Source organism: Miniopterus natalensis, chromosome 13 (genome assembly GCF_054644295.1).
Source record: "Miniopterus natalensis isolate mMinNat1 chromosome 13, mMinNat1.hap1, whole genome shotgun sequence".
In the NCBI taxonomy this organism is placed as follows: domain Eukaryota; kingdom Metazoa; phylum Chordata; class Mammalia; order Chiroptera; family Miniopteridae; genus Miniopterus; species Miniopterus natalensis.
Window position 1 is genome coordinate 7888737 of NC_142093.1, and position 70889 is coordinate 7959625.

General features: G+C 48.2%; 1 protein-coding gene across 2 annotated transcripts; it reads right to left on the minus strand.

Moving 5' to 3' along the window:
- Positions 1-14188: 14188 nt before the first annotated feature.
- APOB (apolipoprotein B) lies at positions 14189-50301 on the minus strand. 2 transcript variants are annotated; one of them, XM_087823815.1, is made up of 29 exons: positions 50238-50301; positions 49859-49897; positions 48729-48844; positions 47329-47474; positions 45228-45381; positions 44260-44415; positions 42644-42768; positions 41888-41973; positions 40531-40750; positions 39633-39860; positions 39291-39408; positions 39037-39183; positions 38120-38331; positions 37617-37854; positions 36867-37043; positions 35345-35536; positions 34261-34428; positions 33571-33785; positions 32887-33054; positions 31954-32075; positions 29928-30138; positions 29190-29365; positions 28882-29069; positions 28262-28407; positions 25736-26109; positions 17664-25217; positions 17152-17266; positions 16869-17049; positions 14189-15982 (listed from the first exon to the last, which is right to left on the minus strand). In XM_087823815.1, exons 1-29 carry the CDS (start codon positions 50299-50301, stop codon positions 14375-14377), a joined length of 13644 nt encoding a protein of 4547 aa, XP_087679941.1. In that variant the 3' UTR covers positions 14189-14374. The 2 variants fall into 2 exon arrangements, with proteins under 2 accessions (XP_087679941.1, XP_087679940.1); XM_087823814.1 differs by having other exon boundaries at positions 31954-32084.
- Between the last annotated feature and the right edge of the window lie 20588 nt (positions 50302-70889).

The window sequence follows — 70889 nt, forward strand, 5'->3', positions numbered from 1 at the left end:
GAGCCAGCCTGGGGAAGAGACCTCAGCTGCAAAGAGACAGACTAGCCCAGGGGGACCCGCTCACAGGATTTGATGCAAGTTTCAACCGGGGATGGCTAGTCACATGTATTCTCCATCCAGAAATCATTTGTTAATCAATGAGGGTGCTTTTTTTCGGTATGTACAATCACATCTGGAAATGATCTATGCCCCAAAATTGATGCTCAGGAAGATGATTAAAAAATTCTGATTGTGCCCAAATGAGTATGGAAATGTTTAATAAGAAGCCAGGGACTAGGGATGCCTGTGAGGCACATTTTTGAATCCTCATGGCCTAGGCTTCCTTGGGGCAAAGGGGCCAGAGAGAAGATCAGGGAGGTGCTGGTTTCGTTTGTTTTGCAGCAGGCTGTGGGCGAGCACGCCCCTCATTCCCTGCCCGCTCTTCGCCTGTCTTTCTGGAGCCCGAGTTCCCCTTGCCTGATTCACAAACGCATCACTGGCCTTGTTTCCCAGGGCGGAGGGAGGGAAGGCAGGTAGGAGAGAGTGGTTGGTATAGTGTTGGCATCTCACAGAAACGCCACGTGGATCTTGGGACATGAGGATTACCATCCATTTTCACCTTCAGAGTGGTTATGTTATGGTGACTTGAGGTCTTTTTGAGCCTAAAATCCCATGTGACTTGCACAGGGTCACAGAACAGGCCAGCTGGCTCGGGCTGGTTGGCTGGACCTCTGCCCAGTAGAAGCCTGAGCGCAAATGCTGGGTGGAAAAGAGAGGGCCGTGTGCAGCCCGGGTCACTGCCCTGGGGACTTTGCCATGTGCAGTGACTTGGGAAGCCTGTCACATACCCCAGAGTTGGGAGGAAGGGCCCCACTGGGAGTCCCACCTCTCATTTCCCTGTGTCTTCCTTGGGAGTCTAGGGAACCCGACTGCCTGTATGGTTCCGAGGGCCAAGGAGGAGGGGTCCTGGCCTCCCCACTCAGCCAGCACAGTAGCCTCATGAATGCCCCCCAATTGGGCTCCAGTTGCCTTAGCACCTTTTCCCAGGGAGGCAGCTCTCCAGGCCCCGCAGAGAGCCTCTGCTCTTTGGTCTCCCTCTGAAGAAACTAAGGAAAACGGAAGACTAGAAGGAGGTGGAGACTTTCCCAAGATTTCAGGGGATGTTGAGGGCAGAGCTAGGACTCCTGGCCACGCTCCAGCTCCATCATTTCCCGATGTCCTTGTATTTGCCACGTGGTGAGTGGACATTTTTCTTGAGCCCCCAGATATCTGATAAATTTGGTGGTACCTGAGTTTTTCATCCACCAAGAAGTTATTTCTTCCTCCAGGCAACAATTATGGAAGGCATAATTGAATAAAAAGCTAGAAGTAGGAAGAACCTAACATATATACAGAGAGTTGGAGCCACAGAAGCAGCCAACAGCCTTTGCTTGCTCCTCTCAGGGGATGGTGGGGTGTGGGGCCCTCAGCCCAGGGCTGCATTTAGTCCTGTAGATTTCCTGTGAATCTGAATTCTCACCAGCCCCACAATGCCTGTGTTCTTGGCTGGGCAGGAGATCTACAGTTTCTTTGTGTGGCATAAACATAACATAGTGAGATTTTTAAAAAATATATATTTTTTATAGATTTTTAGAGAGAGAGGGAGAGAGAGAAACATCAGTGTGAGATTGAAACACTGATTTACTGCCTCCTGCACCCCCCCTACTGGGATTCAAGCCTGCAACCCGAGCATGGGCATAGGACGACACCCAACTGAGCCACACTGGCCAGGGCAACATGGTGAGAGATGTAAAAGCAGGCAAAAACCAAAAGCAAATAAAAAGAAACAGCTTGGTTCCTGTCCCTCATTGGAGAATTCTAGAACGGTGCTGTGAGCATCACAGGGGGTGGCTCCTCTATAGCCAGGCAATAAAAAGCCTAATGACCACCTTGTTCTGGGCATTGAGGTCAGAGTACAGAGTTCAGGCCTCCATGTAGCTGTCATGTCAATGGGCCCACTCCATGTTTTGCAAACTTTTGATGCTACTGAGTGCGCTGAATTTTTCTAAGTATGTTTGCTAGGGAGGAAATGGTAAATATCACCAAAGTGAGCCAAAGCAACATCCTGTTCTTGCCTTTTCCATTCTTGTTCTGTGTCTGGTGAGCACAGGGAGAGAGCAAGGGTGCAGCTCTGTCCAGCAGGCTGCCCGGCAAATCTTCCTCCCACTGGCCATGCCTGAGGCTCCCTGGTGTCCAGCTGGTTGTCAGGGTAGGGACTGCAGAGACCAGACACAGAGGGCCCCCTGAATGGCAAGGTTGGGTGGCGAGGTCAGGGGAGAAGATCCCCATTCCAGAGTGGACTCGGGGGTCCAAGAGCAGCTCCAGGTCTTCTGCTTCACACGAGTGAGGAATGCACACCCATGTCAGCTTAACACCCATGGCTTGGGCAGTGCTCTGTAAATTCCTATCTTGGGCTGAGCATTTTTGGCACATTTTGAGCTTTAGCTCAATTTTAAAAGTTGGCTTGGAGCCAGTCGTGGGCTTCCCTGCACCTCCGGGCTGTGTATAAATAGCAGTCTCCTCTGGTCAGGGACGGCCAGTGTGCAGATGTCGCCTCCTCTGCCTGGAGTGGCTGCAGGTGCAGAGGGGGGCTGGAGGTGAGCAGCGGGATGGTTCGAGTCAGCTCCTTGAAGGCAGGAGCTATCTACCCAGGGCACTGGCTACCTGCCTTGACTACTTCAGCCAATGTGGACCTGGAGCAAGGTGGCACAAGGAGAGAGGTGGTGGGTGGCAGGGAAAGGGAGACAGACAGGACATACGGGGGGCAGGAAAAGGTCTGAATCAGAGACCTTGCCTTTGTTGAACTGATTCTGCTGGAGACAAATGTGATCAGCACGCTAATGGGGTTGCTACTCTGTGCCTGGTCCTGAGCTGGGGGTGCAGATGCTATGGGATGTGTCCCTTGCAAGCTGGGAAAGTGCAAATCTCCTTCAGGTATACGCAGGCAGGTGGCCCCAGTGGAGAGTGGCTTGGCCCACTGGCGGCAGCCCTGGTAAACGGCTCCTGGTAAAGAACACAGAAATGTGGCTGGAGGTGTTTTCAAATAGCCCCGTTGGTCTTGGCAGTCAGGCCTCATGGGTTCCATTCATGAGTGTCATCTCTGAAATCCCCGGGCCCTTCTCCCTGGAATGAAACAGAGACAGCATGTGTGTGCCTGGACATATGTCCCCAGCAGTCAGGACCCTGGCAGGCAGGCGGGAGATCTTTATAGGAGGTGGGTTTTATTTCAGCGGCATCTTACTAGAGGGAGAGATTCCCTGGAGACACTCGAGCCTATGGCCTGGGCCGGGAGGAAGGCCTTCTCCTGCAGTGCTTGTATTTAAGGAACCCTGATTTTACTTGACAATGGTACCAAAGCACAAGAGTAGTGATGCTGGCAATCCCCAGAGAGAAGCTGCGAAGTGTATGTATGTATAAGAAAAACCATAGTACATGGTTTTACTGTATGAACTATCAGGCATCTATGGGTGTCCCCAGTGCAAGGGGGACAATTGTATTATCTCAGTTTTACACATGACCAAAGGGAGATACAGAATAGCTCGGTGACTTCATAGCCACCCACCGGCTCACGAGGCAGTTGGATGGAGTTAGATCCAGGAGGCCAGGCCCTGGAGTCTCTTCTTTCTGTGTCACCTGCTGGAGGATGGGACTGAAGGCCAGAGTTCATTTTTCCCCTTTGGGGAGATCTGGGCTGAGGGCCTGAAACTGGAAGCTCGCATTTCTCCCGCAAGAGGGAAGCCCCGGAGCTCGCTGCGGGGCCGGCAGCTAGGAAAGGCGGCTCGCTGCGCATTCCACGGCGGCCACGTGCAGTTGCTTGGAAGCCTCCGGGGAGCATCACTAATCATGGTGTGGCCCCTCCTGGGGACCAGCCCCACCTCGCCCTGCTTCCCCTCTCTCACTTGCTGAATTCTCACCCGGAAAGGGAACACGGCTTTCCCTTGCAGGTGGGCTTCTGGCACTCCCCAAGGTGTGTGGTTGGGACCAACTGTGCCCCAAGGTTGATCTACAAGGTTTTGCTGCTCCCCTGCCAGGGACCTGGGCCTGGTGGGCTCAGAGGGGATGAGATGTGTGAAGCCCAGCCTGCCTGGGGGAGTGCACAGGCCACAGGGCCAGGAGAAGGGAGGGCTGATGGCTCAGAGGAATGGGGGCCCTGGTGGTTGGGGAACTGGGTCAGAGAAGGCTCCCCAGAGGTGGGGGACCCTGGGAGGTGGGCAGACAAGGTATGGCATGTCCCTAGGAAAGGAGAGGAGCGGGGTTTGAGGCCACATTTTCTAAACCCCTTCCTCATGTGTGAGCACCTCTTGGTGCTGGCCACAGAGATGCTGTGCAGGCTCCTTCATTCAACCTGTGCTTTGCATCACTCTTGCCCTCTGTGACCCCACAGGGCAGGCCCCAAAGCACATGGGAGGCACTTGAAGGAAAAAAAGAACCAGGTAGTTCCCTGCCCTGACCTTAGCACCCCAGCAGATCACCTGGCGTGGTAGGGGTTGGCCAAGCTGTGGGGACCGGCCTGTGGCCCTGACCTCACCTAGACTGTGTGCCTCTCCGGCCCACACAGTCTCCAGGTTCCCATCTGGGGCCTGGTCTGTGGCCATGGGGAGCCCTCCGCACCCTCCCTCCCATGCGCTCCCACCAGGCCAGACCAGGGACGATGCAGGGCGGTGCCAGCGGGAGGTCCCTGTCCCCCTCAGTGCGCGCACCCCAGCCTCACTTTAGTATAAAGTGACCTTGAAGCCAATGGTAATATTTCCTGGGAGCCAGACTGTGGAATAAGTCTTCTCCCTCTTTCCCAGAGGGGCCTCTCTCCCCTTCCTCGCCAGAATGGGCGCATCTCTGAGGTTGGTGTACCCTGAAGAATTTTAAATCTGATTTTCTATCTATGGGCAGCTGGGAAAGCCAGTGGCGAGTTTCCATCCCAGGGCGGTGGGCTCCTTCCTCCCCGCCCCTGAGCAGGCCTCAGTCAGGTCCCACCGTCCGCCCCAGCCAAGCGGGGGCGCGGGAGGGAGGTGGCTGGATCCCGAGGGGCCCACTGGGCTTGAAACTTAGCCTCTCCTGGGGCTGTCTTATATCTTCACCTCCAGCTTTTTATTTTGTTCAGAACCGATCACTTTCTACTTTAGCACTTAATTCAACAGCCATAGAAAATGTGCTCTTTCTATTTTTTCGCCTTTTTGACCTAAGATCATGTTGGTGCCAATTTCCTTTAAAATAATTCATTACCTGTAGGCCACTGGTGTGAAATCCCAGCGGTAGCCCCACGGGACCCTCTCTCTGTAATTTCGCGGCCTCCCCTGGCTCACCCTCCCCTCGGGGAGCCTTGGCCTCTGTTTATACACTAATGTTTTTTCTCACACATTCATTGTGCGGCTTTCCTTAATTTGGTGTCCCGCCGGGTGCCAGCGGGAGGCCACTCAAACATTATGTCAGTGATCTCAAAATTGAACCCCAGGGCTTTCTTCTGTTAGCAGCCCGGGCAGATGCGTGGCACACTTTATTAACTCAAGTACCCACGAGTTGAAAATTTCATTAGTTGGAGGGGAGGGCTAAGTCCCATCCAGAGACCTGGTCTGGACAGATTCTTTGTGTCAACCTGACCCCTAGCAAAACGGATTATTGTTCTAAGTGAGACAAGTGACCTAATGTTCTGCCTGTTACACACACATGGTCTGTAACCTTTTAAAATACGAGTGTGGGAAAACAGCGCATTCTGCCACATCCCTGACCGCACATTCCTGACAGGTGGCAGCCGGGCTCCTAGCAACAGCAGAGGAGCCTGGAATTATCCAGGGGCCACGGTGGTTTCCTCAGGCCAGGTATGGGTTGGTCAGGCGAAGGCCTGTGGTGGGGAGGGAGCCCAGGGAAGCCGCGCCGCGGTCCCCAGTGCTGCCCTGCGACAGGCCAGGGCATGTCCTTAGCAGCCGGGTGGTGAGCTGGGAAGGGTTCAGGAGTGGCCCACGTCTGCACCCTCTCCGCGTGGGACCTGGCTTTCCAGCAGGGTTGGGGGAGCGTGGCCACAGGACCCTGGAAACGAACAGGGAAGCACTGGCCTGTTTGTGGTGTAGAGAGTCTGCCACGGCTCTGTGCTAGGTATTGGATGCAACCACAGCTCTGCTGGGGACACTGCACAAAGCCACCTGCTCACCTGCTCACCTGGGCACCTCCCTTCCCCACTGTGACCTCCTGTTCCGCCTGTTGGGCACACATGGTCTGTAACCTTTCAAAACAGCACATTCTGCCACATCTCTGACCACAGAGTCCTGTCCTGTGGCAGTGGGCTCCGTGGGGAGGAGGGACAGGCTCTGTTGAGTTCAGCACCTCCTGAGGCCGCCTCAGCAAGGCCCTGAGCTGGGGCCCGTGCAGGAGACAGAGGTGCCCAGCTGAGGCCTGGGTGCCCGCATTGGGTGGGGGAGTGAGGGGGCGTAAAGGGCCAGGCCTGGCAGGAGGTAGAGTCACCGCGCCGTGTGGGTGGAGCAGGGAGGCAGCTCTGACTTGGGGAGGTCCTAGGGGAGAAGGGATTGGGTGAGGCTTGCAGAGGCCAGAGGAGTTGGCTAAGGAGGGGTTCTGGGAAGGAAGGGGACATGGTGTGGGTCTTGACTGGAGTTTTGGGGATGCTAAGAGGTAGCTACGATTGTCCACAGAATATTTGCATTGAACTGTTTGTGTTTGCAGCTCAAATGCAGGGTAGTTCCTGGGCTGAGATATTTCCACCTAAGAGGGCTCAGGCAGTCATACTGGTGGCACCAGGGTCCCCAGTGGGGTCTGTGGTGGAGTTCTAGCCTTTGACAATCCCAGACCTCGTGGCTGCGTGAGAATACCGGAGACCTAGGGACACGGCCCTGGGCCTGGGCTCTCATCGCCCCAGAGGCCTGGGACCCGGCTTCCCAGGGAGCTGAGGAGAGGGCTGCCCTGGCCCCTACCTTCTGGCAGACACAAAGCAGAGCTGGTTGTAAAAATTTAATTAAATGAAATATTTTAACAAGAAATTCCAAGAACAGAATGCCCTGCTCGCAAGCAAGCCCTCGCAGAAATAAAAGCTGACGGGAAGCGTGTGTTCGGCCTGACCAGAGCAAGTCTCTGCACGAATCAAGACAGTGCCGAGGGCTGGCCCGGGCTGACCAGGTGGGTGGGTCGGGCCGGCTCCTGAGCCAGAGCTGGGCAGGGGCTGGCCCAGGGCTCCAGGAAAGCAAGGACCCCTGACACCCGTCCTTCACCCCCTTGGCACACCTCTACGGAGCGTCGCCCTGTGCGGGCAGGATGCGAGGCGGCATGTACCCTACCGTCAGCAGGAGTTCCCGCGCTCTTGTGAGAGGGACAGTTTACCAGATGAAGGAAGAGAGGCTCAGGGACATTATGTCACTTCCTAGACTTAGGCCAAAGGTACGACTGAGGCAGAGCTGAGATTAGAACCCGGTCCCCCTGACCCCCAAGTCAAGTCTCGCTTTAACCTAACCTGCCCTTTCCACCGCAAAGAAATTACTGGCTGCCTTGAGGCAGGGCCACCTCTGGGGCGGGGCTGGGCTGTGCATACCTTCCTTTGGGGGAACACAACCAAATCCTGTCCTCACAGGGGCTGAGTGGGGAAGGGAACCTCATCCCCGCTCTGAAGAGAGGGCTGCAGACAAGATGACCCAGGCTGGTAGTGCTGAGGCGACCAGCCTGTGCCAGGCACGGAGGGAACATCAGACCTGATGGAGAAAGGCGGGGCTCCACTGCGGGCAGACAGATGGTCAAGGCCAACAGAGCTCAGGAGAGGGCTGGCAAGTCTTAGAAGGCTTCCTGGAGGAGGTGGGACTTGAAAGGACCTTAAATATTCCGTAGAGAGTCTGGGGAGGGTGTTCCACACAGGGAATGGGGTAAACAAAGCCTGGGGGTAGGTGAGAAAGCATATGGGCAGGAGGAACCCAGGATTGGAGGTGAGAGTGGAAACTTTACCAGCAGACTCCCAAGGAAATGTCATGCTCGAGTATGTGTCAGCAATCACGATGTGACAAGAAACATCTCCTTTCCCCATGTCAGTCTGGGGCCCCTGTGAGGAAAATGTATCATATGTACTGTTAAAGAGAAAACCACAGGCCCAGAATGGTGTCACTTGTGCTAAAGTCCATGATGCCAAACCTAGGCAATACCTGACCTAATTGCAATTTCAACCTCTCTCTGAAATATAGTCTTGATCGACGGGTCAGGAACTTCCTGGTTAAGGGCCAGTAAGATAGTTGGGCTCAGGGGTGGCCCCTCTCCATCCCCTCCACAGGCAGAGGAAACAATCTGCATCATAAAAACCTGGCATTCTCCTCTACCCAAAAGATGTCCTGGCCTAAAAATAATCCTTTATTTTCTTTTGCAAGAGATCTCTTGCCCACCCTTCTTCCCATAAAAGCTTCCAGCATGCAGGGTCTCTCAGGAGGCCCTTCTCGTTGCCGGGTGGGGTGCTGCCCGATTCATGCCTGCGGTGGTGGAGCTCTCCTGAGTAGTGGCCCCAGCTCGGAAATGGCCAGCTGTCCACTGGCCGGATGAAGGACTCCTGGGGGGGCAGGTTTCCACTGGGGTCTCCCAGGACTCAATGGGTGTTTCCAGAAAAGAGCAGCATTTGAATTAGTAGACTGAGTCCTCACACATGTAAGTGGGCATCAACCAATCTGTTGAGGCCTGAATAGAAGAAGAGGTGGGGAAGGGAGAATTAGCTCTCTCTCTGCGCTGGGCATCCATCTCCTGCCCTTGGACACTGGTGCTCCTGGTTCTTGGGCCTTGGGGCTCTGACTAGGACTTATGCCATTGACTTCCAGATTCTTAGGCTACCAAATTTGACCACCACCGGCTTTCCTAGTTCTCCAGGTTGCAGAGAGCAGATAGTGGGGTTCCTCAGCCTCCATTTCCTAGACGATTTCTATAATGAATCTCCTCTGATCTCTCGCTCTGTATATACCTTTCAGTTCTATTTCTCTGGAGAACTCTGAATAATATCCCCATTCTTTCCCCTGCCTCTCTCCACCAGATGTAACTTACCATGAATCTTGAGTTTATCATTCCCTTTCTTTAAAACTATAATCCTAGAAAACAAGTTGTTTGGTTTTAGTTGATTCTAACTTTATTAAAAGGGTATGGTGTTGTGTTTAATTTTCTGGGACTTCCCTTTTTACTCCATATCATACTGGTAAAATTCCTCCCTATCGTTGTATATAATTTTAATTGTACTTCATTCATTTTCATAACTTCTGTCAACGTGGTACAACCAATTTATCCACTCTGTGTGCAGGCACTTGACTTACATTAGTTCATTTAATCGTCATTACAACCCTGTAACAGAAGAAGGAACCACTTTCTACTCTTGCTCAGAGTGCTTCAATCTATTCTTTCAGGATCTCCATTTTAAAGATGACACTGAGAGTCAGAAATATTAGGTAACTTTCCTGAGGTTACATAGCTCACCGGTGGTGACACCTGCATTTGGTCTCAGAGCTCAGGCCTTCTTTTGAAAAGAGAGACATACTGGCTGCCCCAGGCTTCTCGACCTCAGCACAGTAGAGCCGCAGGCAACACTCCCGCCTTCTCCCTGCTGTTCTTTCCACAATATCCCCACGCATCATGTAATTTCAGACATGTTCTAATGATGCAAGCTCCAAGCCAGCTAGCCCAGCCCCCGGACAAGGGCCCTAGGTCTTCTGGAGTTATCCTGGGCCCGCTGCTCTATAGGGACCTACATGCCAGCCTGGTTGGGTCTTGCATGATGGGCTAGAAGAGATGTGGAGAGTCAACTTGGGCAACTGAGGACAGTTGGTGGAGCTGGGCTGTTGACTAACCTGCCCTTTCCTTAGGCCAGACTCTAGTTTAGGGTCTAAACTCTGGAGGCCTCCGCTCAGCGTGGCTTTAGGTATAGCCGCAGCCCTAGCCATAGCTTAAAAAACAGGATGGGACACAGGCCGACAGCTCACAGGCCAGGCCAACTCCAAGGTTTGAGATATTCCCCTTACCCGAGACTGGGCCCCGGCGCGCCAGTCAAGGGGTAAAATTGACACGAGGGTCAGAGCTTAGTGCCTAGTGCCCCCTGTCACCAACCTGATGCCCTGCTCAGATCTGAGGCAGGTGTGAATCAGTTTGTACCATAGAAGAAGGACAGGGCCCTCTCCTTGCAGAAATGTGTACCTACTCCACCAACTTTGATGAGGCCCTGGAATGCTATTTGTTGATGACCACTGAGCCATCCAACCAACAAAAGGAGTGCTCTAAAGGGGGTTGTCGCTGACCTCTTAATGTGAAAGAGCAAGACAAGGAGGTGAGCTAAGAGGTGGGGTCTGGGCCCGGCCGTGCGTGGCTCAGCCTTTGAGGGTCGACCTAGGATCCAGGCGATCAGGGTTCGATTCCCGGTCAGGGCACATGCCCAGGTTGTGGGCTCGATCCCCAGTTGGGGGCGTGCAGGAGGCAGCCGATCAATGACTCTCTCATCATTGATGTTCCTATCTCTCTCTCCCTCTCATTTCCTTTCTCTGAAATCAATAAAGATATATTTGGGAAAAAAAGAGAGGTAGGGTCTGTTTCTGCACATTTATCTCTGGTTATTAGACACTTTTAGAGGGAACATCTGTTTGTCCACGCTGGCTCCCATAATGCCGGTCCCATTTGAAGGCCAGCGTGGCCCCTTCTCTGACTGAATTGGGACTAAGTCATAAATTAGAGCCATAAGAGGGACCTAGACTATGAAATCAGAGGGGACTTTGCTCATCTCACCAAAAAAAGGGCAATTGGGCTCCTCAGCTGACCAGCCTTCAAGTGGAAAGCAAAGGAAATGGAGGGAGTTTTGAATGCACCTGGTGGTGCCCACTCCCCGCTGACCCATGGATGACAAGGCATATTCTGGGGACAGCGTGACTAGTCTAGGCAGGACGTGGGAGTCAAATCAGAGCACACAGCTCGAAAGTTCTTCCAAGGTTCCATGAACCTGGGCTGGGCTCCACGATTTCATTTCTCCTTTGGTTTTAAACTTTGGATGTTTGTTTTACAGGAGGGATATCTGTGTTTATAGCAGGTCTTCCTACGTCATCGCACAGTATGTTCTCAGGAGATGTACACGTTGGCTGACTCTCAGGACAATTGGCCAACTAATTGTACAAGAGGAAAAGCTGTTTTCTTGTTTAGCTTGTAAAGGTACTTATAAGAACATCAAATCAATGCAATGATTGGTTAAAATATTCCTTTGGATGTTGTTTCTCTAGCCCACATTTCCAATTTAATAGCCTGCTAGATATTTCTGCTTGGACATACCACTGAAACTTGAAACTCACTATGTGACCTCACAGTCCCTTTCTGGCTCTGAATCTCCCTCTCCCCCACACGGTCGTCCTGTTTCTATTGGTGCCCCACAACTCTTCAAGTTATGCAGGTTCAAAATTTCGTTAACTCTGAAGTCTGATTCCTCAATCTTTGTCCTTGCGCTTCTTGCCTCTCCAATTCTAGGCCCCAGTGCCTTACCAAGGCAGCTCCGCCTCTAGCAGCTTTTGCACCCGTCTCTTCTATTCGAAGCAATCAGCCCTCCAAGTCTGTTGACTGTGCCCTTATGACGCTTCTTGTATTAACCCCTCCTCAACATTCCCAGCATCTGCGACTTGGTCGAATGCCCAGCATCTCCTACTTGGACCCTGGCAGTCTCATCCCAAGATCCGTCCCTTTACGGTTCACCCTGCATGAGTTACCATATCAGTTTTGTATAAATCACAGCTCGTATCACCCTCCTGCTCAAAACCTTTCATTGGATGCCCTATTTTAGCAAAGAGAGTAAGAGCTTTCACGTCAGCTTTTAAGCCTCTTCGATAGATAACTTTTTCCGGTAAATATCCGATGCTCTTGTTACACTAGATGATCCAGTGTCCTTCAGACACACCCACCTATCTTCCCTCCTGTTTCTCTTCTCCCTGCAACGTCCTTTCTCCCTTATCACTTGTCAAAATCTGTGTATCTTCAAGCTACGCTTCAACCTTCTTTGTGAACATTCTGGATCCCCATCTTTTCCTGATAGAAACCCTCATAGTACTTGGTTTGTACCCAGCATGGGACAACACGTCCCACCTCTGACAGACACAGACAGATATCCAGGAACTGCGTCTTACTGATCTCTGTCTCCTCTCTCGAGCTTTTGTGCTCAGCACACAGGAGCATTTCGTGAATGTTCATTGCACTGCAGAGGTCTCCCTGACTCCATTCTCTCTCCTTGCCAATAATTCATTTAAATAATTATCTGATGATACTGGCACTTTGTTTCTATATAACATTATAAGTTATTAAACTCTTTCCCATTTGATTTTCATGAACAGCCCTTCATGGCAGGCAGGATAGGTTTCATTCTCATTTTACAGATTCGAAACCAAGGCTCCCAGGGGGGGAATAAGTTGCCCAAAGCTACAAGCAAGTAAGGAATGTAGCCATTAATCAAACCCAGAGAAGTATCCTGATATGCCGATGATGGCCAACGAAGAGGGCAAGTGAAGTCCAAGCCCTGCCAAGGACCCCTCGGTCTTCCCACTTTACAGAGTGTGATGAGAATATTCTAAGCCAGCCGGGGGGCACCTCACATAGGGTACCCATCAGGGAGCTGGGCAGCTGGTGCTGTGTGATTACATGATCATTTTAAATTTGCATTTTAAATTTGTGTCAGTTTTGTTCCTTTCAGCCCCAGATACACATATCATCATGTGAGCACCAGGAACCTTCGACTCCTCCTTCCCCTCCAAATTAAGTCATGATTCCCACCATGAATCATAACTCCAGGCCTCCTTTCAATTTGAACACTCAGTAGATGTTTGTTGCTCGGAACTCATCAGGAAACTCTGGAATCAGGCCTAATCTTCTCCATTTTCTCACACTTGGAACTGACCCTTTATTTACTCATTCATTCATTCATTCATTCATTCATTCATTCATTCATTCATTCATATCTATCCATGGATTCATTATCCAGCAGACTTTTCTTGAGTACCAGATCCATACACTGCCATGTATTCCATGTCCCTAGGATTCTTTCTGGCTCTTCAGTTCCAGGCAGAAGAATCCCAAGAAGCTCTCAGTGGGCTAATGTGTTTTCTTTTTCCAGGTAATACTTGTGCATTTTAACAGTGGGCTTCACCAAGAGAATGTGAAGGCTTAATGAAAGGATGGTGGAGATTGAAGGTATTTTTGGATAAAAAGGGTCTTTTCCAAAGAGACCTCATGTAAGACTTGGGGGGTGGGGAGGTGATCTCTAATTTCCTATTCCCCCAAGGTTACACAGCCCCCCTCTGTTCTTCAGTGCCATTGAAAGAAAAGCCATATTTAGCCCTCCCAAGGATATTAGTGAGAGCCGTGCTGCACAGGGTCTTTCCCTTACTAAAGCTCAGCTAGGATGCTCCTACTGGACCTTGCCAATGCTGACGATCAGAGCTTGAAGCAAGCGGACGAGGCAAGGGAAATCCTCGGGTCTTAATGGCACTTGGGGTTGTTAGATATTTAATTTGGAAAAATATGGACATTCAAGGGAATAAATAAGTGCTGGTCCCAGAAATGTAAGGAATCCTTGTCCCCACTGCCTTCTCTTCCACCCTTAACTTTCTTTGCATTGAACGGATCCTGGCTGAGCGTCACGCAGGGAGACTTCTGGGATCCCTGCTGCCAGGAAGCCCTGGGAGCCAGGACTTCTCAGCCGCCCCTCTTCACTCTTAGAGGGCCGAGTGAAATAAAGGGCGTGTTGGTTTACCTCAGAACCTATCAGAGGGCCTTGTCTGGCAAAGGCAGAGTGTTGGTGAGCAAGGCTGCGTGGCACATGAGGACAAATGTGATGCTTCTGGGGATCAAATTATTCGCAAAACAATATTGCAAATAGTTTTTCCTTTCTACTTGGCAAATACAACCCCTGAGATCAGTTACCTTTTTTTTTTTTTTTTTAAGTGGCAAAATATTTCCCTCCACAAAGTCTCCCTTTCTCCCACGTCACTTTAAATACAGTGTGAGATGTTCTGGAGGTTTTGAAACATCAGGCACGTGAATCAGGACTGTTGTTTTGCTATCTTTCAATATGAATGAACCATAACGAGTGGTACACAATAAAGAATTCATTTATTTGTTTTCCCCACCCTCCCTCAAGGTTAGCAAAATAGTTCAGATTCTGATTTCCTTAACTTGCAAAAAAATGTTGTTTCCCAGAGTTCAGAGATCTTCAGACACCTTCCACCAGCCTCAGTGCAGGTCCAGTTGCCTTGAGCTGAGGCCCGTAGTCAGCTGCCTGCTGCAGGACTGGCTCAGTGTATAATTATACAATGCATACAGTTTGAATTTTTTCCTGCTATGCAGAAGCTTAATTGGAGTAGAAGAATAAATGAGAATTGCTTTACAAAAATTAGAAGGTGATAATTAATTCTCCTGGAGCAACCTTTAGGTAATTGGCTATGGCCGATTGCAGCGCTTTTAGTAAGTCAGTGATATGTGCCAGAAGTATTTGATATATTTCAATGTGCAGGTCAATCAATCTTTGGGACTTAGCAATGAAGTCTTCATAATAACCAGAGAGCTGGTCTGAAGAATTCTGTAGTTTATATTTGAACTGCTGGTGGTAATCAGAAATGATTTCCTTCATTGCAATGGTTGAGTTTTTAATTATTCTCTGAGCACTGGTAGAAAGGTCTACAATCTTCTCTCTCCCTTTTGCATTTGCATCAGCAAGGGTGAGAAGATATTCCTGGATATCACCTGAGAGTTGGGAAGTGAAGCCAGCAGCACTGAGAGTGTATCTGGAATGCAAGTCCTTAAGGACATCTACTAACTTCTTGATTAGGCTGATTATGTTTTCTTCAAGTTCATAATATTTCACTCTCCAGCTCACCACAGTTGGATCAAAATATTCTTTGCGAAGAGCCTTTACGAATTTACAGATTTGCTCTAACTCATGAGAAGCTTCTTGAAGTTTGTTCTGAACCAGTTCATTAATCTTATCAAAGTCAAGGTGTGAGGTTTTTTTCAGGAATCTAGAAACATATTGACCATAACTGTTGAAGATGGTGTTGATCTGGTGTTTGATATCATTAATGAGGTTCTTCGTCTTTAGGTGGTTAATTTCTTTTTCTATGTATTCGAAAGCACCTTGTAAACGTCTCTGAAGATCACCTAGTATCTCTGTAGTTCTGTTAACTTGGAGGGCATTCAATACCCCTCGGACCATTTGTGATAAAGTGTTCAAATCTTTCCTGAGCACCAGGGTTACATTTGCTAGTTTAAGAGTGGTTGGATCAAAAGGAAATTTAATCTTTAGGTACTCAGTTAATTCAGATTTCTCCATCAGGTCTTGGAAATAAGAAAACAGCATTTCTAACCCATTATGGATTTTTGAATGTACCTGGGACAGTACCTTCCCTACCTCCTTCATAACCATAGTGCAGAGTTCATCTCCAGAGTACGATCCGGCTCTTCCTGGGAGCTGGAATCTGGACGACTTCAGGTAATCAATGAAGAAGTCAATCAGATGCTTGACTATTTTTTCATATTTCTCAGTAACTCTTATTAGGCTGTCAAGCACCTTATTTTGGAGTCTCTGGAGATTGACGTGGCCCTCCTGATCCAAGAGCTCCTGATACAGAATCTGGGCCTTGTCATTCCACAGCTGGTAGGTCCTATTAGCGCCTCTGGCTACCCTCTTGAGTTCGAGTGTCTTGTCCACCTCATCGATGAGACTCAGTGCTCCTTGGTAGGTCTGCTCAGCAGTGTTCTGCAGACTTCTTCTCAGCTTTAAAGACACCTCTCTCAGATTAAGCCCTGTGTACTCCTGGTGGCACTTGTCGACATAGTTATAAAGGGCCACTGTTGCCTTGGGGATGTTGTCTTTCACAGAGCTTAGCAGTTCAGACACTGCCTCTCTTTCCCAGTTAACTTTCGTCTGAAATTTCTCATTCGATTCAGAGCATGGGTACCTAAACTCAATCTTGATTATGCTGAGTTTTTTATCTGGAGATGACTAAAAGCAGGAAGAAAAAAAAAAGATACGAAGAACATGTTTTCAATTATCCCGATTACATAATATACGACACTAAAACTTCCTTAGCAGTTAAAAGTGAAGATCAGAGGATCTTTCACATTCTGAAGGGAATTTATCTTTCTTAGGTCAGTTCCTGTGTTTGTCTTACGGTTAAACAAGTCTACTGTTGTTAATTCCTCTTTATCACATGTCTCAGAAAGGACAGAATTATGCATTTACGGCATTTACACAGCTAGACTTTAACATTAGGGCCTTCCCAGGACTGAAGAGCAGAGAAACAGGGGAAGGGGGAGGGAGGGGGGAAAGAGGCAGGAAAAGACTAATTCAGAGGAAAAAGAAGTAGTAAAACAGAACAATGGCCAAAGGCCATCCAGCAGAGATCTAGAACACCAGCATCAGGAGCCATTCACTCTCCAAGCCTGTCCACGAAATCTGCTGGCATGCTTTGATCTGGCGCGGGCAGAACTTGTAAAGTACACGAGACAGATCTGGCATAGCTCACCTGAAAATTCTATTGTGGGGAAGCATTTTGAAGCCTCAAATACTCCTGAAACCACTATCGGAAAATGTACTCAGCATATGGCAGAGTTTGCTCATGACTCAGGTGGGGAGCCATAACCCTCCTCTTTCTAGATTTGCCCAAGAGAAATAAAATAACAGTAGTAATATGATGTCATATGTACATCTAATAATTAAAATCCATAAAAGACTCATTGTAATATTTCCTGGAGAATAGGACCTCAGAGAATTTCAATGCGCTCATTGCCACGCTTCACCTAACCTGGGAAAGCCCTGAGAAAATACTTTGTGCTGAATTACATTTATCTTCCCCAAATCTCTACTTGCTGCTAAGGCGTGTACTCACCTGAGGGCGGTAGTAGAAGTTGTATTTTATGGTATCATTATTTGCTTCCAAGTCAGTGGCCACCGTGCCTATGGCTGGAGAGGCTGCCGAGTAGTAGATGTTTTTACCTGCTTGGTAGCGCAGATGGACATCGGTGAACGCTGGGCTGGTGACGTCCAGGCGAGCCTCTCCTTCCCAGTCCCTGCAAGCAGGAAAAAGCAGGTGAGCCATCATGAAAGGGGGACAAAGGGGCAAAAATCACAATGATCTGAAAAGGAATGAAGTTTCAACAAAAGTTCTATACAGAGCTCCTTGGTATCTGCCATCTTCTTTATATTCTACGCTGATGTCACGGTGTGTAAATGTTCCTTTAGTCTTATAGACTAACGTGCCACCTTCAATCTTCTGTGTTCCCACAGCTGTAAAGGAGAGATTTTTCATTTGATTAATAACTGTAGGACACGGACCTTTTCATTGCGAAAACCAGGAGAAATCTATCTTAACTTAAATGGTTTGCTTATATATTTGAAACATGCAGCCCACATTAAAAAACACACCAAACAAATAGAAGATATTATCAGTCCTAAGGTCATTACAGAAAAGTCTATTTTCTATGAACCTTTTTCTCTTAAATGTCAGTAGGTTTCTACAGGATGTTATGTGTGGGTATATATGAATCTCTTCTTTTAAACTTTGCTACAGAGAGTAATCATGCCTCTAGTCATATCTAACTACATAATTATTGATTCACAACTCTCGTTGAAAATATGTAACATTTAGAATTCTTATACAGGGGGAGTTGGGACATTTCCTTACCTTTAAGGTCATATTCCAGGAACTTTACGACTGAGCTGCATGTGGAATCCAGGGATGTTTCAACCTGACCTTCTTTGTTTTCCAAACCAGCGCTCCAAGTAGCATTATACAGGGGTGAGGCCACTCGGAAACGCGCAGTCAGTGCGCCAAAGGAAGGGATGTACATTCCAGCAGGTACAGAGAACTTAACGGAAGGAATCCCAATGGTCTGCTCAGGCAAGGTGATGTTTGGCAACCTGAAGTCTGCAATCTTGCCGGCCAGCTCATTGAGATCCAAAACAGTGGCACCAATGGAAATGCTGTGTGGGTAGGTAAACTGGGGCATAGTTAACTGAAATTCAGGCACGGTGATCTCAAAAAAGGGTACTGAGGAGTCCTCTGATCCAGAATACTTTGTTAACACATCAACTTCAGGGAATTTTACTTTGGGTAGTGCTGGCACATTGAGGGCAAATGGCGAAGTACTTAGCTTCTTGTAGATTTTTATTTCACTGAAGTCAAGTGTGTAGGATGGAACCTGAAGATCTGTAAACGGGACTTGGAACGTAGGTGTGGCAAGAACTGAGTTCAGATTATTTAGTTTCAGTCCAGGAATAATAAATTTATCAGCCAATTCTTGCACAGGGACAGAGAAAGTGTAGCCATTAGGGTTTTTGGTGTATACAAGGGCCGTTGAAGCACGCAGATACTGTTTGCTATCCATGCTGGTGGTTACGTCCAACTTTAGAAATTCCCATAAAGTCTTGTCATAAACTGGTAGAGTGATACTGTCGAGGAACCGTAGGTGCCCTTCTAAGGAACCTGCAGTGTCAAGGCGTGCCTCTTCTTGGTCATTGGAAAGTTGTACATCGCTCTGAAGAGACAAGGAGTCAACCTGGATCTCACTTTTCCAGCTGGCCTTCTGGTTCTCAGTGTTAACGTTCAGGGACATTTCCTGGCCAAGGTGATTGAGATCAAGGAAGGAATTGGGCTGACTTGCACGGACCTGAACAAGGGCTGACATTTTCCAGGGGGAGAGGTCCAGGATGGCTTTGCTTGTCTGCCTTCCGGATGTTGTGAAGAGGTGCGGTAGCCTGAGCTGGTTTTCTGTGTTGTGTTCCCAGGTGGCATATATGCGTCGGAGAGTGGCTTCTCCAGCAACACTTTCTTTCACTTCAAGGTCCCAGATACCATCAACTTTGGAAGCCCCTTGTAGCTTCACTGAAGACCGAGTACCCTTGGCATTTAAATAAGTGCTGACCTCACTGTCAATCATTCCCGAATATTCCCGTGAAAGGACTGAACCCTTGATATTTCCTTTGTTAGATGACTCCATGGAAAAGTAAGAAGTGAGGCTTTCTAAGCTGAGCTTGTGGTGAACGGTCCCTGTGGCAGTAGAGGACAGCTTGGTGGAACTGAAGTCATACTCTACTTCAACAGATGAGGAGACAGTAGGCTTTGACTTGACATTTCCATTCAGTTCTTGCTTGAAATTCATTCTCAGAACTGGAATTTGAACTTTGGCCGTTGTTGTCACTGAAGCCTCCATGTTTTTCCTGGTTAAGCTGATGGTGCTGTCGTGATTGCCTTCCACGAACTTGTTGCTCAGAGACAGAGCCGTGGCTAACTTCAACCCTCTTTTTCCTGTCAAACTTGAGGTGCCCTCTAATTTGTACTGCAGAGCGTCCACGACAGAAGAGGAGGCGCTAAGGAAGTGAGCAACGATATCCGATTGGTTGTAAAGTCCAACGTTGGTGTTCAGTGTGATGACGCTTGACTTAAAGGAAAAATCATAGGTAATATTGCCCAGGGCTGGAATTAAAATATTGCTTGGGGTACTTGATACCTTCAATTGTGGAAGAGAGAACCGGAGAAAATTCCTAGGGACATGTAGGGCTGGCAGCTCTAGGGAAGGCAGGGCTACTGTATGCGAGGGCACAGAGAAGCCAGAATCTGAGATGGTGACATTGGGGGTGCTGATCTCAAAGCCGACTGTCCACGTCTTTACTGTGAATGGAGAGAGCTCAGTGTTGACTACTGGAATAGTGTATCCAGGAATCTGAAAGGTCGTGGGTTCCTTGTTCAGGGATTTTTCAACCATGTACTTATTAACCTTAATTCTTGCATCATTATAGGATTTGGTAAACAAATCTAACGCCTTGCCTCTGACGTTCTCAAAATGCCTGTTGAAGGAATTGATGTTCTGATTGATAAACACGTAAAACTTGTCCAAAGGAATTGGGATGGAATGCTCGTCTTTGTTTTTCTTATACTGAGCCTTTACACCTAAATCAAAGGATTGCTTTGTTGTTTTCAAGAATTCCTTCAAACCTGTTTTTTCCCATAAGGAGAACTCTTTCACTGGGGGAATTCTGAATTTTATATAAGGTAGAGTCATTTCAGGAATTGTTAATGGGCTGTTTAGGAAATCCAGGTTGGCTTCTCCACTCATTCCTATGTGGGCCTCGGTGCTGTTCTCATTGTTTCCAGCAGAGAAACTTTGATTGTACTTATACTGATTGAACCTGGCACTGGCTTGCCAACTTGCCTGCTGGGCATTAGGACTCAGGAAGAGTGCATAATTATTCAGGAAGTCTATTTTCCCTGTCAATTTTAATGGAAAACTAACTTTCAGATTTCCTTCATTGTTTGTAGATGCAGTAACCTCAAATGGAGTTGCTAAGAAGGACAGAGAATTTTTCAAAGTTCCACTAAGTTTTCCATTTAAATGAGCATCATGGTTGCCAGTTACCTCTACCTTCCTTTCTCTAAGCAGTGCTGCGCCTTTAGCAGTGAGAACACTGTCGCCCACATGCTGGGATTCAACTTGTGACTGGACCTCCAATTGATAAAGGTTGAGAAAGCTGGATTCATAAGCCAAGGTTTGGTTTACTCTCAGGTGTTTGCTATTGATCTTATTAGACAATTCAAAGGCAGTGAGGGGGCCTGTCACAGTGAAGCTAATTTTTGATTCATGTGTTCCCTCATCTGAGAATTTAGGGCAGGCCCATTTCCATGATCCTGTCCCAGAAGAAGTCCATGCGACATGCTGAGCTTCAAACTGGGTCTTGATTTCATTATGTAGGTCAGCCTGACTGGAGAAGTCCAGTTTGGGGATGTTCAATTTGTGAAAGTACTTGGTGTTGCTGTCCAACGTAATCTGGTTCTTTATCTTGATGACCACACCATTACTAAGCTCCACTGTATTTTTTTCTGTGTGTAAACCTGCCACTGTGTTTGATTTTCCCTCAATAGCATTTCCAAAAAATAGCACTTCGCTCTTATGCTCTGTTTTCAGGTACTTGCTGGAGAAACTCACAGATTCCTTCAGAACGTGTGGATTCGTCTTAGGGTATGAAAGTTGTGCATGTGCCTGGAGATTGAATTTGAGGGCTTCTAACTTGGAGTCTCCTTTGGCAGTGATGGAAGCCGTAATCCCTGACTCGTTCACTGACGTCGTTACATTGTGAACGTCGGCATTTGCATCTAACGTGAAAAGGGGAGATTGGATTTTCAAAATGCTATGCAGCTTGCCAAAAGTAGGTACTCCGATTGTGTGTGAAATGTTGGGAAGCTGGAATTCTGGTATGTGGAGGTCAGGAACTTGAAAATCTTTGAGGTCAAGTTTTGGGATTAAGAATTCTGGAATTGTGATTTCTGGTACGTGGAAGTCTGGCAGCGTGATTCTAGCAAGAATGGTGTCCACGTCCATCAGATCCCTCAGGTACAGTTCTGGAACTGGCCACTGCAGCTCACTGTTCAGCATCTGGTCAATGATTCTGATGATCTTTGCTTTTATTTCTACCAAGTCGATTGTAAAGGAAGGAATGTGGAAGGTGTTGAGGACAGTAAATTCTGGTGTGGAAAACCTGGGTGGGACTTTTACATCTTCTAACTTTTTGAAGTTTATCTGAACCGATGGAATCTTCAAATCTGTTAGAGGGACTGTGAACTCAGGAGTCTGATAGGTAGCTTCCTGAAGGACACGGAGACTGACTTCAAGGGCAGGTATGGTCCCAAAAGTGGTCTGGATTTCAGGCACAGTGAACCCTTCTTCTACCAGTGCTTTCAGCTTTTCAGCCCAGCCTTGAATAGAATACTGTTCTGCAAAGTCGGTAAGGCTCTTAGCAGCAAGACTCCACACGTCAGAAATGTAAGTAACAAGTGTGTTGTAAATTTGGCCTACCAGGACCAGGTATCTCTGAACTTTCTGTTGAAGGTCCATTTGATACACTGAGGCTCGTACATCTTCTAGGAATTTGACTTTCATGTCATTTAAAGATGATGAACTTAAAGCCTCCTGTAACCAATCAATGAATAGGGTTATTTTGGTGCTGTTTAGTTTTTCCAGATGGACGGAGACCATGGCCTTGACGTCCTCTACAAACAGTTTTAGAGCTTTAGCTTTTTGTGGAAGGCCCAGGGCCTGGATCTCATCATTGATTCTCTGAGTCACCTCGCTGATTTTGACATTGGTTTTCTCTACAAACTGTTGGTAACAGAATGACCTTAATTTCTTTATCACCATGCCAAGGAACCTGTTGACGTCTTCAATGAATTTTTGAAAAGACAATGCCTTAAGCTGGGTGACAGCATCATCAATAAACCCAACCAATTTCTCAAAGTGATCTTCTATCCCAATTTGTTTTAAGACATTGCCCAACTTCTGAACAGTCTCCTTCAACTTATACTTGTGGGCCAACTGTACTGATTTATCCAGTAAAATCTTGATGTGTTGGTCTATTTCATACATATTAATTAACTTGTCAACCATGGCTCTCAATGCACTGATTTTCTCAGCTACTTCAAAGTCATCAATGAGATTTCTAACATAGTGTTTGATATGTTCAATCAGTTGCTTTATTTTTTGAAATGGAATTTTAGTTCTCAACGGATCTAAAAGCACTGTGACATTAATAGTGACAATCTGTTGTTTTAACTTTTCTGCAAGGTGCTGGATGTCAATATTCTGGATTTGTGTCTGGAGCTGTTGCAATGTTTCTTGTATCCGGAATCTGATTTGATACTTAGCAGTCACATTTTGAACCCAAGGTAGTGTATTACTTCCCATTTCGTTTACATCAATCTTTTCAATAAACAAATGTAAGTCATGGATTGTTTTTACTAAATTTACACGGATATGATAATGTTCATCAAGACTTTTCAATTTTTCAACGATTAGATCAATAATCTTAGCAATAGCTGTTTTAAAATCATGCAAATCATAATTATCTTTAATATACTGATCAACTTGTATCATATATGTTTGTAGTTGAGATAGTTTTTCATTGACATTGATTTGGGCATTGTCCAATGCAATTTTTAGATCATTTTCTGTAATTCCATAATTTTTTGTGAAAGCAGTTAGTTTCTCCTTGACGCTTAAAACTCGTTTCTCCCAACTGACTTCATTCAGCTGGTCGTTCATTTGCTGTGAGAGTTTGTCCAAGGCTGCTCTGTATTTCCTCATGAACTGATCGACATTGATATGTTTCAGTTCTGTCTGTATGGTTTCCAGCGCAGTTACAATTACTGTTCGACCCTTCTCAAAATGTTCTGGCAGGAGGTGAACGAATGGGAGGTCGATAGTGTGAACATCTTGGTTCTTATCATATTTTACAGAAGCTACCATAGTGAATTCCTGGGGCTGGTCCACAGTATCCCTCATCTCCAAAACATCAATTACATTGATAGGACCATCGGCTAAATAAGGCACTTCAATCGGGGAGTCTAGCACGGTGAGGTCAGCCAGGGCTCGCCCAGTAAGCTCCACACCCACTTTGTCTTTCGTATTGTAAGCATCAAACTCGTGGCTGTATTCATTTTTGTTCAGCTGGGTCTTGAGTTTCCAGGTGGCTGTCTGCTCAGCTGGAGTGAGCAGGGCACTGGCCTTGTGATCAAGAGCGGTACTAATGCTCCTTCTGGACCTGAGATGGTGACCTGTGGATCCTTTGTAATCATGAGAGAAAGTCAGGGCCAGCGGTTCCGCCTTCAGGAGGAATTTACTGTACAGCTGCCCGCTGTGTTCTCCCCAGAGAACCAGTTTCCCGTTGCCGCTTGTATGGGTGTCGATGGTCACCATAAACGGGGCCATGGCGGACTGGAAAACGTTGCTGAAGCGCAGCGCCTCTGAATTGTAGTTTGTGCTGATGTCCAAGGCCGAAGATAGCCCGGCGATGTCCGCGCTGAGCCTGTGGCTGAACTCGGCGCCCTGCACCTTCGCGGTAGTGTCTGCTTTGAAACTGGCCGACAGGTCTGCGTAAGAGACGGTGTAGACGTGTTTTATCTCGTCATTTTGGTAGGCTCCTTTTATGTTCCCGCCCACGTTCAGCTTCAGGGGTTCCAGCCGTAATTTCCCGTGGTTGGTCAGGTCCAGAGCGTTGAATTTCAGGTCATTGTTTAGAGTAGTTACAAGAGAAAAGGGCTGTAGCTGTAAGTTAAAAGTCTGCTTATATGACTTGTCGGAACTATAGATGTTGTCGAGTTTCGATGAGAAGTCCAGCGAGAGCCCCGCCACGTTCAGGCTGTTTGTGTGGTGAAGCTTCATCTCCGCGTACGAGCCCATCATGTCATTCGAAAGCTTGAGTCCCTCCCCGTTAACCCTGAAGCTGAAAATGTTTTTGCTGTCGACGCCCAGAATCGCGGCCTGGTACGCGCTCCCCAGGGACACCTCCGTGAGGGCAGCTTTCCCATCCAGACTGAACTTCGCGTTGTGCTCCCTGAAGCGGCCGTTGGCTGTTAACTTCGCGGACGCCCCCGAGGGCCCAAGGGCTGCGTTCAGTTCGTTCTCCAGCATCAGGGGACTGTACTTCAGGCTGGTGGTCGCGCTGGTGGACATGCCCTCTCGGGAGATCCTCAGGGTTGCTTTGTGAACGCCCGTGTTGGCTTTGCCGGTGCCCGACACGTCGGCGTTGATTTCGAGGCCGTGGAAGGTCAGCGACCCGGACAGCAGTGCGGAGACACGCAGGTCCCTGTAGCCGGCCTGGCAGTCGGAGCGCAGCAGCGCGCTTTGCCTCGAGAGGGACAGGTCCACCTTGTTGGAGGTGGCGAAGTCCTCGTAGTGCCCGTCCGTGTCAGATTTCAGACTCAGCTCGTAGTTCTCGTACTTCAGGGAGGCGGTATTTTTAACGGTGCCCTCTTGCAGATCCGAGGTGGAGGTGAGGGAGAAGGTGCCATCCTCGTACCTGCCCGTTATCCGGTTGGTGCCCTGGAGGTAGGTGGAGTTAAACCTCAGGGTGGACTCTCCGCTTCGCCGGCCAGTGGAAGGGTCCCTTTGATAGGACAGGCCGTAGGCGCCGTCCGCGTGGAAAGAAAAGACCCTGAGCTGCCCGTCGACCTTCACTTCCTTGACGTACAGCTGCTCTTTCTGCTTTGAGTCCAAATGTACCGACGCGGACATCCGTGGTCCCCAGGCACTGGCTGCGTCGAATGTCAGCAAGCCTTTGGAGGCTGGGTTGTTTCCAATCTTTTCCACGTGGCTGAGTTTGACGTTCGAGTCCAGAAATTTGTGGTGTAGAGATCCTCCGCACGATAACGTGAGCGTGTACCTGTGGTCGAACGTTGCTTCTCCGGATCCTAACATAAAAATGAAATCCCATTGGTTAAATTGGGCGACACATTTCCAGGCAACCAATTTCTATGTTGTAAGATTTTCAATAATAAAGCCCCGTTGACCTGGGTCAACTGCGTAACAGTCTCCTCCATCTACAACAGAAACATAAAACCTGAGAGCAGAAAGTATTCCTACAGGAAGCCTTCCCTGACCACGACGGACCTTGCCGGGTTCCCTTAGTAAGCGCTTCCTCTGTACCCTATACTTATACACGATACCCTCTCCTAGTACCTCTTACACTGAACGATAGTTGCCAGTTTACCTGTCTGTTTTCTCTGTTACTGCCTCGCGGAACACTTGATATATTTGATATGTTTCATAAATGTTCCTATTGGTTGAATGCATGAAAAACTGAATAGAAATCCAAGTAGCAAGAAAAATATCTGTAAGAAAGCCCAAGTCTTTGTCTCCCTGGAGGAGGCTATGCCATCGGAGCCTGCAAAACCCAGCCCTGTGCACCCTCTGCCTGAGCACGGCTCACCTTGCACACTGTAGGACAGCAGGTCAACCGCCGAGTCGGCTTTCATGTGGTACCGAGCCTGAAGGCTGAAGTGGTCTGTGCTGGTGTTGCCGGCGGTGTAGGAGGCGGACCAGTTGTACACGTTGCTGTAGATGTTCGCGGAGAGGTCTAGCACGCCCAAGTGAGGCACCCGCAGCTCATACGACTCGGGAATGGTGAAAGCGGGCACCTGGACCTCTTGAGGCGGCCGGTAGAATCCCCAAAATGGTAAGCCGATGGCTGGTATCCAGATAGTCTCCAACATCTTCAGGTCTTTGGAGGGTGTGCCGCCCAAAGGCAAAGGAATCTCAATTTTCACGCTGTTCTTGTTGAAGGTGTATCTGACCCGGCCATCACTGAAATAGAGAACAAAGACAACGTCCCCACAGTCGGACATCAAGAACTCAAAATTCCCGGCCACCTGCCCTTCCAAGCGACAGTGCTGGCGCCCCGTTCCCAAACCCATCCTCACGTTTCCTCGTGCTGCTCCGGGCGCCTGGATCCCTCTGCTGTTCCCTCCACCTATCCAGCCCTCACATCCATTCCAAACCCTTCCAAGGCGTTTAAGTCGCAGCTAATTTCTCTTGTGCCGAGAGTGACACAGTCCCTCACACCTATCTCAACGACATGTCCTAACTCTGCTTAGATAATTAGAGCTCGTTTGCTCACACTTTGTCCGTGTCTACACGGCATCTTCCTGGGAGGAAAGGTGACCGTTTTTTCTTCTCACTGCACCTCGTCTAACATCTTGCACGTAGGGGACACTTGATACGTTTGCTAAACTGAATTCAAGCAACTAGACAGGCAGAAAGGACCCGGGCGCGGGATGGAGTGTTAGGCCCTCCTGATGGTGGAAGTGTCAGTGAATTCACTTTTCTGAGTCGCCGTGAGGACCATAGTGCCCGTTCTGCTGACCTCACGGAGTTAAACTGCACGTGAGAAAAATACCTAAACAAGTTTGCAGTCTTTTCAGTGCTACCCACATATCATGGACTATTGCATTAGAATAAGTTATAAGAATAAGAGAGGGTGGCAGAGTTTTAAATTCTGTAAGTAAATCAACTGTTCGCTGCGTTACTGCAACAGGGACTGGGTGTGGCCCACGCAGGGTCCTGACATCCAGGAGGAGAAGGGTGCTTGGTAAGACCTCGATGATGCTAAGGCCGGGGGTCCTGCCCTCTCGGTGCAGCACAAAGGACACTGCTGGTCAGAGGCCCTAGTGTGAAGCAAGCGGCTCCCGGCCCTCTGCCGCCTCTTCTTCATCTTCAACAGGCCCGTCCGTGCGAGGGCTTCGGCAGAAGCCAGTCCTTTCGCACTTGTCTGGCCGATTGAACTTTGCTGCTCAGCCGCGGACTAGGGAAAGGCCCACGTGACGCAGGCCACTTGTCTTCCTGACCCTGGAGATCTCACAGGCAACAGTCCCTCTAGGAAAGACCATTGTCTTTACAGCTCAGGCTCTGATTTTTTTTAAAATTCCATGAAATAAAGCAAAGCATTACGTGTATTTCTGTACATATGCAAGTGGCCCGAGCGGTGTGGAGCCTGACTCCCCCCTGAGGATGGAGCTATAGGGCTAAAGAGAAGCGTTTTCTGGGCTGCTGCCTTCATCCGCTGTGCGGTGACTGCTGCGGCCCCCGGCGCTCGACGGCAGCCCTGTGGTCAGCAGTTCCGCTGGTCACTCTAGAGCCCTTCGCAGTCAGACAGTTGTGGGTGTGAGCATCCCGATCCTGAGCAAAGGCGGGTTCACTTACGGGGGAAATGGAGTGGCCGGATAAAGCATGTTAGGTGACAGTGCTAGAATCCTCCACTCTTCCTTAGGCTCTTTCTGACGGGTTGGCATTCACATTCCGATCTCGTGTTCAGTAATGCAAAAATGCCACGGTGTTTATCTACGGTTATTAATCTCCTTAAAATGCTTTAGATATTTCGCTTCAAAATGTGAATTAGAGTCTAAACCATGCTATGTAAAATCTTCCATTTACTTTGTGCGGTTCAAAAAGTCTTTCTATTTACAATAATAGCCAAGATCTGGAAATAGCCCAAGTGCCCATCAGTAGATGAGTGGGTAAAAAAGCCGTGGGACATTCACACCATGGAATACTAGGCGGCTGTGAAAAAGAAGGATCCCTTACCCTTTGTGAAAGCAGGGATGGACCTAGAGATTATTATGCTGAGTGAAATAAGCCAGTCAGAGAAAGACAAACATCGCATGCTCTCACTTATATGTGAAATCTAATGAACATCATAAACTGATGAACAGAATAGGCCCTGCGGCATGGATGCCGGGAACAGACTGACAGCTCTCAGAGCGGGCGGGGAGGCAGGGAGAGATTAACCAGGGAATTTATATGCCTACATGCATAGCCCAAGGAGACAATAGTGTGGTTGATGCCTGGGGTGGGGCAGGGGGGGTGGAGGGGGGCAAAGTGGGGGCAGAAAATGAGGAACACCTATAACACTGTCAACAATAAAAAAAAGGATTTTTTTTTTTCTGGTTTCTTTTTATACCTTTTCAAGAAGAGATTTTCTGGGATGTGGAACTCTGGCAATCCCATCTTCTGGAGGTTCAACTCTTTTAGGCCACTGAGGTAATCTTGCAAATTCTTGGTGTAAGGAAGAGTCCTGGATGCCTTCTGAAGCCAAGTGTTTGTTGCCTACAAAATAATAGAAATTTTCAGATTTCAATGGGCATAGGTGGACCTCAAGGTACAATTAACATTAGGCAACAATCCATATTTGAAAGATCAATAGCTAAGCAGGAGAATGCACTGAAAGTTAAAAATATAGCACAGAAAATTCTGAATTGTTGGTTGTCAGTCATGCATCGCTTCCTGTTTTTTATTAAGGGAACATGTAACATCGTCAGACTCCTAGCCAGTATCCTGAAGCTTCCTTTGACATCTCAGTCACAGCAAACTCTTCCGCTTAGTAGTATATTCATTTGGCACTAGCATATACAGCCTTGTGTAACTGGGTAACCACACGTGAATGTTTCCTTTCTCCCCAGAAATTCCCTGGGGGTAGGAAGCACGCCGTATCCATCTCTGGATCCCCTCCTTCACCTCACTCAGGGTCGAGTGTGTAATTAGCACTTATAACCACGTATTTATTGACTGATTTGTACTTACATCCACCAATTTGGAACCCACGTGCCGGAAAGTCACGTCTGTTTTAGGAACTCTGTGATCCAAGAGACTGTTGGCATACGTTTGCAAGCTTTTAGGATAGTCAGGGAGGTCCACGGGGAAACTGGAAGCTGCTTTCTTGGTATCCATGTTGGTGCCTGTGTTCCATTCAAATTCAGTCTTCTCTTCATCTGAAAACACACACATGAAAGAGCTGTCAGAGGTACCAGGTCAGCGCCGAACCAATGGCCCTCCACACGGCACCCAAGGGCAGAGCGCCTTGGAAGCGGCCCTGGGGGAAGGGTACGCACCGTAACGCCAGGCCATCTTGTTGGAAACTGTTGAGCCATAAGCTGTAGCGGATGAGTCCATTTGGAGGAGCAGTTTTGTGGGGGACCACTGGGCGAGGGTTTCGCTTCTGGCTTCTGCTTGCAAGAGGGGCATGGAAAGAACAGCTCTGACTTTACCTTCTTCCTTCCTGTCACAGCTGTTGAAAAGAAAATCAGTTGACATTGGCGCCTTTGTCCATTCCAAGGAGATACGTGGGATTAAGCAGAAGTTCTGCTTGTGGCAACGAAGATAAATTAACGGATGGCTCAGAGAAACGGCCGCAGATTAAACTCATCAGCGTCTGCAGTCAACTTCTGCACAAATTCAGGACTTTCTGGGGAAGTATGGGAGGAAAACTGGACGCTGCTCTACCCTTTACCAGCTCCTTTGTCTTGGCCAAATTATTTAACCCCTCTGAGCTCCAGGCTCCTTATAAATAAAACAGGGAAACGCCTACCTACCTTGGAGTTTATTTACAAAGACTAAGACGATTTCTTTAAAGCACCCAGCACAGTGCCTAAGGAATAGTCAGTGCCCAGTTAATGGTAGAAGGATCTAACTGGACATGTGCAGAGGGTCAGAATGTTGAGGGCTCTGTCTCTCTCTCAGGCTGCGGACCAGGAATGCCCCGCCTGGTCGGCTTTTAAAAGCTGCAAAGGAAGACAGGAAACAGGCAGGAGGGCAGAAGCTCAGGTCAGGTCACCCTTAGCCTTCCTTACCTCACGTGGCCCGTGAAGGCGACCTCAGTGATTTTCTTGTTCTGAATGTCCAGGGTGAGTTTGTAAGACATTTCTTCCTCAGAAGATTCATCACTAACCCTGAGGACTGTCCCAAGGTCAACGCCGAAGTCTGGAATTTGTGCTTCACTGGTCAAGGTCCTGGTCTGATGGTTGTATCTGACGGTCATCCTGGCCTCGGTCTGCTCTACACCTGGAGGAACGTACGAGATCATCAACACGTGTCTTCAGAAGCTGGTTTAGGAAGGAAAGGGAGGAAAAGCTGGAGGAACACCAAGTACTCTGGGGGCTTAAATGGGGACACACTGCAGGATTTTACCCTAATTTTTTAACTCAGTGGTGCTCATGTGCTTGCTCAATCTGCAAATATTTATTGATTGCCTATCATGGGTTAGGCACTGCTCTTGGCACTGGGGGGAGTGGGGTGCGGTCCCTGCCCTCATGGAGCTTACATCCTAGTAGGGGAGTATAGACAATAAACAGGCAAGTTATTTATGTCAGATGGTAAATAATGTTCTGAAGAAACTACAACTGGATAAGACAATAAAGTTAGAAAGGAATACAAGAGGTGCTATTTCATCCGTGGTGGTCAGAGAAGGTTTCCCTGATGAGGGGATATTTGGGCAGAGACTTGCATGAATAGAAGGGCTGAGCCATGGTACGTTCTGGAAGGAGAGCATTCCAGGCCGTGGGAATCAGAAATACAAAGGACCTGCTGCGGGGAGCGCTCGGCATGTTCAGGGGGCAGTAAGGGCTCGAGGTCCTTCTGTGTCGGGCAGATGAGGCATCTCTACATGACTCTCCACCAATGACACTCCTCCAGGTTCCTTGCCTCCCCCCAGCCCCTGCTCCATCTCTCCCGGCTCCTCTCTCTGTAACCAGGTTCCCATGTTTTCTTACAGGCTTACCTATTTTATGCCTTTTGTAAAATTGTTATATATATTTTTTCCAGCATGCACCCTGTGGATTTCTCGTATGGATTTGTTTCTCTAGCTTAATCTGGTGACACACTATTCCTACATAAAAAAAATCTTTGGACGTGAACATCTAAATTTGCCCCATCCCCTAAAACCCGCTCCTCTAGTGGCCTTTTCCATCTCAGGAAACGGCAACCCCATTCTTCAGCCGCGGGGCCGAGGAACTTACCGTGGTCCCCATTCCTTTCTCCCTTGCACTCAACACCCACTATATCAGCAGCTCTTGTCAGCCTAGCCTTCAAAGGATGGCCGGAGTCCAGCCGCGTCTCGGCTCCCTTCGCCACTGCTCTAATCCAGAGCCCCACCACCTTTGGCTTGGATTATTGCCATAAACTCCGTACTAATTTCTCTGCCTTTGTGCCCCGAAAGCCTTTCCTCAGCATAACCATAAATCAAATCATGAAAACCCTCCAGCGGTTCTTTATTTCACTTACTAAAAGCCGACGTCCTTACCAAAACCTATGAGACTATCCTTCCCCCACCTCCCCTCGTCATTCTGACCTCACCTTCTACCGTTTTCCTCCCTGCTCTCTCTGCTTTAGCCATACTGGCTCCCTTCCTTCTGCTCACACACAGCAGCTGTACACCTGCCTCAGGGCCTTTGTACCTGCTGGCTCCGCAGCCTGTAGGGCTCTTGCCTCCTGGCGTACCCCATTACTTCTTGCAAGTCTCTCTTTCACGCTCCCTCCAGCAGCGAGGCTGGATCATTCGAAGCGGCACTGCCTCCCCTCTTCCTTCCTGCTCCCTCCACCCCCGGCATTCTCAGGACTCCTCTGTGCCCTATTTTTCTCCTCAGCACCAATGTGACCCTCTAAAAATTTACTTGTTTGGATATTTACTATAAACTCTGAGAGGGCAGACACAGTCTCCTCTGTTTACTGTTCCAGCCTCAGCTCTTAGAATACAGGCCTGACCCTTACCAGGCACTCAGCACACAGTTGTTACACGCATTACCTAAAGATGTCCCCGCTGTGAGTTCTGGAGCCGAGACTGAGGGTAGAGGTGGGGGAGCCCTTTTTCTGGATACTTGCCTTCTGCCTGAGCTACTAACTCCAGCTTGTGCACCCAGGCCTCGTCCTGTTTCTGGAGCTCGTAGGTTGCGCTGGTGGAGTACTGCTCCACCTCTCCCGTAGGCCGCAGTTCCAGCTCATACCTAAAGATGCTGCGATGCACGCGGGGAGTGGTGTTAGAGCTTTCCCCGAGGGCGAGAGCGTCAGCAAAGCAACTCAGCCTCGACGGCACCAAAAACACGGTCCTTATTTTAACATTGACCCTTCTCCTTAACTAATGATGAGCTCTACGGTCCCTTTCAGTTCTCCCAAGAGCCCAAGGCAAGGGCAGAGCCCAGGATCCCCAGGGGTTGCTGGTTGTGTCAGCAAAGCTGAGAACAAGCGGTGGAAGTGGGGGAATGGGACGCTGACGACAAGTTGCTTTTAAGCATGGTGAGGGCTTTGGACACCAGTGGACTCCAGGAAAGGCCATACCAGCGTGTCTGGAGGCTCAGAAACACGGACCCTGAGTTAGAAGCAAACCGGAGTCTGTGCTCTGATCCCCTCATCTAATGCATAAGGTGAAAGAGGGGGGCACAATCTATAAAGAAATGCTTTTAAAAGACTGATTCTCAATGGCAGTGGGCTCAGGTCCCTTGGGCGAGTATGAGAGAATCAACTTGGCTACTTATTTTTGGGCTAAGGCCTCCCTCAGTGGTCATGACTCCTCACCTTCCAACACTGCCACTCCCCTCCCCCCGTGGAGGAGCCCAGTCCTAGACCCAAAGTTTAGGCAGGAATTTCTGTATCCCTCAGGTGTGCTGGGTAGAGGACCATTGTTTAAATAATGATGATGCAACCCCCTGAGGCTGGTGACCCAGGCCTACAACACACAGCATTTTTTCCTTTGCCCCGCTAGGTGGCCACAATGTAGAAGGTAAGCAGATGCTGGGAGGGTCAGTGAGCATGTCTGACCTGATGTCTCCGATCAGAGGATAGTAGGAGCTGACGTTGGAGTAAGTGCCTGTGGTGCAATAGCTCAGGCCGGAGAAGAAAGACCTGCAGGTTGACCAGGAATTCCTGTTCTCCGTTAGAGGTGGAGCCACTTCCGTTTTGGTGGTAGAGACCAAATGCAATGAGTTACTAGGGAGGAAAGAAAACTCCTGAGTTGTCTTCAAGTCATGAATCGCAGTGAACGTCACTGACTCTCGCAGTGCAAATGCCCCCTTACCCTGCCCTCTATCCACCCCCGTCCACACACACCTCAATTTTTTTTATTTACTCAGAAACAAATCATAGTGAGAAGAACATCAATGAGGCTAACAATCACAGTGACTCTAGGTTTCAGACGCTGCACTAAGTTCCTTACATTTGTTATCTGTAGTCCGCACAATGGTGGGCATTTTTAGGGGCCTAATTTTACACTGGAAACAGAGGCTCAGAGGTGTTAAGTAACCATGGCTGGGACCTGACCTCAGGTCGGGGAAACTGTAATTATTTAGGTTAAAAGTGGGTGATCTAGTACCTCTTCTCCCTCTGTCACCCCAGATCCACTGGGGCCAGAACGATCTCAATTAGCTGTCTAGCCCGGCCAAGTCCTGCAGATACAGCCTCCATCCTCTTTCACACTGGCCGGGTGGAGTTAACTGGAAGAATTACCTGACACTGAGGAGCTTGACTGGCCTCGTTGGAGCTGGAATGCTGAACTTCAGACGCCCAGAGTTTAGGGCGAGTCGCGCCTCCAGGTCTGTCTCATGGAAGAAGTTCATGTTCACCTGGACCCCGTTCCTAGCAAAGTCTGGGATGACGATGCCCATATTTGTCACAAACTCCACAGACACGGAGGGCTTTGCCACCAGTTCCATTTGCCTGGCCTGTAAGTCAGAAAATGACTTATTCAGCTTGGTTAAGTACCTTGGTCCCCTGCGGCCGGATCATCCCCCTTCCCACCCCTGGGCCCACATGTCTGCAGAGCTCACATCTTGGGAAACATGACTGTGATTTATTTGAAGGCACAAAAGCCAAGTTCTCAGTTCTCCAGGGTCCTTAACGCTGATACCGAGGACTAGGGAGTGCCCACGTTAACTTTAAGCACAAGATAAAAATATGACAGGAATCCTCATGTGCTGAAAGAGTAGCTGAGTTCCCATGTGACCCCCGCGCCCCGTGGGAGCTAGTGAGGTGGCGCCTCCTAGTGGAACCCTCGCGCTTTTCATTCAAAAAGGAACCAGGGGATTCTATCAATGAGGCGCCTCATCTTGAACTGGAAACTCACTGGAAAACTGCACAAGGGCACCACCCAGGAGGAAAGGAACAGCCGGAGGAGCCAAAAGGTGAACAGAGTCTTACATCTCTGAGTTGCAGTTTCACCCCAGCCTGGATTCCGGGAGCGATGACTCCAGAGGAGGACACTTGCAGCTGTAACCCGAGTCCGGTGGGGAGTTCAAAGTTGTTGTCCATGAAGATGTAGTGCAGAAACAAGTCGTTCTTTGAACCTTTCCTTAGGGCCTCTTCAATCTGTAGATCCAACGGGGGAGACTCACTAACTGTCAGGCCCATGGAAGCGGGCTTCGTGAAATGCTCCCTCCCACCCATCAGTCATCTTCTTTATCCAGAAAGGAAGGGTCTAGCATACTTAAGTTTGCTGAATAGTTTAATAAGTCAACATGAATGATAACTGATTTCAACACAGTGGAATACAAAACATTGCCCTGGATAGATATATCGTTTTCAACTGGCGACTCGGAAGGCATTTCAGACTATTGCTGGGCCTCAGAGCTTTCAGAATCTGAAGTCTCATTGCATGGCCTGGCTTCATTCTGGTTTTTTGGAGTCTAAATGTAAATGAAGATTTACTTGAAATACAATATATTACGATGAAGCTAATTTTTTGAAACCCACGAGTTATTGAGATGTACATATTAGTATGCACTGGCTTTTGTTTGTTTTTCTTTTTAAGGACATATCTAGAAAACAACTTGAGGTGTTTTCTTAAAGCAAACATTATTATTTATTAAATCCTAGAGATTAAGTGTCCTTATTTCCTCCCTTCTTAATAAACTAATAAAAACAATGGCTCATATTTAGATAGTAGATGACAGCTTACCAAATGCATTCTTTCATAATCATTACATCATTTCAATATTAAAACAATCCTGTAGCCTAGGTGGAGGGAGACACACTTAACATTGTTTTCTAGGTGAACAAATGAATGCTCTTGAAAGATACATCGAACAGTATGAAGAGCTTAATTTCTAAATGTTGCCAATTCCTTGTGATCCTTCTTCACTAAAATTCAAGGCAAACCTGTGTCTTTGAAGAAAGTATAAGCACTTTTGCTGGTTTGTGTGGCCAGCATCTTCAGGGAGCCTGAGAGATCTAAGAAAGAGCACAGGCCAATCTCATCACCCGTGATGGGGCCGGGCCCACTTACCATCCGGGGGATCCCACTCAGACTACGGACACCATTCAGGAGCAGCCTTCCCAGGAGCTGGAGGTCGTGGAGCCTGACGAAGCCAAGCTCTTCTCCTAAGATGCGGAGGTAGGCTCTGGCTTCTGGGATTTCTTTGGATTTCAAATCTTCTATCAGCTTCTCAACATTGAGCCTGATTCCATTGACCATGTCCTGGGATTTTAACAACAAAATATCTAGTGAGATGTCAGCGCTGCCAAACACCCTTAGGTTTCTGACGCGGGGTCTGTCTGCTGCAGCTGTGATGGACCTAAACACAGACCCTCTGGGTGGGGATACAGGGCAGACACTGAAATCAGGCTCTCACCTGTTATTGAAAGATAAAGAGCTTCTCCAAATTGAGATGAAAAAAAAAAAACCTGAGGTTTTGTCAGGGACAGCGGTGCCCACTCTGCTCTTAACTTGAATAATGTTTGCATGGGAAGGGGGTCTCTATTTTCCAGGATGGCAGGATTCCTATGGCTCCCCAAGATGAGAAGACCCTCTGTCTCCCACCCCGTCCCCTGCTTACACCCTCTCTCCTTTGACTAGGATAGAATAGTAAGGGTTTCTTGGGAAAATTAGCTGCCAAATAAATTGGCCAAAAGCTTGAAAAACACCTGATGCTTGACAAGTTTTTAGTGATTGGAAGAATTCCATAGGCTGATGCTTAGGGAGTGAGAGAGAAAAGAGTGACTGACAGACCCCCAAAATAGATTAGAAGATGCAGGTGGGGCCCTCTGCGAGCACCTAGGAGGAACCTCTGCCCTGCAAGTCACCTGGGGGCCTCCTTAAAGTGCGGGTTCAGATTCAGTAAATCCCAGTAGGGCTTGAGGACCTGCATTTCTAACAAGCTCTGATGGGATGCCCGTGACTGGACCACACTCTGGGTAGCAAGAAGTTAAAGACTAGGAAGCTCCAGATTAGACAATCCATTTCCTACTCCTTCAGTGGGGCTTATGCTAGCTGCAAAGTGGATTTTGCTTTCATTAGCTATTGCCCTGATGTGAGTGAGAGCCAAAGAAAGAAGTTAAAAATAATGAAAATAGGAATTAAAAAATTATAATGGTATCTGCTTATTGAACAATCAGTACCAGGGTCGGGCACTCTGCTTAATGTTTTAAACACTTTATTTCCCCTAGTCTTTAATAACCTTGTGAGGTATGGGTTATTATTAGTGCTCTGCGGATGCAGAAACAGGTAGACATCAGAGCAAGCAACATGCCCGGAGCAGTGAGGTTAGAATTCAAACCCATGCCCCAGAGTTCACACTCTTATCAGTAGGCCTCAGTGCCTGTAATGGGTCTGGTTCCTGGGCACGCTGAGTCTCCAGGAGGCCCATAACCGCAGGGATACTGGTTTTTACGTTCGTAGGACTGATTAATGAAAGTCGTAGCTGTCCACTTCAGTTAAATAGTTCCTTGATTACTTCCAGGCTTAGATGAGAATGATTTTGCACTGAGACCCAGAGCTTTCCTCGAGAGGATACTTAACAGACGCATACCTGCTCCCGTTTTTCATCGTTGGTGTAGCCAAAGTGGTCCACCAGGACCTTGGAGACACGATCAGGAACTTTACCATCAACCCAGTACAGAGCCTTGTTGACACTGTCTGGGAAAAATCCTTGCTTCCCGAAGAGAGCCTCCAGCGTTGGCTCAAAGCCGTTTCCTTCCAAACCAAGCTGCGAAAGAAAATCAGGCAGGAACACGCGATCAGGTTTCCCGTGGTAGGTCAGCCTCCCAGCCCCCTTTAGGTCCATTTCATTAAACAAGTATTTGATGAATGCCGTGAGACAGGAACCGAGCCTGGCACTCCGCAGGAGTGGTCTTATTTAAATCTTAGCAGAATCTTGAAAGACAGAACTTATTATTTACCTTTTCCCAGAAGAGGCAGCTAAGGTTTAGAGAGGACAGATAATTCAACCAAAGATTCAGAGTTGGGAGTGTAATTGGAGTTTGAACCAGGTCTGTCTGGCTGCACATCCCATGCACGTCCTTGGATTTTGGGTCTAAGGGCTCTTCTGGGGACATCTGCATTTCCATTCATAAAAAGAACTCATCCTTCAGATGAGCCCCTAGCAGGGAGGCAGGGCGGGGTGGAGGGAAGAAAAAAACCTTAAAGCGATTGTGCGGAACTAACGACCTGATGATTCTCGTTCCTGTCCCGGCTGGTTCATGGCTCTCTTGACTTTCTATTTATGGAGTAGAACAGAATGGGCTAGAAAACATAAGGCTCTCTTTGGCCTCACACTTACCTCGAAGAGATCAGCTGAAGCAAATCCAAAGACTGTGAGGGTTGTTTTCAGCATGCTTTCTTTAGGCAGGTAATTATCTGGATCAAATATAAGATTGCCCTCAACTTTGGCTGAGACTGGGTTGAGGGACGGAAGAGAAACAGATTTGGAAAACTGGTAGTTCCGGGAAAATTTTCTGAAGTCCAGGACAGTTGGAAGCTGAGAGTCCTTCAGAGCTTCTGTCACTAGCTCTTTCAAACTAGGTGGAAAAGAGTATATTTTGAGCCCACACATCATGTAACTTGTGCATCACCTCTCTCACCCCCAAGTAAAGATGGATTTTCAATTGCTACCAAATTCATGCATTCACCCCAAGAGTTTGGCTCAGGTCTGCTGGACTTTGGAACAAGTGTTTGTTCTGGAAGAAAGAATGCTCTAGAAAGAACAGGCCAGATGGCTCAATCCAAATGAGATTTGGAATTTCAGCCCTTCATAACACGTGGGGGAAAATTACTCTGACTTACCGCTGGACGTACAATTCTTGTGAGTTTAAGATGTTGGCGATGTGGGAGGCCACAAAGTTCTTCACTTGTTCATTCTGTTCCCCTGGGAGAAGTTGGGTGATTTTGCTCATGTCTGACTGCGAAGGGTCCCTCATCAGCATGAGATAAGCAGCCAGTCGCTTATCCCCCGGAGCGGCGTCATCCAGGAAAGTCTGAAGGAGAACCTCCCGGACCTGGAGCCGAAAGAGGAGACTGTTACCACTGCCCTTTGGTCGAACACAGAACAAGCCTGGCAAACATTTGGGATGGTTTGCAAGCAATTTACTATGTGCAAGCTGAATTTCTCGTTAATAACTTCAAATGCTGGGACTGAATCTTCTTGCTCCCCAGAGCAACCGGCTCAAGGAAGGGTTCTCAGAAGACTCCTATCAAATGCATGTCCAATTCAATTTCATTAAAGTATGCAAGTCATGGCCAAGTTATGACTTGTTGGAGACCTGCCACTAACTGAAAGTAAAGTTGTTTTTAACATAAATTATTTCAATATGAGGGTAAAGGCGGAAAGGGAGAGTGAGAGTGGGGCTGATAAATAAGGTAGTGCCCAAAGATATGGAGCCATTGCCACCTAAGGTGGGGGCAGGTTGTCTATCCCAGATCAGGGAGATGAGGGAAAATCAGGCCTGTTCTCCTAAGATGAGAGTGGGCATGATGGGCGATCTGGTAGGAGGGCAGCCCGTGGTGAAAATCTCGGACTCTGCTTTCTGGAGCAGCAGCGAGGTCAGCGTTTCTCTCCTGTCCACATACTGCTGGGCAGTCAGGTCAACAGGCTTGTTGAGGACTTGCGGTTAGAATGCGGTAGAACTAAGCCCGCGGAATGACGGGATTTAGGATGCTATTCTGAACAGTTTTCTGTGTGAGGCCTCCCCTGCGGCCCTCACCTCGTCCTTAATCTCCATTTTCCGCAGGGCTTGGATGGCGGCCTTCTGGACCAGCAGGGACGGCGTGGCGCTCCGGACGCATCTCAAGACTGAAGATGTGAGTCCCGGGCTTAGCGGCTCCAGGATTCCGCCGATGTTCCCAATGACCTGCGAGGCGAAGCAGCCAGAAGGGATCAGGGTGCAGGAGGGGAAGGAAGAGGTGAGGAGGAAAAGTGCTTCCACAGTGATGCATATTATACGAAAGACGAAAGTACCCTCAGGATCAGGTAGGTGTGGTCTTCGCTCCCGGTGCAGTCGTCGCGGATCTGCTCCGACAGGTAATCGGCAATGTCCAGGAGCCCCTGCCTCGCTGTGGGGTGTGTCTTATGATAGCTGCGGAGTAAGAGTTAGGACTCAGTGAGCACGGCTAGGTTTATCTGAAAATCCACACTGGGTTGGCTGGTTTCTTATTTCAAGTCATTACCCTCAAACAGACCAGGAGAAAAACAAGAGAGTCAGCGTCAGAGTCTGAAAGTCGAGGAAGGAAGGGGACGATCTGAATACACAGAGGTGGGGGCTCCCTCGACGCCTACGAGGGGAACCAGGGTACAACTCACTTGATGACCGCGTGACTCAGGGCATAGAAAGCAGCCCGGCTCTGCTGCTCCTTGGCCGTGGTAAAGATCTCCTGCAGCCTCTGGGCCGAGGGCTCCGGGATCAGCGCCACCAAATAGGTCACAACATCGATCAGAAGGGGGTTGGCTCTCTCGGTTCTCAGCCACTGGAGGATGTGATTGTAACACTGGGGCTGTCCGCACTGAACCAAGGCTTGCAAAGTGACGGGGCTGGGAAGGAAAGGGCAGAGAGGGTTGCACAGATCGCCTCCGAGGCAGCTAGAGGCTCCCTGGCCCGTGATTTCCCCTCTGCCTTCATTCCCCTCATGCACTGTCCAAATCCAGCCATATTTCAAAATCCAACTCATATCCCAAGGACCATGATCCCGAGAACCAGAAAGTCTTCCCTCTGAGCTTTACCCACGGAAGAGGCCTGGTCTCGTCTCAGCCCTCGCTTTCTCCTCTGACCTTCACGGCACTAAGAGCCAGTGCCTCGAAGGATGCAGAAATCACGGTGTTGTTTTGTTTGCCTGAGTTCTCTCTCCACTAGTCTAGAGGCTTCCCAAAGGCCAGACTTTTCTGTCTCTCAAACCTTCTAGGGTAACACAACAAGGAATGAGAAGATACCCATCACAATGTGGGGAATATTTCCCTCTTATTTTAACACAAACACACACCTACGTATCTGCCTTGGATGCAACGTGTGTATGTGTGTGTGTGTTCCCCATGGAACTCTAGGCAGCTAGCTTGCTATTTAGCCAGCAAACATGAATTGATTGACTAATTGACTGACTGGGTTGATATTTCAATGATCCCTGAGAGTCTCTGATGGGCCAAGGGTCAGCAGCTGCCGTAGGTTTATAACCTATGAAAGCCTGAGCTGCAGCCGTTAAAGAAATACCTGGACACCTCGACCAGCTTTGGCAAGAGGGCTGCGACCGCTTTGTCGTCGAGGCCTCGCAGCTCTGCGACCAGTTTACGGAAGAGGTTAGCTCGCTGGGCGCTCTGCTCGGAGACCTGCAGCTTCTGTAGCTCCTGGAGGGTCTTCACAATGGCCTCAGCCTGCTTTGGCGGTGGTGTGGACTTGGTGGTCTCAAAGGCAAGGCCCACCTCCTTGGTACCTGGAAGGAGGAAAGTGTCAAAGGAATTCTTGCTCACCTCTGCATCTCAATCCTATCTTGGCCTACTGGAAACTGGAAATCAGCGGGGTGTCAGCAAAGGGGGAAAGGAAAGAGCACTGTCCTGTACCCAGTGCCTGCTACGTACCTGGCTCTGTGCTAGGTGTGTGACTTCAATGTTTTCACCAACTCATTGTACTATCCCTGCGAGTATCAGTCCTCAACTTAAAGATAAGAGAACTAACACCCAGATTGGAGCTACTCGCCTTATCTGAGACCTGGTTGGGTCTGAGGCAGAGCTGGAGCGGAATCTAGGCTTGTTGGGATGTGGTATCAGATTATCTTTATCCAAAAGAACCACATCATGCTGCTGCTGATGTGGCCACAGCTGAGGCTCACCCATTGTTTCTTCCAGTTGAATCTAATAGCGGCTTGTGGGGGAGGGGAAGACCCCTCTGTAGTCCCTCTATTACCCTGCTCTGACCTGCTAGGGAGGGGGTGTTAATTCAGCGTGGACGCTTGTCGTATTGGAAAGAGTCCTGCCCTAGATTAGACCTGGGGCTCATTTTGTACCACCTCATACTCCATGACCTTGAGAACACCGCTAAGCCTCTCTGTGCCATTGTCCCTTCTGCAGAATGAATATAACAGCCCACGCTGTTACCACCTGACACCACAGGCTGCTGAGAGCCATGAGGTTTTGCATACAACACATTTAGATACAAGACAGATGCAGGGCTAGAGTAGGGCTTGAGATCTCTGAGGTCCCTTCCATCTCTAAAGCTGGATTCCTGACCTTGAAGACCCTCTGCCGCTTGCTCCAGGTCCCAGGCCTTATCACAGGGTGTATGAGGTTGTCAGATCTACAAAAGGTAGACTCAGGAGACCAGTTCTCTACTTACAAAAACCTAGGTAGCTTTGGGAAACGTCTCCCTTTCCCATATGCCGTGGTCACTTTGACATTCTCAAATGACCATGCTTTCTCACTAGAGTAGCCCACAGCCAGAACACCGGGGCCCACTTAACTAATGAGTGAAGTCAGCAGAGGTTTCCTGGGGCCCAGCAAGGAGCTGAGCCATGACACATGGACTGTGCTGGGCAGATTCCCCAGCCCTGGCAAACGTGGGTGTAGAGCCTTACCTTCATCAAAGAAGCGGCTGTTGATCTTAGGTGTGTCTTCAAGTTTCAAAGTCTGGGTGACCTGTGCCATCATCCCATACTTGTTACTGGAAACAGGGAAGGACGTCAGGTAACAAAGGTTGGCCAGCTCTCCAAAGCAATCTTTCATGTCGAATGTTACCCCCATCTCCACTTCTACCCAAATCCTGCCCACCTTTCAAACCATGGTTAAATCCAGACATACTGAACCCCCTAGTGAACAGCACCCACCCCTCCTGGTCACACAGCTGTCCTTCCATTGAAGGACATATGCACCTTATACCTTCAACCAGTCTGGAGTGTCTAGAGGGTAAGGGATTAGCTCCGTGCCTCAAAATTCCTTTGTATTTCCCACCACACAGTGCCAAGAATATAACACGAATTCAATAAACAGCAGTTAATTGGATTGATTTTCAAAATGTATTTGAATAAATATGTGTCCAATCTACATTCTAAGTACTCCCTAAAGCCTTTCTAAACAGGGCAGCCAGCAGTGATCCTGGCTTTTCCTGATCTGTAAACCTTAAAGTCTGGGTCTCAGATATCTTTCGTTGGCCTCAAATTGTATTGCATGTCTAAGATTTTTCCTAACAAATGGCCTGTTAGCTTGATATGGGGGACAAGGGATGGGCTCTGCTTTGCACCTCTTCATGGCCTAGCCTGGAACAGGGCAGCTGAGAAGCATTCAGCTCACCCCCCCCCATCAATGATGAATCAGGGGCGCAGCAGGTGACCTACTTGTGGGAGAAAGGCAGGAACAGGTGTTGCTCCTTGCAGATGGCTTCTGACACATGCTTCCTCTTGGGGTCCAGGGTGTACTGGCAGGACTGGCTGCTGCTGATCTGAGTGGACAAGGTGTGGGTCTGTGAATGAGATGGGGGGGAAAGCACTTTGATCAGTCTCTGGGCCTTGAACTTGAGTCTTCTGCCACAGGCATTTACCTTCAAGGAAGGAGGGGTGGGGTGGGGAGAGAGTGGGGATTCTGTACCACTGAACAAACTCAGGTAAAGAAGAAAACTTGACATTTAGACAAGGGGATGCAACAACTTGGCAAACCCAAAGCTGAACCAAGCTACAGACTCCTACTCCGTCCCAGTGGACGTCTCATCCTGCACAGAGGATATATAGCCTGGTATCCCACACATACCTGCCCCACCACACATTAGTGTTTCACACACCACCGCTCCCTGTGTTTCCTTTCCTGGAAGCCCATCCTTGTGTCTCTCTTCCGTTGACACATCCATTGTATCTTTCCGTCTCATGTTCTACCTCCTCCGTGAGACTATGAGCTGGACTCATGGATGTTCACCCATCATTTCTCCTAACTGGTTGTAATTACCAGCTGCTTTGCTCAATGGGCTGTGTGAAAAGTCCTTTTTCCTTCGCGGTCAGGCCTAGGACTGGTCAGGGCTTGTCTGCCCTGCTCAGTTCATCACTTTATCGGATAAGCTATATCTGTCCTTTATTGGCATGTGTATGAGCCATGTTCCTGCATTAGACTGTAAGCACCCCGAGGGGAGGGTCCACATTCATCTGCCACTGCCCCTCCCTCCATGCTGCCCAGAGTGGAGCTGAGCATACAGAGTCGCTCAGAAAAACACACACAGACACCAGTGCTCTGGCCTCTTCTGACTATGGCCCTGTGGTCACCAGACTCCCTGTTTTTGGGCCCAAGAACAGTGACCAGAAGCATTGGCAGGCACAGCATGATTGCTCAAATCCTTCTTGTTTACTGAGATAAGGCTGTGGTTCATGTCCCAGAAGATATTACAAGGCATTAGGCAAGCTCAGGTAATGTGAGGCTACATGACCTCTGCTGAGGAAATCAGAGAAGGTTAGTGCTGAGGGGGTGGCCCAGGCAGGAGCAGGGTCATACATGGAAAGACAGGACTCTGGAGCACTCTCAGTCATGTCACTCCATGGGAGTTAGGGAGACAAGAGCAGAACCCAGGTCTTGGGACTTTCCTGGAGCTAGATGCTTAGAGCTGTGGACATCCAGCCCTTGCACAGGAAGGAACAGTAGTGGCCTGCTCCCCTACAGGGAGTCTTGGAGACTTCTCGGGGATAGACAATCATTACTCTCAAGTGATGGCAGAAGGTTTTGTGCCAGTGTCAGAAACACAGCAAAAAGGACTGGGGTTCTGGACTGGAGATCAGAAACCTGATTCTGGTCCCGGATTAATTAATAACAGGCCGCGTGGCCTCGGCAGTCCTTTCCTTGTCTAGTTTCTGACGATAGCCCGTACAAAGGGGAGGCTGGGCAGGTCCTCCTCTGAGACACCCACTAGCTCTGCCTTCCAGAATGTTCCTAGCAAAGAGGACAGTGCGAATGGCAAAGCTGGTGTGAAACTTACCATGCCTTTGATCAAAGCAAGGGGGCTCACTCCTGTGCTAACGGGCGTGAAGTGATCGCACTTCTCCAGGTCTCTCTCAATGGATATTTCTGTCGCCACATTGCCCTTCCTCGTTTTGACGGTGAAGTCACTGGAACAGTTTCCATACACAGTATCCTATGGGAGCAGAAGACACAACAGGTGTATTCAACATGGGAAAACATCCTCGGGGGCTTTGGGAAAGGCTGGGGAAGGAGCCTGGAAGGAAAGGTGGGAGCGACGTGGATTTGGAGGGACTTTCTTCCTCCCAGGCAGAGGGCGGGCATTGCAGGCGCCTGGCAGCCAGAGGTGCAGCGAGGACACCAGGGAAGGGGTTTGATCCTGAGGCACAGTGGCCTGGCCGCCTAGGACCAAGCCAACCCGGCTTTACGCCCTGTGGACTCGGAGCGTTCCTCCACCACTCCTCGATGACACGTACTCCAGTCTGCCTTGTGTTGGGTGTCTTGGCTCTTCCCCCAAACCCTGGGACGTCTCTGCGGGAGGCAGCTCTGCGTAGTGCAGCGCAGGACAGAGAACACAGCAAGGGCTCGGGACAGGTCACGGGACTGAGGGAAACTGAATTCTCTCTCGGGTCGGAACCTCAAATTCTTAAGCGAGGCTGGCAACCGAGTCAAATATTTTTCTATGTTTGCAACACACATAGGCTTCGCCATGCTACACCCGTTGGCAAAGAACAAAATCACCCAAAGGAGTAGGGTGGCCCGGGCTCCCCAGAAACTGCTTTAAAATTCGGTCTGCTGGGGACGATCTCACAGTGAGCCCAGAGGACAGGGACGCCTTGGGCACCGGTGTTTCACAGGGGGTAGGGCCTCCTGGGTAACCAGCCACCAAGCTAAGTCGACGATTCGCTTTGTGTGGATGGTGGGCCCAGCTCAGAGGTGGGGAGGTGAGTACAAAGGGCCGTTCTTATCGGCTCCCTAAATTCTCACCAGGAACAACACTTGCTTGGCCTCTTCCGTCTCCGGGGGCACCAGGAGGGCGGAGACGATGCCCCTCTTGATGTTCAGGATGTGTTTCGGCTCCTCCTTGTTGGGGTAAAGTAACACCTGCTTCCCTTCAGGAATGGCCAGCCTGAGCTCGTACCTGTGCCAGAGAGAGGGTGGTCACAGAGGTGTCCTTTCTCCATCAGGAGCCTGTTGCACATAAACTGGGTGGCTTTGCAGCCTTTCGTTTATTTATTTTTTTACCTGTTTCTCTTTTTTACATCTTTTCTTTATAAATACGTCTCTACCTCTTCAGAAGGTATACAAGCGTGGGTGTACGTGGTTGGCATTCCTTTATCTCTTTTCCTACCACGCTGGCTCACCCGTCCTCTGCTCCACCCACATCTCCGCTGCCAGCCCTCCGCACCCAGACAGCCCTCCACCGATGTGCCGGTGTGAACGTCTGTGCAGAAGGATTCTGTCACTGCCTGTCTGGTACAGATGTCATCACATTATGCACAATTTTCTTTATCTCCCGTTTCTCAATTCTACTCCACGAAAACCCTTCTGAGTCATTTGGTGGAGCTCTAACAGATTCTTTCTAAAAAAACCCTGCAAAACACTGAATTCTGTGCTTTTATAGAATTTATTGAGACATTCCCCTACTTAATGGCATTCATTTTCTCCCTTCCTGGATTTTTCCCCTACATAAACAACACTGCAACGAACATCCTTAGGTCCTTCACACATTACTGCTTTTCTTATGGGCTGGAGCCCCACAGTTTGAAGTTACTGTATCGAAGGCTATAGTGTTTTTAATTATAGCGGATGTTGGCTAATGGCTCTCATTCCACCAGCAACGCAGGAGAGCACACTTTCCCTCCCAGGCCCGCCAGCAAGGGGTGCTACAGCTGTATCAATTTTTGTAGTCTTATGAGTATAAGGCGGTAAATATCTTGCTCCATTTCCTGCATCTCCTGACTACGAGTCCATCTGCCCTTCTTGTCATACATGTGTTGGACATTCCCTCTTTGATACGGTTGGTCTCAGGCCATGTCTGAGGCTCAGGGCAACTTTGACCTCAGGGATTTTCCTTTGGGAACTTCTTCTCGGGGGTTTCAAGGCGCCAGGCTGCACCTGCCTTAGTAAGTCAAAAGGAGGACCCGGAGAGCAGGCAGGTCTCCCACGGCTCTACGCCCTCTCGGGAAGTTGCAGACACTGCAGTGCGGGCTTGGAGAGCCCTGAGGGGCCAGGAGCAGGAGTCCCTTTCGCTCGGCGAGGGTAAGGGCCAACGCGTAACGAACGACGGCTCACTCTCTCCCGTCACTGTACCTGCTCCCCCATACGCACCTGAGTCTCATAAAACAAGGTGCGCTGGTGAGAGACGGCAGTGTCAGGGCCTATTCTGCCGACAAAGGACCGGCTTCCCGGTCTAACGGTCAACACACCGAAAGGTGGGCATGGAGCTTCCAGTGCTTCCAAATCTATGACTGCCTGTATTTCCTCACTCTTAGGACTTTATACGCTGTGATTTGAAGATGAGGCAGGGATGGCATTCAAAGTGTTCAGCAACTGGTATAACATGGCCACTGATCGGCCAGAAGAGATGCCAGCTGTAACCCACAGGGCTGGCCTGGTCAGCATGCGCTGGCAGATGCTCAGGCCTGCGCTCTCCCCGGACGCCCGGAGGCTAGGCCTTGTCCCCTGCTGGCCAGACCTGCACTGCGTGTGCCGCAGCACCAAGTCCCACTGGGACCCTTCCCGGAGACCACTATGCGCCCACTCGTGCTTAATTCTTTAAACAAGAATTTCCAGGCTTAACCAAACCATCTCAGCTTTATGATCTCGAGACGTTTAAGCATGAGATCTTTTAGGAACACATTGAAATGGTAACTAGAACTTCACAAGGGGAGGGTAAATAACGCTTCCCTCCAATGGATTGGCGTGAAAACTCAGCAGCTCCCCGATCCACGCTGAACACGGGTACACTCATATGTGTGCCTGCTGTGCACACACACATTCGTACCTTAGTGGACACACGCACACCAACACCCTCACTCACTACACAGGAAGCCCAGGGAGGGACAGGCGCAGGCCAGCGCCTTACCTGGACATGGCTGCAGAAAACTCCTCGGAGTTCTTGGTCTTCTTCAGCAAGGCCTTGCCCTCAGGGCTGAAGTCGTACACCTCTTTCAGGGTGCACTGGCTGGTCTTCAGGATGAATCTGCAGAGTTGGGGAACCTCCAGCTCGACCTAGGAGACCGGGAGCGGCTCATGAAGACCCTCCATCAAGAATGTGAGGTCCCCAGCCCCACCCGCGCGGCCCAGGGCTGACTCCCTAAGCAGGACGACGCCAAGGGGAATGCTGCTGGGGAGATGACACCCCAACACCCCATGTGTCCTCAACAGGCCTCATGAGCTCTCCAGGAATCAACTCGGACGGAGTCCTACTTTTGAGCTTTGGTTCTGGGTCCCAAGCCTCTAAACTTGCCCTTACGCGTGTAAAGGGAGGCGTCTTTTTATTATTGGCTCTAGATGTACTGACTTCAGTTATAAAGAGGTTTGACTGGCGAGAAGAAATGTAGCCTAGGAGTGAGAGTTAAGAAGAAAAACAGGACACAGGAGGAGGGCTGTCATTGGTTTGAACAGCAAAGGTGCCCTTAAAGTCGCACACAAAAAAATCAGAAAACCTGATTTTCTGACTAGTCAAACCTTCGCATGTAGCTGGAGTTTAAATAGATCCCTGGTTGTTACCCAGAACTGTTCAAAGAACTTTCTGGAATGATGGAAAGATTCTCTATTTGCACCAACTAACATGGGAGCCACCAGCCACGGGCGGCTACGGGCCCTGGAAATGTGGCTTGTGTGACTACAAAATGGAATTTTTACTTTTATTCCACTTAAACGGTCACATGTGGCCAGTGGCTACCTCAACTGACCACACAGACAATGGGGCCTTAGAAAGAAGAGGGCAGCTCCCTGGCCTGATCTCCCGCACAGGCCCCACAGCGGCCACCAGACCTGTCCCGAATGAACACGACCATGAGAAAGCACAACCAGCCTCAATAAGAAAAGCTGGACCTGAGGACAAACTGCATGTTGACATTTCCCCCTTTCCCGTTTGTTCGTAGTAAAAGAAGCTCTTGGGTTTAGATGACAAAGCGCTGCGCTCAGATGCCTTCCCGAGATGCCCACCCTGCGCCCACCCCGGGCTTCGCTCCTCCCGTTAGAGCTGCGCTCCGGGGGAGCTGACATGCTAGGTCACGCGTGGCAACCACCCTGCGGAAGCCGATGGGAAAAGAAATCTGGCTGGAAATTTTGTGTGTGTGGCAGACAACTTCCCAGCCAAGTGGCTGACTTTCAAACTGAGGGCCAGCCCCCAGCGCTTCGAGGTCACAGCCATCCCGTCCCGTCCTGTCCCGTCCCGTCCCGTCCTGGCATGAGCTGGGTTTGCTCAGCTGCGGGCTCCGGGTCCCCCAGCGGCTCCCCAACCCCCCCCCCCCGTACCTTGCAGTTGATCTTGGTGACGCTTCTGGAGTCGGTGGTGGCCGGGGCCCCGCTGGCGCTCTCGGCTTCATAGCTGTACAAGTACTTCCTGAGGTGCTTGAAGCGGGTGGTACCCTCTAGAATGCGGAGAGAGGGGTCAGCGCGTGGCAGACACCCCTCCTGGGGGCCAGCTCGGGCGGAGAGGGGCGGCGGCAGAGGCAATAATAAAAATAGGGAATTAAACTCAAATTCTTTTTAATTGACTTGGTATTATACTTAATTTTCTTTTATAGATTTAATTTCTCCATTATGTTTTGCTGAGGCTAATGTTTAAATTAGCTGGAGCTCCTTGAATATATCACTTGAGATACAAAGAGGTGATTTTCAAGTAATGGGGCTCAGAAAATCTGTAGGAGAGACTGAAAAATTAAGAGGAGAGCATAAAGCAGGTATCGCTAATGATTTCTCAGCTGGAAAATAGCGAAGTTCTGTGGCTCTCTCTTGGTTCTCCTAAACACCTGAGATGAAGTTCATTAAGCATCAGGGGTATCTGGCTGACTAAAGAAACCCCCAAGGAGGAATATCTGGGTGTTTCCACGGTGCTTGAGGGGAATTGTCTGAACAATTTGAGAAAAAGAACATTTGAGACATGTGCCCAGATGCAGTGAGGCAGACGCCCACGAGATGGCAGTGCTTCCCCAGCAGAGGCCAGCTTCCACCCGGGAACACTCTGGGTACCACAGCAGGGCCAGCTCCCTTGACCCCTGGGGGTCAGGTAAATACAAAGGGGTGGGGGTCTGGGTCTCCGCACAAAGGTTAAAGTCAGCATTTCTTCACCCTCATTTGCTTTGAATCAATGATTAGCCACCGATAAACAGGACGGTGATGTCTGGAAATGTCCAGGGACCAACCGAGTGACATTCCATTTTCCCCCCTACCCCCTACCCCCTACCCCCTACCTCCTACCCCCTGGCTTTGGGTAGAGCAGGAGGTCAGGTAGAAGAGAATTGAGACCCCTTGGGGGTGGGCGAGGGCCCAAGGAACTGGCTTCTTGGGCTCAGCTCAGTGCACATCCATCAGCACCCCGAGGTGCAGGTGGGTGGGTGGGGTTTGGGGGTGCCCTTCCTTGCCCAGCGGGGGAAATGCCTTACTTGGACAGCTCGGGCTCACATTTTCCAGCACTTCGTCTTCTGTAAGAAATGGAGAAAGACGCTGTGGGTTTTTCCTGTCTTCCGATGGGCCCTAGGGTCTTACAGGGAGGACCTCTGCATGCACAGGGCTTTGCTCTTTTAGGAGGACTCAGGTTCTGGAGAACCTGCTCCCCAGGCCCTCCTTCCCCTGCCCCCACTCCTACCCCCATCCTGGGGCCTGCGGATCCCCCCACCTGCCCTGGCCCCCTGGCCCTCCATTGTGACTGCCCTCCATCTGACCCAGGTTCAAGCTGCCACTGGCATTGCCCTCTCTGGCTGGACTCCGGGACACCCCGACGACACTGCGCCCCAGCGGGCCGGTGGCGGCCGCCTCACTCACCTGCCCGGGTGCTGGCTGCCACGAGCAGCAGCAGCGCTAGCAGCGCGGGGCCTGGCGGGCCCATGGCCGCCCTGGGTCGGCTCCCTCCTTGCGTCTCGCTGGCTAGGCCTGGTGTCACTACTCTTGCTGGCTCCACAAGCAGGGGTACACACAGGCAGCCTCTCCGCGCGAATGCGCGCCCCGAGTCCGCACCCTATTTATATGAGGCCACCCGCCCAGGGCCAGGCAGCCCGCCTTAGAGTGCGTCCAGCGAATTGCAAAAGGTCCAAAGGGCAGCTTCCCGGCCTGTTTGCTTTTCCAGACTGGGCTCTTCTCTGAGCCTGAGGAGGGGCTGGCGAGGGCCACACCTGGCCTTTCCTCTGGTTGGCCTGTCCTTTCGCGGGGGGTCTCAGAGGGTGAGGCCATGGGGACAGTGGGCTGGTCACCCGAGAAGCCTGCCCAACCCATTAGTGCCTGCAGATGACCAGGCACCTGGACATAACCCAGCCCTGCTCCCTGCTCCCACTTTGTAGCCCTTTGGAGAGCCAGCCCTTCTCAGTGTCTTGGTGGACACATTTTCCTCTCAGTTCCTTCTCATTTGGGTGGATTTTGGGTTCACATGGGCACCCCTAATCTTGGTCTCTACCTGTGGCTGGGGTTATCTGCTCTGGATTCAGCGCATGCGGAGGGAGCAGAGAATAGGGGCAGGAGGGAGGTCTGGTGAGTGACTGAGCCAAGTCACCCTGAAGGACAGTGAAGTCACAGGCACAGCAGGAGCCGGTTGTCCCTGCTGGCAGAGCGGGGGCCGAGGGGGCAGTGAAGGGGGACTGTAGACTAAGGAATACCTGAAGCGTCTGCTGTTACGATTTATTTATGTGCTATATCCAGATGTCACCAATAACTATGCAGTCCTTTAAGTCTTCTGGAGGCAAAACTGATGGTTCCAAGAGGCTCATGTTCCGAAGGAGGTATAGTGAACAAAGACCATGCTGTGTGCCCCCTCCCCAGCCTTTGGGCTCCACACTTCTTATTCACGTACAATATTGTTGTTTTTAACACAAAGCCCCTGTGAGCAGCTAAACTCCCCTCAGGGGGTGGTTGCTTTGCACCCACAGTGTATGAATATCCTAAAAGGGGGATATCACAGAGGCCTCAGCCCAAGGCTGGCCGAGCCTACACCACTGAACTCTGGAGGTGCTGGAAAAATGAATTGCTCCAAAATGCCATTTCTCTGAGAATTAAAAAAAAATTTTATTTTTAATTTTACTTTTCACTTACAGTTTCCATTCAGTATTATTTAGTATTAGTTTCACTTTAGGGAGAACGGGTGAGGACACTCAGTCCCAAAGAAACCAGACAGAGGTGGCTAACTCTAATTTACCAGCGGGAGTCCGGGCTCCCTTGGCCAGGTGACAGATAAAGTCCCTGTCCTAGAGTCAGTGGCGAGAGAAAACATGATTTTTACCATCTGGGAATCAAAAATGAGTCTGATAACTTGGATGCAGGGAAAACCCGTGGGGTGTTTGGATGGCCCCGAGCTGACTGTCGTCATCGTGAAAGGAGAAAGCCTGAGACTGGGGTCAGCTTCTCTTTCCCTGGTTTCCTCTGAAAGCCTGTGGGTGCTGGGCCTCCACACCCCTTCTCTGCCAGGGTCAAGCGCACCATCCCCACAGAGCAACAGGTTGAACTATTGAGTTGACTTGAGCAGACTCACAAAAGTACTCAAAGGATTAGTGCATAGATTTTTTTTCTTAAATTACAAAATCCACTCAGACCCTTTTTCAAAAGCCGTGTGAAAATATAGTTTTATTTGTGACCACAGAAATCACCCTTCATCCCTTCCCTTTAAGTGGAACATCTCTCAGTTCTCTGTCCTCAAAATGTTTTATGTTTCAGAAGAATACAGACCAGTTTTCATAGAGACATCAAGTAGAAGGAAGAGTCAGGAAACCCTCCCATATAAGTTACTCATTGAACAGAGAACATACCAGTCCGGAGAGGTCAGCTTTATGTAAAGGAAACCAGTGTGAGTATCAGACTCAAGAAGAGTCTAATTGACTCCTAGCTGGGTTTCCTGTGAGATTTGGAACCTTGGGCTAGTGACTTCACCAGCCTAGGCCTCTGTTTTGTCATCTCTAAAACAGGATTAAAAATATCTATCTTCCTCATAGGCATTTTTGAGAGAATTAAATGAAATAATTATGTAAATAATTGCATTGATAGCATGATGTCCTGCTAATAAAAGATCCTCAATAAATGGTAACTGTTACCACTTATTACGTGTGTGTTGGCGTGAAAAGGCATTTGTAGGGTACCTGTTTGAGCTGGCTGACCATAGGGTGTATGGAAACAGGTTAATAGGACAGAGAGAGGAAATCAGGGCTGAGGAAGGGATGGGGCATTTGGGAGGGCTGTGAATGGCTGTGCCGGGCGTCTGTTTCTCTAGTGATTCCTGACGTTTCTGGGTATTTGAAATCACTGTTCTCTTGGGGAGAAAGGAGGCCTCGCCACAGCAGGCAGATGAATGACTAGCAGAGACACATTCTGGTGTCACAAAGATTAATCTCAGCCAGTGGCCGTGACTTATCAGCTCATGAATGCAAAGTCCCATGGGGTGAACCGTCACTCTGAGTAATCACAGAGCTCTGGGTACCCATTAGAAAGCAGCCTGACTGGGGAATTTCAAGGAATTAGATAATGTGGAATATACCAGTGATGGCCGCCAGAAGTGAAACTGTGTTCTGTTTATCTGCAGGTGACCAGAAGGGTCCTGGCCAGCCTAGGGAACTGTGGAATCTATTAAAGGCCCCTCAGAAGCCCAATGTTCTGAGTTTAGTGTAGTTCACACATTGAAATAAGTGTTCAGTACATAATTTGGTGAATACAAATGAATGAATCTGTGTCATTCATGTACCCCATTGCTACCAGGATATTTATGCACAGTGACCATGACGCTAAATACAAGAATATACAATTTGATATAAATCACTTCCAGCTATGCTGTTCAAGAAAACTCATTTGGCAAATAGGGGCCAATATTGACAATGGTTAATTAGTCTATCTCTTTTCTGCCTACGAAAGCATTATAATTGCAAATGATGCCCCGAAGGTGGAAATCTCGTAAACTTCAAGAATTGTAGATGGAACTATGCCCAGTGTGGTCTGTACATGCCAATGACACACACACACACACACACACACAAATGAGAAATGTTAAGGAAAAAATAGGGCATTTAGGTGAATGGCACAGGTGGGAGATGGTGGAATGGGCCAGTGTCAACCAAATGGAGAGATTGCCGATGGGCGATGAACTGCCTGTGGGGAGGCAAAGAGAAACTTCCCTCTGCTGTCGTTCTGCTAGCCGAGAGGTAAGGTCAGAATGTGGAGCAGCAGTTCCCTCGGGGGAAAGAGGTCGGCAGTCGGCCCTGTTCCATGGGTATGAAGCACCACTTCCTTGGCGAGGCAGAGCTCATCCATCTACTTTTCCAGGGCTGGCGGGCTCCAGCCCCACCTACTTTCAGGAGCCTTTCCCTGGGTCCAGCCAGTTAGACCGCTTGGCTTCTGACCCCCGTCTCCTATCAGTTTCTATACAGGCCAATGGATCCCAAAGGGCCTTCGTGCAAACTGTCTATTGTTGCCCTGAACTTATATTTCTCTTTGGTAATATGATTCAATTTTTCACCTGTTTACATATTACCTTGCCAACTAGAGAGAGAAGCTGGAGGGCAGGACCTGTGTGCAGTTTTCACCTTCGAATCCCTCTCCCCTCTCTCTCACCAACTATTGGTCCAGGTGAGGCCGATAGTAGCTAAGGGGTAAATACTGTGATTTTATACACTTTTTTTTATTCTTTGATGCTGCTGCATATGTTTATAGCTTAATGTAGATTGTACGGTGAACGTGAATCAGCATGACAGGAGGCAAGGTCTATAAACTAGGACCATGGGACAGTCTCTAAGACTCTGAGTGTGAGGAGTGGACAGCACCAGATGACCTCGTAGGCCATTGTAGCTCTGGCTACTTTGATTCTATGAGGACTTGGCAATTTTTAAAAAATGCATAAATTAAATGGGGCTCAAGCCTCATGGCAATTAGGGCCTGAGGATTCAGAATCATTAAGCGGGGTGGGTTTCCTGGGCGGTGACCTACCTCTGCAAAGACTTACGCTCACACTGCCTGAGAAATAGAGCGCTTCGCTCATTTAAAACAGATTTCCAAGTAAGAAGAGGGAAGCCCTCCTGGGGGTGCGAGGAACTCTCAGGAAGTTCTTTCTTGTGCCTGGCTTCAGCCTTCATCCTTGCCTTGACCTGAGATGGTTCCCTCTTAGCTTTTCCTTTGACAGGCTTTTTGCTTGTTGACTTTTGTCAGTTACTCTTGACCCATTTTGGTTTTTAGTTTTCTTTTTGTTCTTGTAAGACTAAGAACCAGACAGCACTACCCTCAAAGGCTGAGACCAGTGATCAAGATAAAGAGAGAGCTGGCCAGATCAGCAGGCCCCGCCATTCCCACAACCGCTGATTCTCTTAAAGGATTTAGGGAGCCCCTGAGCCCTCTGCCCTCTGAGAGCTTACTGATAAGGAGAATGGCATGAATACATATCACAGCTAGCAATGAGTGTACAGAAAGTGCCCGGGGTGGTGTCTACACAGCTAGACTGCAGTGGTCTCACGTGATCTCTGGGGTCCCGGAGGAGGTGAGACATGAGCAGGATCTTGGTTGATGGGCAGGATTTGGGGAACTGGGTTGGTGGCACCACTGAAGAGCAATGGCAGGAAGCTGAGACTGTGTTTGACATGTCTGACAGCCTGTAACCCAGCCAGCCAGCCAAGTCTGTGGACATGGAAAAGGTGAAGAAATGTGGAATAAGAGAACTGGGAGGGAGCATGGTTTGCTGTGCCTGGGCTGGGGACCCAGCTTTCTGGCTCACTCAGTCTTTGATTTAACTATGGGCTATTATATAAACTGCACATTGTATATTCAGCATTAAATTTAGTACACTTGGCATTAAAACTCTAGGTTGTATAGAAGGCCATGCGTATTGGGCTGAGCTCTGTTGGTCCAGAGCTGTGAAGGGAAATGAAGGAGGAACAGAGTGTCAGATGTAGAGAGGAACTGAGAGACTGACTGTAGATATTATTCTCATTTTATAGAGAAACTGAGGTCCTGTCGGCCTGAGGGTTTTTTATCCCATGAAAATAAATGGAGATAGGGCAAGAACTTGAGTCCCCTAGTTTATAATCTAGACTATTCATTCTACTCTAATTGCATTAAATCTGTGTTGACGACATAAAATTGCTTGGAGATTGCTCTCTGAAGATGAATCTTTGATAGTGTCTATCCTTACAAGTTGCTAGTCATTAAAAGTGAAAAACTTAATTTATTTTTTGTGGGTTTGTGTTCAGAATAAATATTGCTATGTAACTGATTATATAGAATCACAGATACTCAAGGTCTCAAAGTTGCCATTAGGGTCATTAAATCCCACTCGTCTTCCAATATGAGGGTCCCATCCACCTGTGAGGACCTGGCCACCCATTAGCAGGCTGCCTAACTGGTAGAATTTTGTGAAATTAGATAATGCTCTAGTCAGCATAGCGATTAAGAGTCCCTAAAAGGAAAACTTCTCTAGTCTGTCAATCTACAGATGGCCAGATGGGTCATATCTCAGGTTTCTTCTACTTCTGTCCCCCATCCAGGTCACAGACCATCCATTAGAGGAAGAGCTGGGAAGGAATTTGGGGATGGAAATTTCTCTGACACTGTCTTCACCTCTATTCTGAAGTAAAAAACAAATAGTCACCATTCTGTGTGTTGTCTTTTCACTTTCTTGATGGTGTTCTTTGAAGTACAAAAGTTTATAATGATGAAGTCCACTTTATCTATTTTTTCTTTTGTTCCTCATTTTTTTGTGTCCTATCTAAGAAACATTGCTTAAAATAAAAGTCAAGAGCATTTATTCTTATATTTTCTTCCAGGAGGTTTATAGTTTTAGGCCTTGTTTATGTCTGTGCTCCATTAATTTTCGTGCATGGAAGACTCCTTTTGAGCCCTGCTTTTAGACATGTCTAGGTTCCATGATCCTGTACATAGTCCCGAGTAACCTCTTTGGCCTCCCAGCTAATAGGGCGTGACCTCTTCCCGGTGAGCATGACATCAGTCCTCTTGCTCAATGAGCAGGTGAGTCCCTTATCAGGTGCTTTCCAACCAGTGACCAGTCACCTGGGGCTGAGAGCCACAGTCATGGACGGGGCAGGCCCTGAGCCCTGGTCTCTTCAGAAGGAAAAGATGTTCTTGGTCTTTGAAGCTGCTTTTGGATTCCATCACCCTCTAATAACCATTCTTCTTCTTTCCTTTGGAAAAGTATCCAGTAGTTGAGAAACTAAGCCTTCCTGTACCCAAAACAGCTCAATACGTTTTCCAAGAAAACATACCAAGCCAGTAATCAATAAATCAAGTAAGTGAGGTGACATCAAACGCCTTAGAATGATTGCTTTGGGGTGAGGTGAAGGACAGGAGTTGGGAGTAGTGATGTGGGCTCGGGGTGGGGAGTAAACGAACAATTAAAACGATAGTGAGACGGGGCCTTCACTCTTCACGTGGGAACTGTGTGCTGGGTGCTGGGGAGGGGAGCAGTCATCCCCTCGAGTGGCAGGGGAACAACAGTCACGCCATTATAAATATTTATTAAAATCCCAGTATTAATTAAGCACCAAAAATGCACCAATCATCGTGATAGCTAACTTTCATAAATTATCTCATTTACTATTCAAAGGACAAAACCTGCAAAATAGATATTTTAATCCCAGTCCCCACAAATAAGGAAGGCAGCGCTAAATTCTGGATAACTCGCCCGATTCCACCGTCTTCACTATGCAAGTGCAGGTGCCTGGAAGGCTGAGTGAGAGGATCAGCTAACCCCATGGGCTTGCGTCTCTGACTCTGGGTGTCCGCGCACAAGCCGCCCTCTCCCTGGGGAAAGGAGTTCGTGCTTTATTAACGGGGGCTGCGACTGCACACTGCTTCAGGTTTGTTAGGGCTCTGGCACTCGTTGACTTCTCTCGGTCCTTCCAGTAACCGGTGAGTGTCATGTTCTGTAGCATAGGGGAGACGCCTGAGGCCCCCTGGAGTTGAGTAACTCTCAGGATCCCTGGCGCAGTAGCTAACAGAGCTCGAGCTCGGGCTTGGGCGGTCCGGCTTCATGTTCCAGGTGGTTTGTGTTCTGCTCTCCTGACTCTCAGTGAGAGCGAGAGGAAATCCAGATCTCTGAATTTGGCACTTTCCAGAGAAAGAAGGCATGGGGGCTCTGAGCCTCAGCTGGCCCCCAGAGAGGACACTCAGAGAGACAGCGTGAAAATACCACCGAAGCGCCACCACCAGGGGAGGAGGTGGGTGGCTAAGTGGCATTCGCTAGCGTGTGCCTTTGATGACGCCCAGACTTCTGGGCAGATACGATCAGGGGCAAGGCGCAGGTGTGCTGAGACCATGTGGTTGCTGCTCTTGAGATGAAGCCTTAATGGGACCGCTGGCTCCTGCTCTTCTGTCCTTCCAAAGGCCTGCGTGCGCCCCGGCAGGCGGGCTGGAGGCTGGCTCAGGCACCGCAGCTCTTCTCCGTCAGTATCCTGCTCGTGGTGGGCTTTGCACGGGTGACCCGACGGCACCGACCCACTGATCGCACCCACAGAGCCCCTCCAGGCACGAGCCAGCCTGAGATGCCGCTGTCCCCTCCTGCCAGGGCGGGTCTGGGACTGGGGTCCCTGGGCGGAGCACCGGCCGCCAGCCTTCTCCCTCGCTCCTGACGCACGGCCCAGCTCACGGCCATTTATGTGACTTAATTGGGACAAGGCCAATACAAACTGGTAAATTGAGGCAATTAATTCGAATCAATCTGTCCTTCCTGACTCTGAGACCTTTCCTACCTGACTGTTTTAGCTGATCACGGTGATGGATGTCTGAATTATCCAGAGAATTGCTCCATTCTCATCTCGTTAGGTGCTGGAGGGCGCTGAGCCATTGCTGCCTTACTGCCGGAGAAGCCGGAGGCTCCCCGGGAGGAGGGCGGCAGAGAGGTGGGGGGCTCGGCTAACTCCAGCGCCTTCGCCCAGCCCACCCACGACGGGACCCCCATCTGTAGGGCAGAGCGGCCACGCTCCCCTTCCGCCCCTCTGGAAAGTTCTTCCCTCCCTAAAATTCTTCCAGGGAGAAAGGATTTTGCGTGTGGCTTCTGCACCCCCCAGCTCTCCCTCCCCCCGGTGCTCTCCCTCTCTGGCCGTCACCAAAGCTCAGCCCTAGTCCCCGCGTTCTCCCTTAAGGCTGCCTGCCCTATTCTTTCCCCCGCTTCACGTTTTTCTTTATCATCTTCACCATTTTGGTACCAAAGTGCTGCTGAAATGGTTTAATTTTGAGTTACGTTACGGGCCACGATACAGGCCCCGTAGAATGTGCGCGATGATCCCCAGCACAGCCTGTGTCTTAGTGTCCTCGGCTGTCGTAAAGAGTCCCACCGGCTGTGTGGCTGAAACAACGGACATTTTATTTTCTCACAATTCTAGAGGGCGGGGGGTGGCTCCCTTCCGAGGCCCTCTCCTTGGCTCGCAGATGTCTGTTTTCTCCTTTGTGTCGTGGCCTGGCCTCTCCTCTGTGCCTGTCTGTGTGTCCTAATCTCCTCTTAGAAGGACTGCTTTTCTTCCAAACCGTCTCCACCGTTCCATGGGAAGACCATCCTTTGCATGAGAGCACAGAGTTAACAGGAATGCCGCCTGGATTCACAGTTGGATTTGAAAGGGACATTGGAATTCTAAGAGAGTAGCTTTCTTTTTATCCGAAATGCATTTTGAAAGATTAACAAAGATAACTTCTATTGCATATTCTTTGCAGTTCATTTTTTAAAAAATCCTGTTTGCACGCACACACACACACGCACGCACGCACACACAACTGCATTCACAAACCTCAAACATTTAGTGAACAAAGAAGGAAAAAATTCACATGATCTCGGTGCCATCGATGGTTTTTAGCGATTTCTATGCTCTATCTGGTCAGACAACATGGAGAATGTTCTTTGTTTGTGTCATAAGAAATTCATGCTGGCTCTCCATACGACTATTCTGCTCCAAGCAACAGCACAGAGTCCACTTTTAACACTTTTTAAATTCCTTTTTATGATTCAGCAGTAAGATATAATTGTCCCTCTGGTAAAATTCTTTGGGATTCAGAAAAATGAAGTAGTTTAGAATTGGAAATATAAATGTTCAGGTACGTGGACCACCAGCTCCCTTCTTTAGCAAAGAGCCCATCAACTCACGCCGATGAAACAAAGGTGTGGAGGGAACAATATATTTCTTATACCTCAGCTACCTGAAAAGTGTCTCTGGGCCAGTTCTAATCCTCTTTCCATCATCATCTACATATATATTGGAAATGCAGCAACATAAGCTAAACGGATATTTTTAAATTGTCGTGTTAAATTTTTACTGGTCGTAACGCTGCCCGATATTATTTTCTATTATTTGAGCAGCCAACCAGAGCTTATTCTATTCAACTGTATACATCTTTCCAAAACAACGTTACATAACTAAAGTTACACGGTAGAGTTAACTATGAACTTGCCCTACCCTTTAACATTTCAGCGAACAGTTATGATAGAGGCAGCTGCTGATTTAGAATATTGGAACAAATGAGCAGAGGACAACTTACATTTCTGCATCTTCAAGTTTCCACTTGTCAGACCACTGCTTGTAAAAGTGAATGAATTAATTTTGCTAGTATTAAGTATCCCTAAGAAACTTATTACACTAAATAATTAGTTATTTCATACAAAGAGAAAGAAGTAATCTCAGTTTAGGTATGGAATCAGCCCTTCCCCCCTAGCTTTATTGAGGTATAACTGACAAATAAAATTGTAAGATATTGAAAGTGTGCAATGTGAAAATTTGCTGTATGTGCGCATTGTAAAAGGACCCCCATCTAGTTAACATAGCCTTCACCTCATGTATTTACCTTTATCTGTCAGAACACTTACCCTCTCCTTTCTTAGCAAATTTCAATACAGTGTCATCCACTATAGTCACCACGTTATACATTAGCTCCTCAGAAATAACTATAAAAGGGTAGTAACAGAGAGTTTATACCCTTTTACTAATCTCTTCCTAAATCACCCTCCCCCCTGCCTCTGGAAATTACTGTTCTATTCTCTGTTTCTATGCGTTCAATTTTTTAAAAGGAAGATTTCACATATAAGTGACACTATGAAGAATTTGCCTGGCTTATTGCACTTGGCATATGATGCCCTCCGGGTTCAGCCACGTTGTCACAAGGGACAGGGCTTCTTTCCATTTAAGGCTGACTAATATTCTATTCTATTTGTATGTCACATCGGTGTCTGTTTATCCGACAGTGGACACTGGGGTTGTCTCCGTTCCTTGTTTACTGTGAATAAAGCTGCGGCGACCACGGCAGTGCAGGAATCTCTCCGAGATACTGATTTCATTTCCTTTGGGCACCTACCTGGAAGTGGGGTTGCTGGGTCACGGGCCTGGAAGTGGGGTGCTGGGTCACGGGGCGGCTCTGCTTGCAACTTCTGGAGGAGAGACCTTCCCGTGCAATTTCCCAGGGCGGCTGCATCGACTCACACTCCCGCCACCAGCATACGGGGGCCTCCTTTCTTCATGTCTCTGTCGGCACTTACCTCTTGTCTTTTTGATTATGAGGTGACAGCTCATTGCGGTTTTAGTTTCTACTTTTTTTTCATTTACGGCTTGCACCCCGCAGTATTTTGTATTAGTTTCAGGTGCTCGGCATGGGGAGTCAATGTTCTTTAAAGAAGGAAAGCTGCAAGCTGTGACAGTAGGTCACAGTGGAAGCTTTTGATAAAAACACCTGGACTTAGATCACACAACTGTGTAAAAGTTATTTAGTAATTTAGAGGACAATCTTCGCAGGTGAAGTTTCCCCCAGATCCTCAGCAGTAAAGAAAAACATAAAGAAAAAAATGCCTCTCCTGCAACAAAAGCCAAGAGAAATTACTCAATTTCAAAGAACACATTTTAGCTTTGCTTAGATGCATTCAATTTTTAAAAATTAGAATGTATATACACGATGCAATCAAATAACAATTAGCCAAATGGGACTCTGAATTTCATCAAGCCAACTCAAAAAGAAACTGGATATATTACCTCTGACATAGTCCTTTCTCCCTAAATTGTCAGCAGCAGCAATCATAGTGATGGAGTCCAGGGGGCCCAATCCATACTCTTCACACGGGCGACAGACATGGGACTGGCTGCATTTCACAGCAAGCTGACGACCAGCGATTTACTTGGTTTTGAATGTGCTACTAACTGGGGCAGAAGCGGGATCCTTGCGTGAGCATGATATTGTGCAGTGACTGTATTTTCAGGGAATGAGGGTCAGCCCTTAGATTTGGTGAAAGTGTTTCTAATTGACCTTCTCCAGCATATATATGCCCAGTGAGACAATGGTACTCTGGTCACTAGAATCTGCTGACCACTTATTAAGTAATTAAGCTGGGCAGTAAACCAGATAGAAGCCAGCTTCTCTTACTTAAAACTCTTTTCCCTCATTTTAAATCCAGGGTTATAGGGCTATTCCTCTTAATATGAGAATATATAAAAATTACAGTTGAGAAAAACGAATCATTCTTAAAATTTGGGGACCCCAGAGTCCGTCCCTTTGATGATCTGAGATGAGCTAGTACCTCTTACTATAAAACTCTACAAACATCCAGCAAGTTTTGCAGAGAACTTCAAGGAGGTTGTCAAGCCCCTGAAACCCACCTATGGCCCCACAATTCCTTCGTTAAGGTGCTTCCTGTGACAACTAGAGGGTCACGCTCATACCTATTCATCTCTGTGTCTCTACATTTCCTAGTTTAATGGGTGGCCTGTAGTAAGTTTTTCGGTCCTGTGGGAATAACTCATTTACCAGGGCTTGGTGCTGGTGCTCTCACGCACAGGAGCCCCGGGGCACCTGTACGAAGCCGTGCAGAAACTCGGCGCTCCAGTGTCTGCCATCTCCAGAAGACGAGCGTCCTCCGCCACTGCCCCCAGCCTGTGCACCCAGAAGGACTCCACGAGGCGGGCGAGGCGGGGCCACGCTGCACGGGCTGGGTGTGGGCGGCAGCCAAGGGCCCGCCACAGCAGCGCCTACTGACCACACCGGGCAGGTCGCGAGTCAGGCCGCTGCTGTCAGGAGGCCCCGTTTGGCCGTCTTTTGCCCATGGTATTAGAATATTAGAATATCATTGCCCTTCGTGAAATAATACAGCTAACTGCTCCTGTGTCACCAGGAAGTCCCTGGAGGAGCCAGAGAAGCAGCGCACTGAGCCACAGGCCCAGAACCAATTGTCTTGACAGAAAAAGTGTGCTGGAAAGAATGGAAAGAGTATACAGGAAATGGCTTCAACTGAGGTTCCTGCTCCAGCCTTGGAATCAGGTCTTCCTCAGGGTGAGGCGATTATTGGGCTGTGTGTGTGTGTGTGTGTGTGTGTGTGTGTGTGTGTGTGTGTGTGTGTGTGTGAGACAGGAGGCAGGGACAGAGGAGGAGGGCCCATCCCTGCTTCTAGGGACGTTACCAGGCCAGGCTTCCTGAAGTACGTGTGACCTGTGATGTGACATTAGCTCCGAGGCGGAGCCTTCAGCATTGTCCCGCAGGACCCCTCCCCACCCTGTCGCCTCAGCAACGCCTTAATAGTGGAGTCACAGCAAGTCATGCAGGCGGGATGTGTCACTGAAGGCTCCTGAGTGCAGGGGTCCAGTTTCCGTGAGGGCCCCGGTAGCAAAGGTCGGCGGGATGTGTCACTGAAGGCTCCTGAGTGCAGGGGTCCAGTTTCCGTGAGGGCCCCGGTAGCAAAGGTCGGCGGGATGTGTCACTGAAGGCTCCTGAGTGCAGGGGTCCAGTTTCCGTGAGGGCCCCGGTAGCAAAGGTCCGCGTCGAGCGCAGCACGTCAGGAACAAGTGTGGCACGTCTCAGGTTGCAGACCGACTGACCTATTCCCCGTGTCCTGCCCTTTGCTGCCTTTTATTTACCATGTGTAGTAACTGGCCGGGGTCAAGGCTGAGCGCAGATAAGCCAAGGGAGAGAAAATCCAGGCTCTCCGAACTTCTGGAAAGTGGCCCCTACTAAGAAATTCTTTCCCCATCACAGTACAGGGCACACACATATATGTATAATAGAGACAAAGTTCCCTGAAACAAAAGTACCCGTATCGCATGTGATATACTCTGACATCTATTCTGTTCCATTTCATTACCAAAAAAATTTTGGCCACCCCCCATTAAATTAATTTCATGAGCTGCCAGTGGGTGACCGTTTGCAAAGCACTGGCTCTTCTTATTGGGTGATATTGAACCTGACGAGGAATTCTACCCTGTTTTCAATTCTTCTTTAAAAATCGTAAAAATATTTTTTATCCGTACATAATTTACATAGCACCCAAAACAAAGCCTTACAACAGTTCTGAACTGAGTGTTTCAGCTAGTAAGCGGTGACACTGGGAGCTATGACCAGTCTTCAGATTCCAAATCAAGGGCTTTTCCCACTGTGTCAGGCTGTGCCCATCACATTTGAGCCTGTCTAGCCTCCCCAGCTTGGCTGTCAGTGCCGCAAGGACCAGCAATGCAATACCTGAGGCCATGCTCGGTGCCCAGGAGGTGCTCAGTGACCCCCCGAGAAGCAGGATGGTATCATAATCTTGGTCAAAAGCCATGTCCTGGTTTTGACATTTTTCCTTATGACATCTTTGTGCTAAGACCTTATGTAATACTTAGTAATCATGCCTTTTATGAGGTATAATTATACTTCACGTGTGATATCAGATCTGTGATGTTCTATGAGCCATCATTGGATGGGTTGTCACTGGAAACATTTCCTAAGCTTGTAGGGCTTCTTCAGGGAACAGTTAGGCGGGCCTGAAAGAGGGACACTGGCACCTACCTGAGTGTGGGCTTTCCCTAGGGCTCAGAGAGAGAGAGAGAGAGAGGGAGTTCCAGAAAGGTCAATGAAAGCTCCAGACAGGAAGGATTTCATTTCTGCTTATTTTTTTCCAAATAGCTGGTTTTCCTAAGGCTATAACTTGTAGATCTGGACTTTTCCAGGCTCTGACTCAGTGATCACTAGTAAGCCATCAAGAATATGTCCCAGTCTCTGCTATCTTGGTCCTCTCTAGCTAAATCCAATGTCCTTGAGGAAACACAAACATCCATCTGTCCAAAGGTAGATACATGTGTGCGTGGGGAGGTGGGGTAAGGACAGTTAAGACTAAACAGGCACTGACTAATCTATTGAATGAATAGATGATCGTATGGGTGAAAAAGTCTGTGTGAATATACACTATATATACGTATTTTTACCTGTGTTCACAGGAGGCTCTTTTCCTAGATGACCTAGGAGGGGAAAGGTGACAGTAACATGGTCCTGTGGGTACTTGGAATGGAAAGGACAGGGGGAGAGGGGAGCTGAGGGGAGAGGTGGGAAGGTCAGGCTGGGAAAGGAGAGCAAGAGGGGAACGTGGCTGGAAGGGCAGAAAGAAGGCCCAGCAACTCTGAATGTCGGTCACGATCTTTGTTAGTTCTACAAATATCTTTATTGTACCTGCTTCCATGTGATATACTGTAGGACTCAATGTACATGTTTCAGATGATGCGAAGTCCCCTGTTTACTAATTCTTCCGGAGCCGGTTGTAAAGTGTGTTTAGCCCTCTCAGTATGTTCCTAGGTAAGGGATGGGAGGAAGCAGAGTCCCGTGGCTGCCTGAATCCAGTGCCTGTGCACGAATTAACACAGGAGGCCTTCCCTAATATGAAATCAAACAGAACCCCGTCCGTAGGAGGAACACAGGCGATGTTGCAACGTGACAGGATGTGACAGGACTCACCTTTCAATCTCGTGTTTGATAAGATTTGGGGAAGAGAGCAGCATTCTGTCCAAAAGTCAGGTCAGAAGCCTCTCTACGCATTGATTGCCCAACCCAGGACTTGCCCTATCGAGTGAAAAAGCGGCCCTTCCTCTGAGTGAAGCCATCAGCAAATACCTCTTTGCTCTCGGGGGATTTGTGTTCTCTCACAACGTCTTTCTCCATTGTCACTTTGTATTGAGACAAGAGTTTAATTTTTCAGACTATTTGGAGACAGAAGAGGTCTGAGGGCAGAGCAGAAGGCGGGTGCTACCTTCGTGCGTGGGAGACGCATCCAGAGGACGAGCACGGCTGCTGGATCTGCCACTGGTTCTGCCACCAGCTACATAAGATACATAACCGTTCTGTGCCACGTATGTGAAAAGGGGATAACATAGTTTCATCTCGTAGGAATAAATGAGTTAATACAGGTGATGCATTTCAGACAGTGCCGGAACATAGCAGGCATTCAGTAAGTCCTAGGTATTAATTAATAGGATGTAAGGAAATAATTATTTTTAAAAAGATTTTTAATTGCTTTTTAGAGAGAGAGGAAGGGAGAGAGAGAAACATCAATGTGAAATTGGCTTCCTCCTGCACATGCCTCCTACTGGGTGCGGATCAAGCCCACAACCTGGGCATGTGCCCTGACCAGGACTCGAACAGTCAGCCTTTGGGTGCACGGGACAACGCCCAACCCACTGAGCCACACCGGCCGGGGCAAGAAAAGAAACATTTATCTGCTAAATTCATGCACCCAGCACTGAGTTAAGCTCTCTATGAAGGTACAAGAAAGGAGAACACAGTCCTTGTCCTTCAGGGATTTCAGTTGCAAGAAGAGCAGTAAGATAGACAGAAATCAGATGATACAATAGTACAATCATTTACACAATGAGGAAAGCATTAGAGAGGTTAGGCGTCTTTCGCTATATAGCCAATCGAAAATCCAGCAAAAGAGTGTGATAAGCTTAGTAAGTTTATGAATGATTAAAATAGACGAAGCCATGCAGGTCTGCTGCGAATTGTGCCTTGGGTAATGTTTGCTGTCACTGTAGGTGACAGAGGCTTCACATTTCTGTAGTGTCTTTTATGTCTCCGTTGTTGTCTTCAGGATTTTGTAAGAACTCCTCCTTCGAGTCGGTCTTTTTTAAAAAAATATATCTTTATTGATTTCAGAGGGAGGAAGGGAGAGGGAGAGAGAGAGAAACATCAATGATGAGAGTCATTGATCGGCTGCAGCCGGCAACCCGGGCATGTGCCCTGACCGGGAATTGAACCCCGATCTCCTGGATCCTAGGTCGATGGTCAACCGCTGAGCCATATCGGCCAGGCTAGAGTCAGCCTTGAAGTTCAGCTCTAACCCACTGTTGTGTCAGAGCCCTGTTGGTGTGGTGGGGAGGTGGCAGGGAGGGGATGTGTTCTACAATTTTACGGTAAAACCTCAGTGTTTTAGTGAGCCTGGGTCCCTGGGATGTGACCTTCACAAGTGGCTCTTAGTGCCCTTCCCCCTTAGGTAAGACCAGCAAGGCAGAGGGGCCTAGGGGCAGGGCCAGGTGCATGTCCCAGGTGGGGCAAGCCTCCGGGAAATCTGTCCCCCCCGAGAGCAGGGCTTGGCTACGCGGGATGCTGTGGGCTTCCTCCTGCTTTATGCCGCAGACTATATTCAGACTTGAATCTAGATTTCCAACAGAACTTTGGAAGAAAACACGCATGTCTTTTTCATAATTATTTTTAATTTGATATAAATGCATATATTCATTTTTTAATAACCAAAGTGTTATTTACAGTGAAATGAGTGGATCTTAGATGCACAGTTTGGTGAGTTCTGACAAATGCATAATTAATTACCCTTATTAAGCTATAGAATATTTCCATCACTCCAGAAAGTTCCCTGGTGGCTCCATATGAGTCAAGTGGTAGGATATAGTCTCAGAAGAATGAATGGTTATAAGGAATATTACTTGTATCTCTTTCTTTGTTTTCCCTGCTAAAAAATTCTGTTTTCTTCTACTGCCTATATGATTTCATTGTTTAAAACATTTACTTATTGGGTCTGTCTGTAATGTATTTTCACATAAAGAGTAGGGAAAGGTCCAGCTTTAATATTTTTTGCTAACACCATTTATGGAAAAATCCATCGATTTGAAATGCTGCTCTTATTGTTTACAAAATCCTCATGTGTATTGGTCTCTTACCAGACTAGTCATTCTCTTTCATCGATCTATTTCTCTATTCACACACTAATTTAAACTGTTTAGTTTCCCTACAGCAGAGAGAGTGCTAAAATCAATGGCTCTGGAACCAGGCGGCCTGGAGTTAAATCTTGCCTCGTGTCCATTAGGTGTGTGACTTTGGGCTGGTCACTAAAGCATCTTTATTCATCAGTCTCCTCATCTCCAAAATGAGAAGATGACAAACCAGAATTGGTTTTCCTCCCAAATCTAAACCTGGAGACAGACAGCAGGAGGAAAGGGGTTGAAGGGTCTTAGAGCCACACCCGGAAAGCAGCACGAAATCCACGAGGATTCTTGGGGGAACGAGGAGGTGCTAGGTTCTGGCACAGGCAGGTCACGTTGATCTGAAAGGGGGGGTGTCAAGGGCGGCATTTAGGAGCGAGCTGGAGGGGTGGTAGTCTGGTCTGACCCAGTTTCATGGCTGACGTCCTGGGGTGGTGCGTCTGGGAGGAGTAGCCTCCAACAGGACGGGGCAATATCGAGGTTGCACGGATGGGCAGGGACCGCGCCAGTGTTTACATTTGAACCCACCGGCCATTTGTATGTCTTCTTCGGAAAAAATGTCTGTTTAGTTCCCTATCCATCTTAAAATCAGATTGTTTGTTCTTTTGTTATGTACTTGCTCTTTATGTGTTTTGGACACTAGCCCTTAACAAATACATGGTTTGCAAGTATTTTCTCCCATTCCGTAGGTTGTCCTTTGATTTTGTCAGTCGGTTCCTTTGCTCTGCAAAAGCTCTTTAGTTTTAAGTAGTCCCACACGCTTAGTTCTGCTTCTGTTCCCTTTGCTTTTGGTGTCAATCCTAAAGACTGTTACCAAGATTGATGTCAAGGAGCTTACCCTCATGTTTTCTTCTAGGATTTTTACCGTTTCAGGTCTTAAACTTAAATCTTTAATCCATTTTGAGTTGATTTTTATGTAGGATGTAAGATAGGAATACAGTTTTATTCTTTTGCATGTAGCTGTTCAATTTCCCCAACACCATTTATTGAAGATACTTTTTCCCCTATTGTATATTGTTGGCTCCTTTGTTGTAAATTAATTGACCTTATATGTGTTTTTTTTCTGCGCTCTCGATTCTGTTCCACTGATCTATGTGCCTGATTTTCATGCCACAGTTGTTGATAACCGTAGCTTTGTAATATAGTTTGAAATAGGGAACTATGATGCTGAACCTGGTCTCTTTGATTACAAAATCTGTGTTCTTCCTACTATGTAATTTTTATCCATTCAGGAGATTTCTTCAACAATGATGACAATGACACTTTTCTTCTTATCCTTCAATTTAGAAACATTTTAGACTTTAATTTTTTGAGTAATAATGATTATAACAATAATCATAATCTAAAAAATCTAAAAATAGTTCCTCAAAAATATTGAATGTTGAGAGAGGGACACATTTCGTTGCTTAGCATTTTCACTATTCTGGATAAATGTGCTTTGCTCACAAGTCAGTCAAAATTTTGGTAACTTAATTACAACTTTCTGGGGTGTGTGTGTGTGTGTGTGTGTGTGTGTGTGTGTGTGTGTGTGTGTGGTGGGCAGTGGGCAACATTTCTCTGATGGAACACATTCCTCAAAGGCAGCAGAAAATTTTGTACTGTCTAGTCTTTTAAGCATTACTTAGTTGAAGTATTTTCGTTTTAAAGCATGAGCAATAAGTTAGGCTAGTTTAACTTTAAAAGGAGAACTTTATGGAAGAATATAGGGTATTGTATGGGTTCCAGGGAAATTTAAACAAGTAGCCCTTGGGAACTCTGGGGTCTCACTGGCAAGATTTAACAGCCTTTGGGTTTACCATTCTACCATCAATGGAATTCAACTACAAATTTCCAATCTCTCTATTTCTCAGGTTCTCAAGAGAGAGAAAAAGATAAGACTAGTGTGGCTCAGGCATTTACAGCTGAACTCTACTTACGGAGAGAAAGAGGGATGTGGTCTGCACTGTATCTACTCCTGACCTACCTCCAGATGGTCATTTTAGTCACAGACGCCAGAGCTGTTAGAGATCATCTGATGCAACTTCACTTTTCAGATGAAACATGAGAAAAGTCATGTCACAGTGTCAGTAGCAGTCACGTCAATCAAGATTCCAAGCCATAGTCCCACTTCTGTCCCTTTTCCTCCCATTTCCTTGGATATCACTTTTGTCTTGGCTGTTATTACCTCAGATCCAACACAAAGAGACTCCTAACTGGCCTTAAGGATCTCCTCAGCCTGACTGATCCTCAATCACCACAAGAGATCTCCTCCAAACAGTTATGATTGTGCCATTCTTGTAATTCAACCCAGAATCTGCAATGGTTACCCACTGGCTATAAGCCAGGTTCCCCCTTATGAATTCTAGTTTGTGCACCTGGGAAGGGTTTACAAGACATTGGAGGGATTTGTGCCACCTTATTTTTCTGAAAATAAGATTAAAGTTTTAATTAAACAACAAATCATCTGAGGCCCCACCCAAGCTAAAGTTTTCAAGACCCTATACCCATTTGGCTTCAAGTTATCTTCCAAGCCTCATACTCTCCAATTCATTGATATAAACCTATTTTAATTCCTTCATATATGTATATGTTTTTGACATTAGAAATACATTTTTATATCACTTTGGAAAAGATAAACTTCAATATTTAAGATCTCAGGAGCAATGACACTTTTTCCTCTCTTCCAACAAATTTATTAATGCAACTCTTCATGTCTCATAAATTGTCAATGATTTCATGATTTGTTGAAAACATTTATATGCAAATATTCCACTAAAATATAAAATCTACAGACACAAAGAAGTTTATTCAGCCACATATATAATCTTAGGATAAAATCCTCTGCACACAAACAAATGAATAAGACAATAATATAATAAAAAAAGCACTTATATTTGGGAAGTTTGATTATATCTGCCCCTAGAAATAAAATTTCATTAGAACCACCTTTTCTCCATTTTCTTTTATTTTAAAGACCTTTCATACAGTACATTGCTTTGCTGTTGGGGAGTTTTACCACTAAACCTTTTTTTTTTTTTTTTACAATCTTAATTACTTTATTATTTCTTTTTCAGAAAGATCTGAAATCCTGGAATAAAACCAATCATTGCCAAGCTGTACAAAAATGTAAATTAAATTATAACCTCTCCTGGATTCCCCTGAATGGTAGCACCCTAGATAGCTGCTTTCCTTGCAGCCACTTTCGTTCGCTTTGTCATTCCAGAGGAAATCTATCTATGAAGACACGCTCTCAGAGACTAATGAACATAACTCAACATTTTCCTTATGATTAAAGGTTATCCCTAACCTTTCCCTTTCTTTCAAAACCATTTATGAAGTAGACATTGAGCAAATTGCTGCAAATTCGACTATACTGGGTAGGGCCTAAGTATAAGGACACACGCTCCGGGCACATTTGGATGGTGGTAAACAGGGGGTTGAGCTCATCTGGCCTGGAGACAAAGGGTGTTGCAAGTACATTGCAACTGATGTGTCTTCATTTAAAAAAAAATTTTTTTGCTCAACGCACACCCTTCAAACTAATGCTGGA

Excerpts from the sequence above, each read along its gene's own strand:
- APOB (XM_087823814.1), bottom strand. The coding sequence starts at position 50,301 with ATGGGCCCGCCAGGCCCCGCGCTGCTAGCGCTGCTGCTGCTCGTGGCA. Across the intron at positions 34,429-35,344 it reads TGAGTGGGATCCCCCGGATG|ATTGAAGAGGCCCTAAGGAA; the intron begins GTAAGTGGGCCC and ends TTGGATCTACAG. Across the intron at positions 33,786-34,260 it reads TGAAACTGCAACTCAGAGAT|GCCAGGCAAATGGAACTGGT; the intron begins GTAAGACTCTGT and ends TCTGACTTACAG.